General features: G+C 35.7%; 3 protein-coding genes across 3 annotated transcripts; 1 reads left to right on the forward strand and 2 right to left on the reverse strand.

The window, feature by feature from the left end:
- Positions 1-792: 792 nt before the first annotated feature.
- On the reverse strand, positions 793-19,304 carry LOC132552502 (uncharacterized). Its single transcript, XM_060216681.1, is given in 20 exon segments — positions 793-886; positions 2,096-2,192; positions 2,419-2,589; positions 2,810-2,933; positions 3,117-3,245; positions 3,433-3,626; positions 5,217-5,361; positions 6,685-6,805; positions 7,520-7,662; positions 8,835-8,951; positions 10,028-10,285; positions 10,582-10,790; positions 11,277-11,426; positions 11,758-11,849; positions 12,226-12,367; positions 13,999-14,173; positions 16,950-17,118; positions 17,597-17,833; positions 18,020-18,097; positions 19,294-19,304. Coding segments are annotated over 20 exon segments (2,823 nt in total). The 3' UTR covers positions 793-825.
- A 1,572-nt stretch (positions 19,305-20,876) lies between these two features.
- On the reverse strand, positions 20,877-24,335 carry LOC132552511 (cytochrome c oxidase subunit 6A1, mitochondrial-like). The gene is made up of 3 exons (XM_060216694.1): positions 24,167-24,335; positions 22,541-22,686; positions 20,877-21,112 (listed from the first exon to the last, which is right to left on the reverse strand). Exons 1-3 carry the CDS (start codon positions 24,318-24,320, stop codon positions 21,029-21,031), a joined length of 384 nt encoding a protein of 127 aa, XP_060072677.1. The 5' UTR covers positions 24,321-24,335; the 3' UTR covers positions 20,877-21,028.
- Positions 24,336-26,128: 1,793 nt separating this feature from the next.
- On the forward strand, positions 26,129-49,235 carry LOC132552518 (ribosomal protein S6 kinase-related protein-like). Its single transcript, XM_060216700.1, has 14 exons — positions 26,129-26,245; positions 35,318-35,506; positions 37,002-37,085; positions 38,548-38,616; positions 39,002-39,074; positions 40,311-40,418; positions 41,516-41,556; positions 42,725-42,752; positions 45,515-45,604; positions 46,172-46,260; positions 47,096-47,206; positions 48,225-48,326; positions 48,719-48,820; positions 49,185-49,235. Exons 1-14 carry the CDS (start codon positions 26,186-26,188, stop codon positions 49,233-49,235), a joined length of 1,197 nt encoding a protein of 398 aa, XP_060072683.1. The 5' UTR covers positions 26,129-26,185.
- Positions 49,236-72,089: the final 22,854 nt, after the last annotated feature.

A 72,089-nucleotide genomic window follows, 5' to 3' on the forward strand; every position in this document is an offset into this window, starting at 1 on the left:
ATGAATTAATATCATGAATTCCAGCAATTAAATTAGCTACAGGAATTAATGTCAGCTTTAAGCTTGTTTTCTCATCCCATATGTACTAAATATATATGTTAAATTGTTGAGTGTTGATTGAATATATTGTTTGAATTGGGTACATGGTATACATGTATATACAGGGAAACATTCGCTCTGGGTTCCTTTTGCTCTCACATTAAACTCATTGTTTAGGCTCAGTGTTGCATTAGTCTTAAAAAGGACATAACTTAAGCAGGAATTTCCTTATGAAAAATAATGACAGGAAAATCTACACACTACCCTTACAATATTACTACAGCTTGTATGTTCTTCAAATAAGCTTTTGGCATCGATCAATACAAAACTGTGATACCTAACCCCTTGTTCATGGTATTGTCTCTCTGAACATTAAACATACAGGTAGACAAAGTCAAATTCAGGTCTAGAGGAATTCATTCTAAATGGACAACACAGCTCTAGACAGAAGGAATTCAACAGAAAATCAGGATGAGGTCAATTTGTAAGTTTTAATCCATTATCCAGTCATAATGGTGTTAATTTGTCTCATCTCATTACCATTCTCACTGGACAGCCTATCCTACCAGATCTCGGTTCCACCACGTATCTCCCTGTAGCAGGGTCAGCACCTGTTGGAATACTTCAGATAAATGCACTGTCACAAGTGTTTGGTAACCAGATTCTGTCACTCAAGTTCACATCCTACATCTTTCAACAGTGATCATGATGATACATTACGATGTAACACTTTCCTGCTATTTATGTGGCTAATATTACATATCTTTCCTTGACCACTTCAGCTCTTCACTTGTTTAAGACCTTGTAGAAGAATTCAATGATTAATGATGTCCATCCAGTTTGATGACTAAAAAAAAAGAGAAAAGAAACTTAAACCCTTGTATTGTTAGCTGAAAACAAGTAACATGTCATTATTTCCAGAGAATGTAAAGAATGTTTCTAGCCCATTAGTAACTTAAATAATCTTTCCATGCTCAACATCCTCTTCTTGTTTTCCATGGTAACCCACTTACCTTTAGCCAAACCTATCTGTATCATCATGGTAATCCTTGTCACTTACCTTAAGCCACACTTACCTGTATCACCATGGTAATCCTTGTCACTTACCTTGCCCCACACCCTCTGCCTGTATCACCATGGTAATCCTTGTCACGTACCTTGCCCCTCACCCTCTTCCTATATCACCATGGTAATCCTTGTCACGTACCTTGCCCCACACCCTCTTCCTGTATCACCATGGTAATCCTTGTCACTTACCTTGCCCCATACCCTCTACATGTATCACCATGGTAATCCTTGTCACGTACCTTGGCCCACACCCTTTACCTGTATCACTGTGGTAATCTTTGTTACTTACCTTGCCCCACACCCTCTACCTGTATCACCATGTTAATCCTTGTCACTTACCTTGCATCACACCCTCTACCTATATCACCATGGTAATCCTTGTCACTTACCTTGCCTCACACCCTCTACCTGTATCTCCATGGTAATCCTTGTCACGTATCTTGCCCCACACCCTCTACCTATATCACCATGGTAATCCTTGTCACTTACCTTGCCCCTTACCCTCTACCTGTATCACCGTGGTAATCCTTGTACTTACCTTACCCCACATCCTTTACCTGTATCACCGTGGTGATCTTTGTCACTTACCTTGCCCCACACCCTCTACCTGTATCACCATGGTAATCCTTGTCACTTACCATGCCCCACACTCTCTACCTGTATCACCATGGTAATCTTTGTCACTAACCTTGCCCCACACCCTCTACCTATATCACCATGGTAATCCTTGTCACTTACCTTGCCCCACACCCTCTACCTATATCACCATGGTAATCCTTGTCACTTACCATGCCCCACACTCTCTACCTGCATCACCATGGTAATCTTTGTCACTAACCTTGGCCCACACCCTCTACCTATATCACCATGGTAATCCTTGTCACTTACCTTGCCCCACACCCTCTGCCTGTATCACCATGATAATCTTTGTCACTAACCTTGCCCCACACCCTCTACCTATATCACCATGGTAATCCTTGTCACTTACCTTGCCCCACACCCTCTGCCTGTGTCAGCATGAAAGTATTCATAGAAGAGAATCAGGTCCTTCCACAGAGGATCAGTAGTGTACTTTAAATCTTCTCCTGTAAGGACATAGTAAAACATCAGATTGTCTTTCATCTCTGTTACTCTGGTAAGTCAAATCAGGTTTTGATTAGGCTATATCAAAGCAACTAAAAAGTAAAATATTTAGTGATTTCATGTTTTGATGATATTAATTTTAAAAGTGTCACTGCAGGTGGTGAAACAAAAAAAGAGAAAGTGATATTTTACTTTTCACAGACAGGTGACAGACATTGCCTTAGTTACCATGCAGTGGTCTTTTTCCATCTCTTGGCATAAACAAAGCAACAATCCTATTACAAATCTCCATGGCAATAGCCTGTAGGTCTAATGTCTGCCCAGAGGTAACACGAACTGTCATACTGCCATCACACAAAGTATGGTGCATCTCTAGGGCCTCCACCAATATATAGTTCACTGAAATTGGTAAAGGTTAAAGGTCATATCTTAAGAACACTTGATATCTTTCTTAATATGAATTATGAAGTAGGGTTTGCCTCTAGACATCCGGGTAGTACACTTGATATTTCTCTATATATATACATATACCCAGGTCTTTGACACTCCCAGTACACTTGGTACCTCTCTATATACCCATATATACATTTATTTATAAGACAATATTTAATATACTTACTACAGAGCCAGATTGGCCCTCTCCAGTTACTGTTGCCTCCAAACATTTCTGAGGTGGACTCGCCTGGATTATATTTAACTGGACTGTCTCCAGGATGGAATTCGTATGGGTTGTCCCAGTAATACTAAGTAAACAAAACAGACATATCAGTAAAGTCTTACTTATGTAATAAACAATAAGCTGATATACACAATTATTTTTCTAAGCTGACACAATACACACATGACGGAGATTTCATAAATAAAACATTCAGAAGTTTAATTTTATACTTAGTGGCTAAAAAACTATACCAAAATGTGCAGCTGACCTTAGAAAGGGAGCGAACTCCATACTGTGATAGGAATTCCTTCTCATCCGTGAGGTAGTGTAGGATATGTTCCAGTCGCATGTTTGGGACTGCAGACAGAGCAAACCTGCCATCCTTCAATCGCCATATCTAAAACAGGTACACATTTGACATTGATTACATATCTTGTACATAGAGTATTGTTACTGTTTGAATAATGAACATCCATTATAAATCTGATATTCAAATTGCTGTTCTGTAGATATTTTACAAAAGTTTCTTGGAAATGAAGCTCAGTGTTACAAGAGTGGTGTAAATAAGTCAGGTGTTAACCCACATGATTGGAGTGTTCTTTGCAGAGCTGCTCCAGTTGTATATAGAAAAGTTGGTCCCTTATTGTATTTAACTGATCAATCACAGTACAGGCTACCAATGGTACAAGGCCGACCAATGACCGAAGCTGTATCGCTGACCTCTGACCCTTCTTAGATAACACATCATAATAAAATTTGTCTTCATCATGCCACAAACCTGTAGGAAATAAACGAAGAGTTAAAACAAATCCTCAATGATGTATAAAGAGCAGTAAGTATGACTTGAATACCAGATTTCTGTTCCAGAGACAACACCACACACATTCTTCATGTTCAAATAAAATGGGAAGTTCTTGTTGTGTGCAGTATCTGTATCAGTCCACATTATATCACCACATTCCTGAAAAATTCTCTCATATTTCAACGGTCAATTTAAAGTTTGTTTGTCTATATTCCACTGCAAAGGTGATTGACAAAAGTTATTGTATAAAATGTGTAATATGAAGGCCCTTAAATCCTCAGCCATGGTCAAAGGGAGGTAACTGGTTTTATACCAAACACTCCAGTAAAATCAAATATCTTTTCTAAAATATTTTTTGTTGGTTCTTGATTTTGTTGAAAGATTGTACCAATGTACTCATGAAATCCATAATTAACTTTATGATAATCTTTGGCCATTTGTTAACATATAAAGTCCACAGACCAACAAAAAATATGAAAATAAAACCCCAACCAAAATTAACCTTTTTCATAGTACATTGGTATGTTCTTTGTCTGGAAGACAGCTGGGAGGCTGTGTTGTTCATGTAAGCCTCTGTGTGATGGTGAGGATTTGCAGCTGGGAGGCTGTGTTGTTCATGTAATCCTCTGTGTGATGGTGAGGATTTGTAGCTGGGAGGCTGTGTTGTTCATGTAATCCTCTGTGTGATGGTGAGGATTTGCAGCTGGGAGGCTGTGTTGTTCATGTAATCCTCTGTGTGATGGTGAGGATTTGTAGCTGGGAGGCTGTGTTGTTCATGTAATCCTCTGTGTGATGGTGAGGAACTAGCTGATTCATAGTGCTATCACACAAAAGTGTACTGATGAAGCCCTCCAGCATGACACCCTATGTGGTCACATTATAAAGACAATGGACAAGAGTACTGGAATATATACAGAATACTATCTAGAGCATAGCCAGTTTTATTTGACAGGAACTGTGAACAACACAAAATATATATAAATCAACAGTGAGACATCTAAAATAAAACATTCTTCCATGAAGACAAAAGATCCCAGAGGGATCTTGGCACCCACCATCTTTTGATCTTTATTTTTTTTTATTTGAATCTCTTTACTTCTTTTCTCTTTTGTTCTTTTCTGATTTAGCTCTTAATTATACGTATTTCAAAATTCCTCTTACAATATATTGATAATAATCTTATTGGCCACTCTACGTTTCTGATCCCTCCCAAAATCCAAAGGGCACAACTAAGGACCAAGGGGCACCTGCACATGAAATTTTAGAAAGAAACATCCAGTATTTCTAAGGAAATAGATGTGACTAATGTACATAGGGTGATTTGGATATCCAACTATCTGATGATGTTGGGCTCATAAATAAGGGCTAATTCTTCATGGGACAAAATTCATTATCTATGCTGTTAGATTTATACAGCTGTATATTTGATATTTGTCTTGCCTTCTGCTTGGGAAGCCATTTTAAGCCATCCAAAATGGATGAAAATAACAATATCAAGTACATCATAATTATTTCCGTCTGGATATAAATTTTTGTGGAACTCTCCAGCCATCTTATGCCACCTACCTCCACACCTAATATCTAAGTTTAAGGCCTGAAACACCTTAACAAAATCCATGAGATGTGATATAGCTGAATCTGTGTATCCTAGTGTCAGGGCCATCTCCATCATATTAAGGGCAAATAATGCCATCCAGCCAGTAGCGTCTGCCTGAAGATGATACAATGAGGGAGTAAGTGACATAACATGACATTGTTTCAGTGTAAATGACCTAGTATGGCAGTACTGATTGTAAATCAGAACCAGAAAGGCCTCTGTATGATAACCTGCTGTAAGATTTCTCCAAGATCATATTTACACAGTCATTCTCAGCCTCATAAGTGTCCCCCTAACTGTCCCCCCTAACTGTCCCCCCTAACTGTCACCCCTAACTGTTCCCCCTAACTGTCACCCCTAACTGTCCCCCCTAACTGTCCCCCCCTAACTGTCACCCCTAAGTGATACACATTATCTTACCACTATTTTACAAAACACTGACACAAACTTGTAATTTAATCCCTAAAATAAAGTTATAAAAGATTCAGGTAGTATTGCATGCCATATGTCTGATAATGCTGATGTAACAGAGCTCATCATTCATCTCACCTCCATTAGGATTTGAACCAAGGACCTATGGCTTACTAGTACATTGCAGCTAGTATTTTCCAGGGTTACTTACTGTTCTCCCCTTCCAGTAAAGAACTAACTTGACCTCAGGTTTCCAGGGACTATAGCGATACTTGTGACAGTAATGTTAAGTATTATTCCTGAATCCCTACATAGGTGCCAACATAACAGAGGTCATTATTTTTTCCAATATCTCTGCTAGGATTCAAACTTGTGTCCTTTGGTTCATTAATCTTATGCTCATCTGATGGCAACCAAAATTACATATAAAAAAAAAATTAAAAACAAGAAAATGTATGCACATCTACAGATGGCCCATAATATTTCTGTTTCAATGTCTTATCAGATTACCATGGCAACCAAATAACCTCATATGTTTTGAAAATTAATACCAGATAATTACCATTTTTCATAACAATTACCAGGGGTAGGGGGGTATATATAAAATTTCAGCAAAATTAGACAATATTTTTGAAATTCAAACATATATGACCCCTATGACCTATAAAATAGATAATCCTTATAATGAAAATAGAAAGCCCCTTCTCTCCTCAACTTACACAGGAATATCAACTATCAAGGCGTTGTAGTTCTGGAGAGGGATTAATGATCACAGATTGACAGATGATTGACAACCCTTTCATCACATCCTTAAAAATGGTGTCACAGCTAAAAACTTTCTTGATATGTGCATCAATCTGTATTTACCACTTAAGTTACTGAATGGGTATACTGGCTCTGCGATCAGAGCCATAATTCACATTTTATTATTACAACTTGTTGTAGATATAGATACAATAGTAATAAATTAATGTTCTTATTTTTCCTAAAAGGAACATAAGTCATTAACAAACAACAACTGCTTACCTGTTCCATTTCTGTGTCAACAGGTGTGGGTGCTGATCTATTTATAGCACTGATGTTATCGAGGCCCAAGAACCCTCCATGGAATATGTATTGGTTCCACAAGCACTTCTCCGTCAACATCCTGGGAAAATTAAAAATAGTAAAACCCATGTACCATGGAGTCCTTCCCACTGTTCTAGTATTATTGAATATTTAATTGCAATTTATCAAAACAAGTTCAAGGAAAAGAATCAGCTTCCAAACCCAGACAATATCACAAGATAAATTAAGGTTAATTTCTGTCTATATTGGAGGAAGATATGGACATCTGTTACTACAGGGTAACATTGCTCTATAACCTAGGTCTGTAGTTCTGGCCACTCAAAGGCATTGGATGTTAGATTAGCAGACACCAAAATGCCACAATTTCCTAATCAACCAGTCTTACCTATTAGTGATAATCAGACTAAGCCAAAGGAAATTCCTGGCTTATCATAAATCTATCACATATCCCAATGGTAAGTCGGGCTGAGCCACAAGTGATAGTTCAGGCTGAGTCATAGGAAGGCCCTGAATCATTAACCTGACACACATACCATCAGAAGTTCAGGCTGAGTCACAGGAAGGCCCTGACTAATGAACTTGTTGTATGTACCATCAGTAGTTCAGACTGAGTCACAAGAAGGCCCTGACTAATGAACTTGTTGTATGTACCATCAGTAGTTCAGGCTGAGTCACAGGAAGGCCCTGACTAATGAACTTGTTGTATGTACCATCAGTAGTTCAGGCTGAGTCACAGGAAGGCCCTGACTAATGAACTTGTTGTATGTATGGCTTATGAACCTGTCATACATACCATTGGTAGTTCAGGCTTAGCTTCTGGAAGGCTTTGATCAGGAAGTCTGTGTCCTTTGATCCACCTTGTTTGTACACCTTGAGCACTGACCAAGCCTGAATCGGGGGATTCATGTCACTAAACTCATATTCACATCCTGGCATCTGAAACAGACAATAGTGGAGGAACAATTTATAATGTACTTTTCTCACTCTCATGTGAACAGGACAAGATATACAGTTCTGTATCTTGTTACTTAGTACCTCTCCTTGTTACAAAATGTAACTGAAAACTAAAACTTAAATTTCAGATATTAGCAAGTAACATTATAGGTACCAAAACTGTATCTTGCCCAAGTTTCTCCACAGTGTACTGCTTTAACTTCATATTCTGGTCTTAAAAGAGCTATGTTCTAATGAAAATTTGAGAAATGTATATCCAGTACTTCTTATGGAATGCTGTTAAACAAACTTTTATTATAAAAATCAAAGATGGCCCCATGTCTGCCATTTTGCTTTGTCCCAAAATCGAAAGTGTAAAACTAGGGGAACCTATATAAGAAATTTGAGAAACACCAATCCACTACTTTTAAAGAAGGAGTGATAACAAACGTTCATTGTCAAAACTGAAGACGTCTGACTGTCAGCCATTTTGTTTTTCTGATCCCTTTTTAAATAAAAAGGGCATAACTAGGGCCTAAGGGGAATGTTTGTATGAAATTTGAGAAGCAAACATCCAATGTTTCTTATAAACTAGCATTAACAAACTTGCAATTTCAAATCAGGGCGATATGGCAGCCATTTGCATCTTATTTCTTTGATCAGCCAAAAAACAGGACAATGCACAACTAGGGGCCAAGGGGAATATTCATATGAAAATGAGAAATATCTGTCCTGTAATTCTAAAGAAATAATATCTTAAAAATCATAATGTTAAAAAGTAATTTTCGAAATTCAAGATGGCCACTTGTTGGCCATTTTGTTTTTTCCAAGAAGTCCAAAATTGCTGAATTTACAACTAGAACCCAAGGGGAACCTTCATGTGAAATCTGAAAATCATCCATTATACAAAGCTCCAAAAAGAGTGATAAAATACTAGTACTGTTAAAACCCAAGATGGTGGCCTGAACATCCTGGAATGATAATGGAGGGCTAAAAAGATATTGCCAACATCCAAACATGATATCAATAACATACCATTAACTCAAGGAACATCCGAAAGCTAAAATTGATCATTAAATAAAAACTCAATATGTAGTAAGCCTGGACACAACAAGTTATCATTGATTGCACACCACGCACAGGGTTAATGCACATGACAATCTGTAAAAAGTTACCTGTCCGGACGGATGGAGAAAACGGTCAGATAGTAATAACAGCAGCTGGTCTTTCGCAAAGTCTGAGTCAAGTCTCATCAGCGGAATCATCTGAAAGGCTGTATCCCATGGAGCAAACTGGACAACAACAAAAATAAAAAAATCATGTACAAGTTCCTAATGGTAGTTCTATACGAGGGCTGATTGATAAGTGGTGAGCCTTGTGTTGAAGAAGTCAAGCAGGGATGTCTTTATTTAGCTCTACTATTCTTGGACTATTTGAGGCTATGTATCAGAAGACTTGTGCCATTTGGTCAGTTTATGTCGAAGAGGTAGCACTCGTAAGTAAACAAGGCAAGTGATTTTTGCAAAATGCACAAAATCATTGAAAAAGCAGTTATTTAGTATTTTCATAAGAAATGTCCAACACCTAAGGATATCCATACTGAAATGGTAGCAACACAAGGGAATGATGCTCCTTCATATGCTACAAACACAAGGTGGGCAGTGGAATTTAAGTGTGGCAAGAAGAGCCTTTGGGATGATGACTGTCCTGGAAGGCCTGTCACTATTGCAACCCCAGAAATGGTCGATAAAGTCCATGATATTGTTATGGCTGACAGGCAAGTTACAGAGAGATATATAACCAGTATAATTGGGATTTTATAGGAAAGAGTACATTCAATTCTTACAAGCTCTCAGCCCACTGGGTGCTAAGACTTCTGACCGTTGGTCAGAAGCACACCAGGTGTGCCCTGGCTGCCATTAACGATTGTGGCTTTGAATTGATTGAGCATCTGCTTTATTCACCTGATCTTGCTCCATCAGACATTCATTTATTTCCACAATTGAAAAAAAGGCCGTTTCCTGTACCAACTTTTGGTCAGATGATGACGTCATATATGCAGTGGAGGACTGTCTGATTTGTCGAGAAAATAACTTCTTTAAAAGTGATATTGAGGCCCTTAAACATCGCCGGCAAAAGTGTATAGATACTGTAAGGGAGTATGATGAAAAATATTGCACTATGTCTGCCATCAAACCCTTAAATATGAGGCTCACAACTTATCAATCAGTACTCATATATGGAAAGTTCCGGTAATAGTATTATGTACCCTTCTTTTCATAAATGTACAGTGTTAAACAGATCCAACAGTGTAGTATCGCAAATAGCAATACTTTACAGTACCATGGTCTACACAATGTCTTCTTACCCAAGGAAACTCCCATTTATCAGGTACAGATATGATATCATGAGCGTTGAAATGTTTCCATTGGTTATTTCTGATCGTGGAAGGGTTCCTCTTTTTTCTAAATGCGCCACAGCACCCTGCATCTTGCCTGTCATTCTTGTGGACTTTGTCAATCCAATCTTTGACGTTGTAGCTGTAGTACTGTTTGTGCCAGAGAAGTCCAGCACAGGCTTGTCTGGCCACCACTGACCACTCTTTATCCCAGCCATCAGGAAACATCTACATTAATAACAGAAAGATTCAGTCTTTAAGTTCAATGTGATACAGGGTTTCTTGTCTGATAGTCAGTATACCCTGTATAGTCTACTGTCCTTACTATAATCCTACTACATGCAATTTTGTTAAGGAGAAGTGTAGACTACAGTGAACTTTATACAACTAAATCAAATGAAGCTTTTCTCATTTAATTTTTTTATGTTTATACTTTGTACATTTACCCTTTAACTTTCCCAAAAATGAAAATAGAGATGCAAATTTTATTGTGAAGTAATTTTTTGGTATATAAAAATACAAACCAATTGATAAAAATCATTTGCTGCCAAAGACCTCTGTTTTATAACATCCTGAACATGTTTTGAAACATCCCACAGATTGCTTGTGTTACAGTTTTCCTTTGGATACAGCCCCCAGCACACCTTCTTGTGACCACCAGGGGGCACTGTTAGCTGATATACAGCTGCACACTTTGTTGTTGGTCCCTCTCTCCTGATTGCCTCCTTCTTTCCTGTTTAACATATACATAACCCTGAACCTAAATATAGTCAGATTGAATCTGATGAACCTAATGAAAACAAGACATGACTTAAAATCAACATATTCTACTTAAATTCTATATTTATCCTTTAGTAAGTCGAAGGAACCAAAACACATTCCTGTGGCTTGCAGTAGGGAGATTTGGTGAACATATTTCATTGGGCTCAAATTTCATGTTTTTTCAGAAAAGTTCTTTTTTGTTGGCATTGATTTTGTGGATAAATTTTATTTATGAAATCCACAAATACAAAAATTTCACATTAATTTTAATCTGTTTATCATTTTGAAGATCAATGAAGTTCTGGATAAAGAGTACCCATGGAATCAACAAAGAAAATAATTAATTTTACAGTATACAAGGCATGTGTTTACATCCCTACTAAAACTGCTAAAGGTGTGGGCTGCTTACATGACGTGGGATTATTGTCTGATAACGTTGGTTATGTCTTGTACTTACCATTAACAACATATAGATGAAAGGCATCCTTGTAATATTGTTGTTCTTTAAGGCTGGATTGGAGGTATGTACACTTATCCTCGTTTTCAGTAAACACTATTTCTGGAGGACGTTCTGCATCATCAACACCAAGCCTAACCACAAACGATCCTTTGTGGCATCAAAGAACATAAAATCATAAATAAGACTTAATAAAATATCATACACAGAAATCTATTTATACTGAAACTATTTGGAATTTGTAAACATGTTAACGTGTGGATTAAGAGCATCAAAGAAATTCAATGCAGATTAAAATCTCACAAAAAATAAAGCACACCTGCTAGAGAAGGGAATCTCTTAAAGAAAAATATTAAACTTGACTGTTAATTTATTCAGCAATTAATGGAGTATTCATGGACAGTTGCTCTACAATGACCTGCAGAGGTTTTAAAACGAAATCAAGTACAAATAGACTCCCATGAGTGAGATGTAAACCTACCTAGACTATAAACAGCCTCCAGGACAAAAGGTGTAGTCTGTGACATCTTAGGACGGGCATCTTCTTTTAAAGACTGCTTACACCAGGTGTTTCTGATAACATTGTACACATATGTTTACCTCATGATATTGAGAAAAAAAACTTGGGTGAGTCAAAGTGAATTGGAGATATGGTAAGTTCATCAATCAGGTAACGTATGAAATAAGTATGTGATTTTATCCATTACATGATCCAATATTTTGCAAATATTGCAGAAAACAATTAAATTTTCATTATATATCTTCCTTACGTGTCCCCATTGTGATGTAATCATGTAATTTGAAATATGTGACACCATTTCGTCTCTAAGTTAGTCCATAATGTGAGTATATACACAAAACTATGAAATAGGTATACTGTCAGAATAATACAGCAAACCTCTGATGAATATGCATGTATATAATGTATCTAGGTAAGATGTGACCTTACCTGTACCAGAACTGTGGTATAATGGAGATGGATGCAGTACTATCTGATCCGTTATGGAGAGTATAAGAACAGACAAGGCTGCCGTTGGTGTCCTTTCCATACTCTGTATACACATCCCAGTAACGGTTCTTGTCAAACACACCTGCATGTGCAAGACATGATAAACAAGTAATTTCATCTCACATAAACATTGCAGAGTTTCAACATTTAATATTGATTAATGTATGCAGACAATAAGACTAGCATATCAACTCATCCTGCCTTTAAGATTAAATTATTCCTATTTAAGTCCAAATCTGAGAAAGGTTAGCTAGTTCTACTCAAAATCTACATGTCTCAGATGTTGAGATAGAAAGCTGTATAGCACAATGACTGGAACTGATTAAAGTTTTTCACTTCAAAAATATGATATCTTTATGGGAACTTTAAACAAACATCATCAGACCAAGTGAACAAAGGGGGATAACTCTAGATACAAAGGTATACAACATAGTGAGTTACAAAACCCGGTCCAGCAAGTGACACTCAGTCACCCTGAACATTATTCAAGGATTAAAGTGTCTTTTTGCTGATTTTATTGAAGGATAAAATTCAGTTTGGTATAAATATTTGGACTTATATTTACAGTGTAAACTTTCAATTTTTACAAATGTTGTTGTATTTACTATGTACAAATAATTATTCACACAAATATCTTGTCTTTGTTGAAAACTTGATACCAAGCAATTCAACATTGGCCTTTGAACAATGTTTTTATGTACATGTGTATAAAGCTGTGTTTTCTTAAGTATTGTGTACAATGAGTATTATTGAATGTCACTTGAAACCATCTTTAATTCCGTACATGTGGTCTTCTAGTTTTATTGGAAAATAAAATTCAGTGTCTGCATGTAGGAATCAAAAGGGTTTAAACTACCAGTTCACCCCAGATTGTGAATGTTTCATTACAAAAATTTGACTTTGTGTGTGGCAGTGTTAATGAGATACCGTTGGGATAAAGTGACACAATAGAAATAAAGGGAGACAATGTTGTATATATTGCGGCATCAGACCTTATTTCAGTACAAGACACTTTGCCTTTTTCACAGATACCCGCTGATAGAATGTATTAATCATAGCAATAATGCATTGGGAACAAAGGGAGACGACTTTGTACATAAAGTGATATATGTGGACTGAAGGGAGATAACTTTGTACTGTGGCTCAGCACCTGATTTAGTGTGAGACACTTTAACTTCTCTACAGCTGCTCACAGACACAGTTTGTGAAATGTGAGTGACTTGCCATAGGTTTCTGACAAGACATTCCTCAGATAAAGTGGGTATGAACCAATATCATGAAAAGAATAATATCACAAATATTTGAATCACTCTAACAGATTAAACAATAGAATTACAAGGCTACAGCTATAATATAGATGTAATATATAGCATTATAGTATATCAGTTTGAACAACCTTCTAACTTTTTTTCTTTTTAAGTATCATAAGTCAATACTTTTTACATCCATTTTCCTAATGCAATATTTGAGCTATGCTAGCTTCAGACTAACAACACCATCAGCTGACATTTCAGGGAGGAATTCCATTTCACGGTTGTTTCTTTTCTGTCAAGTTTGAAATGTTTTTAAATTTAAGTACAGAGCAACAAAATTGACATTCTGGTTTAACAGAAAAAACTTCTTCACAAAACACAATGGTATTCAGAAAATATGATAAATGTCAAAATAAAACAGCTAGAGTTTTCATCAAAATCTACAAGTAAAATATTCTACCTGTATCCATGATGTCAAATTCTCTGTCTGTTACTTCCCTTGCCACATTCTGGTTGCGGAGGCTGACATAGGGAAACTCATCCATAGGGTAACGGTAGAGTGACCTCATGTATGTGTGGTCTGGAGTGTTGTCAAGGTAATAGTACAACTCCTTCACATCTTCACCATGGTTACCCTAAACAAACACCAATACAACCTAGATACCATATACATTATACCTACAAGATAAAGTCACCTCCCAATATAATAAATACACCTACAGAATATAGTCATCTCACCATGGTTACCTTAACCAATATAGACATCTCACCATGGTTAACCTACACAATAGAGTCATCTCACCATGGTTACCCTACACAATATAGTCATCTCACCATGGTTACCCTACACAATACACCTACACAATATAGACCTCTCACCATGGTTACCCTACACAATACACCTACACAATATAGACATCTCACCATGGTTACCCTACACAATACATCTACACAATATAGTCATCTCACCATGGTTACCATACACAATATAGTCATCTCACCATGGTTACCCTACACAATATAGTCATCTCAACAGGGTTACCCTACACAATATAGTCATCTCACCAGGGTTACCCTACACAATACACCTACACAATATAGTCATCTTACTATGGTTACCATACACAATACACCTACACAAAAAAGTCATCTCACCATGGTTACCCTACACAATATAGTCATCTCAACAGGGTTACCCTACACAATACACCTACACAATATAGTCATCTCACCATGGTTACCCTACACAATATAGTCATATCACCATGGTTACCATACACAATATAGTCATCTCACCATAGCAACCCTACACAATACACCTAAACAATATAGACATCTCACCATGGTTACCATACACAATATAGTCATCTCACCATAGCAACCCTACACAATATAGTCATCTCACCATGGTTACCCTACACAATATAGTCATATCACCATGGTTACCATACACAATATAGTCATCTCACCATAGCAACCCTACACAATACACCTAAACAATATAGACATCTCACCATGGTTACCCTACACAATACACCTACACAATATAGTCATCTCACCATGGTTACCCTACACAATATAGTCATCTCACCATGGTTACCATACACAATATAGTCATCTCAATAGGGTTACCCTACACAATACACCTACACAATATAGTCATCTCACCATGGTTACCCTACACAATATAGTCATATCACCATGGTTACCCTACACAATACACCTACACAATATAGTCATCTCACTATGGTTACCCTACAAAATATAGTCACCTCACCATGGTTACCCTACACAATATAGTCATCTTAACAGGGTTACCCTACACAATACACCTACACAATATAGTCATCTCACCATGGTTACCCTACACAATATAGTCATATCACCATGGTTACCCTACACAATACACCTACACAATATAGTCATCTCACTATGGTTACCCTACACAATATAGTCATCTTAACAGGGTTACCCTACACAATACACCTACACAATATAGTCATCTCACCATGGTTACCCTACACAATATAGTCATATCACCATGGTTACCCTACACAATACACCTACACAATATAGTCATCTCACTATGGTTACCCTACACAATATAGACATCTCACCAGGGTTACCCTACACAATTACACAATATATCATCTCACCATGGTTACCCTACACAATATAGTCATATCACCATGGTTACCATACACCATCACCATAGCAACCCTACACAATACACCTAAACAATATAGACATCTCACCATGGTTACCCTACACAATACACCTACACAATATAGTCATCTCACTATGGTTACCCTACAAAATATAGTCACCTCACCATGGTTACCCTACACAATATAGTCATCTTAACAGGGTTACCCTACACAATACACCTACACAATATAGTCATCTCACCATGGTTACCCTACACAATATAGTCATCTCACCATGGTTACCCTACACAATACACCTACACAATATAGTCATCTCACCATGGTTACCCTACACAATACTACACAATACACCTATACAATATAGTCATCTTACTATGGTTACCATACACAATACACCTACACAAAAAAGTCATCTATGGTTACCCTACACCATGGTTACCCTACACAATACACCTACACAATATAGTCATCTCACCATGGTTACCCTACACAATACACCTACACAATACAGTTACCATACACAATATAGCCATCTCACCATGGTTACCCTACACAATACACCTACACAATACAGTCATCTCACCATGGTTACCCTACACAATACACCTAAACGATATTGTCATCTCACCATGGTCACCCTACACAATATAGTCATCTCACCATGGTTACCCTACACAATATAGTCATCTCACCAGGGTTACCCTACACAATACACCTACACATATACAGTCATCTCACCATGGTTACCCTATACAATACATCTACACAATATAGTCATCTCACCATGGTTACCCTACACAATATAGTCATCTCACCATGGTTACCCTACACAATACACCTACACAATATAGACGTCTCACCATGGTTACCCTACACAATATAGTCATCTCACCATGGTTACCTTACACAATACACCTACACAATATAGTCATCTCACCATGGTTACCCTACACAATACACCTAAACAATATAGTCATCTCACCATGGTTGCCTTATGTTTTATTTGGTTGTATAAAACATAATCTATTAAAACAAAATGACTGTTTTCATTTTAGTTAGAAAATTTAGCATGAAATTTGTAAAGAAACTTGAATCCCAGAAGACCCGGAATTGTCCACATTTGTGAGTGAATGACTTGATAATCTCAAGCTACTGAATTCATACAGATTGCAACTAGGGATAACTGTTCTCTAGAGCAATGTCAGGACTACAAAAACAGCAAAAAGAATAAATATGTACAAACCTCTGGGCCTGAAAGACCAAACAGCCTCTCTTTAAGAAATGGATCTTTACCATTCCATAGCGCAAGACTGGCACACAAACGACCTTCCCAGTCAGAAACGCCCATCAAACCATCCTCTCCCCACATGTACACCCTTTCACGGGCTGCATCATGGCCAACAGCATTCCAGCTGTTATTAGACATAATAATGTTTTAGATAATTTTTTTATTCCATCAATTCACCAATTGTCAGGAGAATTATAAATCACAAGCTGACCAGACATGAAATTAAGGCCAGGTATATTCATTAATTTCTGTCAACTTAAAACCAGGTACAGTGAAAAATTGTGGTGAATTCCAAGGGACAAATGAGATTGATTTCTTGTTATGATATTTTACTATAATACTGTACACCTGTCTAACCTCCCTGACTTACTGTACACCTGTCTAACCTCCCTGACTTACTGTACACCTGTCCAACCTCCCTGACTTACTGTACACCTGTCTAACCTCCCTGACTTACTGTACACCTGTCTAACCTCCGTGACTTACTGTACACCTGTCTAACCTCAGTGACTTACTGTACACCTGTCTAATCTCCATGACTTACTGTACACCTGTCTAACCTCCCTGACTTACTATTCACCTATGTATTCTTACAGACTTACCAGCTATTACCCTTCACCTCTGTGTCCTCTCTGACTGTTCCCCACTGTCGGTCAGACAGATATGGCCCCCAGAACTTGGTATCATACTCTGTTTCTGTGGGCAACTCTTCCTCAATTTTCAGTTCTGTCTTGGCACGCTTGGTTTCTTTTATTTCCCTTTCATCCCAGCTTCTTTCATGTTTCTTCTTTGAAGATGCACTCCCCATGTTCAGGGTTGCTGCACTGCTTCCTTTAATTCTGAAGCATTTGATAAACAAATGTAACTTTTCTTTTAGATATAAATCTATAACCACACATCAGCAGAAACCAGCGACTACTTAAGTACCATCCACTCTACATCTATATATTCTTTACTCTATGATATATTTATATGAATCTCAGTGTGCTTGATATATTGTCTGGTGAATCGATATACATATCTACCTTTGTTTCATGTTGCTGTCTCCTTCCTTCCTGTATTTCCTCTAAGACAGTCGTGGGAGTCTTATCCTGTTAAAGCATCTGATACACCATACTCCAGCTCCGTATCAATTGGAAAATCATTATCAGTTATATGCTTAACATGAACTATAATTCTACTAATTAAAGCGCTTGTGCGACAAGAGTCTACTTTCACTTTCAAACATTAAGTATGTTCCCATGGAGGTTTCCAGGTATTTGATTGCATTCGTTTTGTTGTTGTAAATAAAGGCCCAGCCATGTATGAAGATCAAGTATTGTCAGTATAAGAAATATTGATGTTGTCAAACTAAAAAATGAAATTATCCTACCATATGATATGCTTAAGGGGTCGATGTTCAGATGGCACCAAAATCAAATATATTTTTCCAGTTCTGGTCTCTTTTTTCCTTTCTATAATGATAAAAAACATGTCTACACAACTGGAACACAAGTCGTTTTCAAATTGTTTTATTAATTTTATTAGATATTTTATTATTATGTCTATAAAGTGTCTTAACATTAATCATTGTTAGTATGTGCATGTAGTAATGTAGAAACATTGATTTTAGGTCCCAGCTGAGCGACAATTTCAGTGCAATTTCAGATTTAGATTTGAACAAGTTTCTTTTGGATGTCATAGTTTGCTGATGGGTAGATGCTATTCAGAAGTGCTGAAGTAAGACATATATATACATTTTTTTTATTTTCACTGAAACATTTTCCTGAATAGGTCATGCCATTAAAGAATCTGACCATTTTGGAAAGAATTATACTAAGTATTTTGTATTCAGCTTATCGTTGTTTTATGAATGTGCCAGGTGGAGGAAAGCCGGAGTTTCCAGAAAAAAAAACACAACCTGCAGCCAGTACCGAGTAACTACCTGATATTGACCTTGAACCCACGACCAAGAGATGGAGGGCAAGAGACACAAATGGTCAGACGCCTTAATCACTGGGCAACTGTGACCCCTTAACTTGTGAATTACCCCAGGGTTATGTTTATATGAAGATAGTGTTCACGACATTTAAATGAAAAGCATAATATGACTTCAGATGATAAACTTGTTATGTTAACAATATGGCAGTTATTGACAGATATTTGAAAGAACAATGTAAATGACAAGGACCATTTTTGATACTGCATGTATCTTATGAAATTATTTCCTAAAATGAAATAATGAAGCTTATATTTCAAAACATTTTTTTCATCGTGGTATATGTCAATAGAACAAAACTTTCTATAACTTTTCAAAGACTTCACAGTCATCTTTCAATTGTGGGAAGAAGTCATCTAAATGTAACCATACATATGAAAATGTTGACAGTACAGGTCACCTTACTATCCTCAGCTAGTGAGAATTTCCTTTATTTGATTAGTAGGGTGTCAGACTAGAGAGAGAAGGGTTGTTACAACTGTAATTTGAACCCCAGCAGTGACAGGGTGTTTTTCGAAGACTTCATGCAGGTTGGAGTAGCATAGAAGTTGCGAGTACAGGTTGCCTCAATAGTCTTATAGGAATTTCCCTTTTTTTGAGCAGTAGAGTGTCTGACTAGTGACTAAAGGGCCGCTAGTTGGAACCACAGCAGTGACAAGGTTTAATAATGATTGTAATAGTAACTTTGTTTAACCCTTAGGTTTGTAATGGTAACATTGTTTGACCCTTAGGTTTGTAATGGTAACATTGTTTGACCCTTAGGTTTGTAATGGTAACATTGTTTGACCCTTAGGTTTGTAATGGTAACTTTGTTTGACCCCAAGGATTGCAAAAGTAACCGTTTTTTACCAAGAGGATTGTAATGGAAACTTTGTTCTTGAGTCTGAGGATTGTATTGGTCACTTTGCTTTTGACCACAAGGATTGTAATAACCTTGTTTCGATCCCAAGGACTACTGATATATGGAACCCAGAGGATTGTATTGATGACCTTGTTTTTGACCCCGAAAGGTCTAACCTAACTATCCTTGTGAATACAATGAGATATGAGGTTAAACTTGTACAGATTTATGTGAACTTGCATTGACATTTGATTAAGAAATGACATTTGTGTATTGATAACATTAGAACAGTGCAGTGGTGATTTTTACTCAGAAAAACAAACCTGATTTTGGAATTATTACTTTTCAAATTAGTTCCAATCACCTAAAATGATTGACATGGTAGCTTAGGACAAATGAGGACCTACATAGGTTTGAGAACAATCCATCATGCACCTATATGAAATTGCAATAACAAGCTACGACTATAAAATCCAAGATGGTCGCCTGTTGGCCATTTCTGTTTTTCCTCACCAGTTTCAAAATGTAATCATGCACAACTATGGACCAGGAAAAGATTGTGATATTTGAAATGATCCATTCAGAGCTTCTCATTATATAGCTTAACAAACAAGAGGCCCAGATAATTTGTATTGCTCACATGGTTATTACGGCAAGAATGCAAGAATAATGAGTTCTATGATTCTTATTCTATGTTCAACATATATGTCCAATAAAGGTCACTATGAATACTCTGGTTTTAATAAAAAGGTGTTTAACTTGAAGGTCATTTACTGGAGGAAATTATGTAGTATTCGTATCCTTTCTTAGCCCCCAAAATAAAAAAAAAAAATAATTATAATACTTAATCCTTTGAGAATAAGGACTTCTCAAGAAATAACAAGCACAGCCTAAACCTGGACATATGGAATATGGACAAAGCCAATTTGGACAGCCCACCATCTGCTGACTGTGGTGCTAGAAATAGAAAACCTGTAGTCACTAATGATTTTCAATGTCTGGAGAGATGTCAGATCTGTTGACATCAGATTGAAGTCTCGGAAATTATAAGAACAAAAGACAATTTAACAAATAAGTTTATTTAATCACAAAACAAAAGTTCCATATTTTAAGTTTAAAATGCTTCAGCCAGATTGACCATGGCATTCCTTAGTTACAAACACTGTCTTAAAAGTTTTTCTATCGAAAAAAGTTTTGTCTAGTGCTGAAAATGGCTTATTTTTCAGGCCATCCATCAGGCATAGGGTTACTGTCATCACAATGGAACAATGAATGGTTTCCATCTCCCCAGGGGAATGGCTGAAATAACAAAGTTAAAAGTATTAATGATGAATGAGACTGATAACAGACTTCTTACCTGAAATTCTAAATTTTGAATTTTGGTTAAATAATTTTAAAATAAGACGAGAAACCTATAGGCCTAAATGTTCGCCTGATCTGGTAATTATTTCTTTACACATAGCATGAGACACATTATTATGTGTAGCTATTTGAAATTTTGCTTAATGAATTTTATGAACTCTTTCAGTATGTTTCAGAACAAGAAATCAGATATCAATGGTCAATTAATCATTCCTTTCCTGCCTACTCTTTATTTCTGTTAATATATTTTTAACACAATAGTCAATATTTTTCTAATGCTTGTATTCTAAAATGACAAGCATACGCCAAGGGTCAAGATATACAGGTCACCAAAGGTCAAAGGTCAAATAAGTCATCAATATCAATCAATATTGCATACTTTTCATCTGCAAATCTTAATTCAAGTTAAAAGTTATTCCAAAGATAAATGTATAAGCCATCACAGGTCAAATAAGTCATCAATATGTTTATAATATATGTACAATCATGAGGTAGTTATGCCGCTTGAGCATACGTCATAATTGAATAATTGAAGAAGTCCCCTCATTTTATGTACTTTAGGTATGCAAAATTACTATTATGTTGTCCTGAAGAAGCCCCATAAAGGGGCGAAACCGGTCGACAATAAATTGATGAACCAAGCCTCTTCACCTGTTGTGATTGACTACTATGCCCAATATCAATCAGTATACTTTTGTATATGCACATGTATACATAGTTTAATAGAGACCACAAAAATTACAATTAAATCCATTAAAATTCAAAGCTCATTGATATGATCCTTAATCTTATTTACCTCTTCATGTACACATACTGCTAGAAAATCAATTCCAAGTCATTTTTCAGTATTGTTATCTTGTCCTTTAACTAAAATGAGTGTCATTTTTCCTAGAAAATTTCATCAATATCATTCTTATGGTAAACCAGCTATTAGTATTAGTTCAGAAGAGATCCTAAAGTTGTGTTTGATGGTGGCAATCTTGAACTTCTTTTCCATTTAAAACATGATAGAAATTGATAATATCCTGTATTGACCATTCCTATGAAAATTCATCAAAATCTGCCTAGAAAAGTTTACCAAAGGTGGATGGAGTCAAATAGCAAAATCTCACTTGAGTCTTTGGTTCAGGTGAGGGAACTAAAAATCTAGTCAGATTCTAAGCTTCCTGCTCCAGTATGTAATTTGACATGTCAATTGTCATAGTCTCCTGTGACGACTAGCTATAGGGTATAATCGCTGGCAACTACCTTCATTAATGCATTTGGTTTTCCATAACAGTAGATATATACCAAAACTTTTGATTTAGTGGTAAGTTTTAGTAGGAATAATCACTGTTTTCTCAACAAATTAATGTTATAACTTACATTTTTCCTTATGTACATGTAATCATAAGGGAGGTACTCAGGACGCTCTTCAGAGTGTTCCTCAGTCAGTATGGTTAGAACCATTCCTGTGATCAGAAGTGGGATGGATACCTTGAGTGATGTCTTGTATTCTTTCTCAATCACCGCTGAAAATGTAAAGATAATCTGTGATATTTTGTTGAATATTTCAAACAAGGACATGAAGGTAAACTAGGACATGACAATGCTAATAAGGCTATCATAAATGTTGAGAGAATTGTTTGTTTAAATGGCATTACTGTACCCATCATGTACTAAACACTGTATATAGCTAGTCAATATACATTTTGCAGGGTTTTCCATAATTTTGCTAGTAGTTGGCTGTGTAGTGTAAGTAGGAGGCTGGCCTGCCATGTACGTGTAGTCGTATATGGAACATTATCATGGAACTGGATTGGTGTAGGCAGCCAAATGATCAAAGTAGCCGGTCAAATTGGCCGGCGACCGGCTCTTAGGAAAACCTTGATTTTGATAATCAGATTTTAACTTCAAATTGTAAAAGTAAAGTTCTTACAATGGGGTATATATATGCATAACACAACTGACTTCATTAACATTTTGTACTCTTACATCCCAGTTCTGAGGCATTCCATAGAATGATATCTGATTCTCCTCTGAATCCTAGGAGCCTGATCTCAAACAGATTATACACAGATATACAATATCCTTGATCTTTTCATGGAGCAACAAACAATTGTATCTGTCACCTATGACACCAAAAGTATATCATCTTTATCTGCATTTAAATGATGTTCTATGTCATATTTGAACATTTATTAGGTCCTATAATGGTGGTGGCCATTCTAAATATTTTGGAGAGTAAAGTCATTAGGGAAAATGAATGGAAAGACTTAGTTTATAACATTTAATTGTTTGCACACATATGCAAGTTAGAGGAGAAAAATTATTTATCTTTGCATTGATGTATGATTTACAACTATTGCACTGCCATTGTTGTGAACAATATAAAACATTGCCTGAATGCTGAGCCTAGGAGAGGTCGCTGAACTTGGCCTCTTTAAACAGCCAGGAATTCTGGCTATTGGCTGCGACTAAGACAAAAATAAAATCACGAATAGACAGTCAGAGTCCTTCGGGCTACAATAAAATTAACGAAAGACTTATCGAGTTACCAAAACACTAGTTAAGTTAATATTTCTAACGTAAAAATCACTTCTACCAAAAATAATTGTCATAACACTACATTTTTCATAATAAAGAATCAATCTTATCATAGTAACAGAACAGTTTCATATGTCTACTTATTCTTTCTGTTTAGTTGCAATTCATCGACGTAGTACCTATGCTGCAATAGCTATCGAACAATGTACACTCATTCTTGAAGTGTCCGAGACTGATGCACCAAGGTCAGGGCGAGGATATACTGCACCGGAGTTATACATCGGACCTATTCTTGACTTTCAGATGGTGTTCCAAACCCGATTAACAAATTAGCACGGCGTACTTGACGTGTGCAGTAGCGTTGATAGCATGATTTACATCGCACCACTGTTACCATGCATTATAAGAAAAGACTTATGGGCCGGTAAATTGTGTAGTTTCATGTCGAAGTTCACATCGATATACCTTTATATTCTGGGATGTAATATTCGTGAGCTCCTTCTTTTACACTCTCTGTTGGTCTATAAATGTAGCCACAATCCCTTTTTGGCTGGTTCGCTGGTCTTTTGACAGCATTTTTTAGAACCTGCCGCATCAGACCAACTCTCGACAGCGCCATTTTTGTTCTCGAAGGTCAGAGCACGTATGATATGTCATAAATGCGGCGGTGTCACTTAAACCACCACAAAGAGACATGAGTCAGAAATCTAAGTTAAGACTCACAATAGTATTTATTTATTATAGATGTATAACATTTCAGTGTTGGATATTTGAAAGACTACCGGAAATATGTTATAATGAGTAAAAAATAATAAGTTTAATGATATTGATAAAGCAGTGGTACAAATATGACGACAACAAAACAGGAGACAAACATTACTATTGTAATGCCATGTTAGGATCAAAATACAGACCAGCCAACATGAGTATACATTTATTAGTTAATGATACATAAGAGTATTACTTCGTTAATTGTTGTATACAATTTTCACGTTCACAGCCACACAACGACAAGTTCCTGATGGTGTTTATCACATTGTCAATGTCGGTATCGCTATTTATTAACCCTTTGGTTGAGGGAGAAAACTTGTACGCCAAACCAGGCCTCGACTACTTACCGAGCATGAATTTTAATATAATGAAGAATATTGCTCAAAATCAAACATGTTAGCTTTTATATTGATATATTGATTTTATCAACATCTTTTCTCATCTCTCAGCTCTTCTATGAATAGAAACTTTGAAATCTTAAGCAGAGTGGTTAACAATGATTACTATTTTTGGCTCCTTTTCTTCAATTTACATTTCATATTCTGTGATGTGCTAGTTTACGTATGTAATTAAATATTTTTTGCATAGTTGAATATATGAAATTTGTCTGTTGTCTGTATGTATCTATATGGGTTTTTGTGTATGCATTTGAATATTAAATTTGTGTGACCAATGTAACAAATGTATTTTACTGGTGGTAGATATCATGAACTGTTTCGTGTTGTTCGATATGTATTGTGAATGAAAAATAAAGGGTTGAAAAAGAAGAAGAAATAATAACGATAAAAATGATGCTGGCTTTGTAGAAATGCATTGAAATATGATTTGTGTATTATGTGTCACAAATGAATATGTAATATGACATGTTTATATATTTTTGTGTTTTATCTATAACTAAATTCTTTGGCATGAATTACTACCTTATATAACATGCGTTTTTGATTGAGATAAATAAAAAATAAACAGATATCTTCATATTACATATTCAATTATGTAAATAATTTTACTCATTTCCTCGATATTACAGAATGATGAAATGTATAATTTCCAATGATATGATGAAGTTGTATGAAGGTTTAATACAAATTTATTTCACAAAAACATCCATTTCATTTTTGCTTCACTGGCAAAATCTCAATCAATTGGAAAAAAACTATGCAAAATTTCTGCATCAACTATTCAAGAATTCCAGGATACTGTATCTGATTCTTGAACGTAAAAATATGAAATGTCAAACTGCAAAATGAGGCAAAATGTATTAAACCAAATAAATAATTAAATTCTCACTTTTTTGAATTGAGGTTTTTGTAAACCACTTAGAGCAAATTTCTGACATCCCAGAGTTATTCCCCTTGTTATACTCGGTTCATATTCAGGTCAGATGTACAAGTCCTAACTTCGATATTTTGGTATACACAGCAAATATAGTCCATACTATTCCAAAAATGCAAATAGTTTATGACTATTTTTCGAAATTTAATTTCTGACAACCTTCTATAAGAATATATTAGAAGTTTGGTACAGTGTAAAGCGATATAAGGACGAAGAGTCAGATAAAAAAATTATATTAAAATTTATCGGGTGTTTCTGTCTATTTAAACGGCTTTTCACAGCTACTTCCGGTCGAAGCAATCGGGTCGTTGATTTTGGTTTTCGAAGTGAACTGATAATTGCTATGACAATTAAAACCTCAAAACATGAAATTGAAAAAGGATGGGGAATAATAACCAGAAACTGCCGTTAAGAAAAGCTCAATCTGTTCCAGGATCTCAGGTAAATGTTGACACCAGTCAAACACCACTTCTTGTCCCGGACCGAGGGACCTAGCGGAATCGTTCTCTGGCCGGCTATGGATCACCAAAAACTAAGACACAATATAAAGTTATAGCTTATCTAATGATACCCATTTTAACCCATCACTTCTTATGGGGTTTATTATACAAACATTCGCAAATATGGGGGCAAAAATGTATACGCAATGCAGTTGTATTTGAAAACATTGTATACCCCTATATATATTAAATGTACCGTCTGGACATCGGTTCAGGACCGTTATGTATTTCGGAACGGCCATTTCGTCGAGCCGTATCACATAAACTAATGACTTTCGTGATCTTGCATCCGGATAATTTTGGTTGTTATAACATGTCACGCTTTCAGAAAGAATAAAAAATTGTGATTTAAACCATTCATCATGAAATATTATGTATCATAAGCAAAATGTGTATTTTTCTTAATATACATTGTTACATGTCAAACATCCTCAAAGATATGATGAAATAACCCATCAATTCATCCTCATGAGCCAATGTTTCATTGTTGTCTGCCATGTGAATAAAAATTGACCATGAATAATAGGCAAGGCCTTACAATTTTTTGGCTAGGGAACTCAAAACTTGACCATCTTATATTGGAAACATGACTATTTACAAATTATCGCTTTTGAATACTCATTTCCAATTTCATTTTAAACAGCAAGTTGTAGACAGAGAGATGAAAAATCAACTTTATTTAAATAGTTTGTGTTATAAAAAAAGAAGTTTACCAAGAAATATGGCTCATTTGAGAAAAAAGTATCAAACAATAAAAACTTGAATCTTGCCATTTAGAAAAGGTGCACACACAAACACAGATATCCACCACTTTCGCTCTGTAAATGTATTTTGATTTTTATTTTCATCAAAATACCAATCCTGTTCCAATGATGATTTTATGTAATACTTCTGGGTCACTCTAAGCTCACTCAACCGTCTCTGATTTAGTGATATCACCAGAAACGGAAGTGCAGTCACATGTCCGATATACATTTTCGTCATTTCAGGTGAGCTGATTCAAGGTCATATCTATGGATTTTTTTTCTAGAATATTACACGTATTTCACCGATCAGTCTTTTAAAGAAATCTTATGGTATGAACACAAGTCATTTATGTATTTGTTTGATGTCAGTTCGTCAACATAGCGCAGCTAGCGGAAAATGATTCATAAGAGGTCCGAAACTAATGCGCCAAGGATATTATAAAGGGGATTTGAAAATAAGCTAAATGGTAGACTAATTCTTCTTCCCTTTGAAGATAGTAAAATACTGATAGTTTGATAATGTGGTACTAAGTAATTCAAAGGCTGAAAGGCTGTAATAGTGGACTTAAAATATGATGAATAAATGATAACGAGGTATTAGATGTTGAAATCTGGTGTAAGATCAATTTTAACAGTATCAAAATTTGGAAGTCTTGCATAATTTATTGTTGTTCATTTTAGGGTACTTAGAATCAAGGATGATTGAATTTGTAATGTGGTGTAACAGAACAGAAAAAAACACATTCTGGCCAAGTGCCTATACACAGTTTACACACAGGTCTCAGCATGATAATCCATTTCCTTAACCAATTAGCCAATGAAAGCATGCTCCATCACCTGAGTGAAAATCTGTATTTAGCACAAAAGAATACTATCAGTTATCACTACATGTGAATGGTTCAAAGATTCAGCCATGCAGTTTTTGAAGTCTGCTTACTGACCATCCATCATACATGTATTTCAACCAAATTGTTTTTAAGTTGATGTGTGCACATTTATCATTTGGTTAAATTTGTTTAATATTTGCTGTTTTGTTTGATTGTGCCTTCCTTCTTTCTTGTTTATAGCTGTAAACATACTGATATTAGAATAATAAAATATTTGAACAGCAGATGATGAATGGATAACAAATGAATAAATAATGATGTACATATTAATAGTTTAATGAGAAATTATGGAAAAAATTAGCATTGTTCATGCATTTATTGCAGTGTGCTACCAAGATCAACAATTAAAATGTACACTTAGATGACAAAATTGTGCTATTTTAATACATGTATGTTTACAATTCTTTTTTAATTTGACTCTGAAGTAGTTGTATTTTCTCTGTCGGAATATAACTCATTAGTTTAGAGTAGTGTATTGGTAACAACAGAAAGTAACATTTTTAGTCAAATATTTTGTTTGTGTCAAATAGTTTTATTACAGGTATTTCTTCATCTTCGATATTTGCTTATAAAGATTCATGCCCCGTAATTATTTATACTTCTTCATAAACCCCTAACAATGATTTCATTTGTTTTTAATTTCTAATGTACAATTAATCATATCTTTGTTAAAGACAAATGTAGCTTGACCCCAGATATGTATGCTCAGGCAGCATTTGGCAGTAACAGTGTGCAACTCTTACATTGGTTTTCCCTGTTCAGCAAGTTCAAGAAGGTGAGAAAAAGTCCTAATATCGTAAGGTAACACTCGGGGAAATATTTAGGTATGTAGTGTATATATGTGTGAGCTTCATACTCAGATATTCATAAGACCTATTTTTTTTTTACATATTTTTATTCCATAAATGAAAAAAACAAAATTGAATTTAAGTGAGGAATATCAATCAGAGTGAGTTCTATAGATTTATTACTCACAGTCAAGCGCTCTCCAGGCTTCATTAGGAATTTATATACAATGGTTACCTGAAACCATATTTTGACATTATTTACAGCATGGTAAAACTGTTCAAAATAAGATGATTTTTGCCCTCAGACTGGTTAGCATTACTTACATCAATTTTACATCCAGAATGTTATTTGTTTACTTGATATAACTTTTTACTTGGTGTAAACAGAATGTCGCTGGGACAGAAAGATATTGTTTTGTTATTTGGTCAGTTTATAGAGGTAACCACTATCTAAGGTGTCTGTAGATCTAGGCATTTAAAATGAATTTGAGTAAATCTATAAAATATCAATACTAAAAAAGTGAAACACGATAATATTTTCGAAACATCTTTCTGCTGTTAGGCTTGTGATAAAGTGAATTGGCAAACAACAGCAATCATACTACATTTCTCAATTTTCGAAATGGGTTATTGTTACTTTATTATATGGAAACAATAGAAAAACAGTTTTCAGAATAGACAGAATCTGGATAAGATAGGTTCTTAGGAACTGCAGGTTTTAGAACATGCAAAATATCAATATGTAGACAGGTATCCAGATTATGCAGTGACCCGTTTAGACAGGATGTACTGTATGTATATATACACATACACGTATAGGATGCTGTTTATATACAACATGGCTTGCTTATTGAAATTTGGTTTTCATTGTCCTCAGATTCTCACATTACACTACGTAGTGAAAGTTTTTTCTTTTGGCGAATATATGCATTTTGGGTTTTGTCTTGTGTATTTTATAGGACAGAAAATACAACGTATCTGTGTATACATGCATTTTAGTAATTCAAATTTTATCTGTCAGTTATCAATGGAATGGGATTTCATTTGCATTCCCAGTGACCAGCTGCTGTCACTGATAACTTAATTATGTCTGAATGTATTTAATTTTTAAGTGCAGACCAAAGCATTGTTAAATTGTCCAAAATAATTGATCTTTGTATTGCTTCAGTATTATGAATTCTGATAATTATGAAACTCACAGACATATACAGTGAAACCATGTTAGTCCAAACACATTTGTTGAGTTAAATTTTATAATCCAGAATAACAAAGGAATCTCTTTATATGTTTCCAACTCCAACACCATTTTCTGTGTGGTCAGGTGACGTACTGGTAACACACTTGCCTTTCTCCTTGATGGCAATAGTTTGATTTCCCAAATAGACATGAAAAAATATGGGATCACCTGCCTGACCACATGGGTTTTCCATGGGTTTTCTTCCAAATTAAGTTGGAAAAGCATATTTTGCAATTTCTATAAAAAAAAAAAAAGATGGAGTTTGATTTGATTTAAATTAATTATTCTTTTTTAATATGAAGTGTTTGGATTAACAGTGTTCCAGTTTACCTGTACATCCTAAATAAGGTAAATTAGAGTTAGTGACTACTTCAAATTTCTGAACATGAAGGTGTTAATTTACAGGGACAATAACACCAATCACTAGCTACCACGCTAGCTACCACGCTTTGCATTTCAACACCACCAAGGGCATGACTTGAAGATCTTTCAGATCAGGATTTTATTGTCACACCCCAAATTTAAGTGAGGAATGATAATGTTTTTCCAGTTCTTAAAACAAAATAAATTTTGTATTTTAAAGGATGTTTTACCAATATATGTAGCAATATTATATGATATTGTTTAAGAGGGATAGGTGACAAAGTTTGTGTTCTGTGGGAAGGCTTGGTCAATGGAAAAAAAACTGTCTAAACTGTCCTTAATAGTTATTTTCAGTTTGAAATATAATATATATTGTTAGGAAAAATCTGTCAAAAATATCCTGTACAGTTATTTGTGAATCAATGGTGACTTTCCGTTTGATCTCAGTTAACACTGTTGTGAGTTAACATTATGCAAAACTTTTGTTGTTTACAGTTTATAGCTATCTTACTAGCCTGACTTTACTAACAAACACATTTTTCTTCTCTATTGATTGGAAAATTTAACCATACTTTGGTGTATATTTAGGATTTTGTAACTTTAATAAATCATCTATATTTATAAGTTTAAATAAGTCCCTACCTGTTGATAAATGTTAGTACACAAATAATTAATTAATGTTAAGTTTGTGCCATCAAAAGCATTCTTTTGTACATATTAGTATTAGAAGTCTGTATCTTGATTAGGGACATAGCTAATATGTTGTATGTCATCCCCTTTTCATCCCTCTGTCCTAGCAGGATGTACATACATTCATGTTAACCATGACCGGTATATAGCATTGCAATACTATAATATTTATACTATGCTACACTATACAGATCCTGTAATAAGTTCACAAAGCCAAGACTTTATTTTTCACTCAAAGTGATGGGCTTATTACGGGACAATGAAATGACATTGATTTCTATTTTACTTTACAGAGTACATAACAATAGGTTTATCACCAGGTATATGGTTACATTGCTGAATAAATATGGGTAACATGGCATTCATATCAGCTATGAATTTTATTCTGTCATCTTGATTACCCTTGCTGTCATGTACTTTACGATCATACCTATGATCTTTCTCAACATGTTTTGAAAAAAGTGTGATATTTGTAAACTCATCTTATTGCATCTTAATTCTGAATTTCTATGATTTGTTGTTGAGATAAGTTTATAAAAGTACTTAACGATAAACTTCATTTGTCGTCATGTAATTAATTTTTTTGTTTTGTATGCAAAATGTTTTTCTCTGATTCATCAGCTTTTCTTTTCATTTTTGATAAAAAAAATATCATCTAGCTCTGCCCAGTTTATAATGACTGGAAGATTTGGCATCAATAGCAACACACAACCTTGCAGCGGGTCTGTTGAAACTCCTTTTTTTATGAATGGAATTTCTGTTTGCTATTTCACATATACCAGGTGTGGTGTCATTCAATAGAGTAAACTATAGTGTAATCTAGGAAACATCAGCAACATATTATCTGTTATTTCAGGATTAGCAAGGAATGCTAGCCAACTTGCTCTTCTCCCACTCACCACTGTCACAAATTACTACTGCTTATCATCCAACACTCTTTCTCACTGATGATGTAAACAAACCACCTGTCATGTATGCTTTCGGAGCCCCTCCGCCCACTGTCTCGACACTATGTATTTCTATTTGGAATGTGACAGGCCTGTTAATGAATGAACTTTGAATGGCAGGAAGTAGCATGATTTATGTATAGTAATTTGTTAAAAAGTTCACTGAATTTTTAAGTTGATATAGTGGGATGAAAGAAAACCTGATTTGCAAACTTATCATGAACAGGCAGTGTGCATTGATTCAGTTTACAAATTGACTATTCTTTCATACCAGGATAAAACTGAGAAAATATTTTTATCAAAGCTAGAATAAAAATTAAAAAATGATATTCTACAGGAAAGTTAAAATTTAACCTGAAGCATTAGTCTCAGCTTCATAGATGTTTTAGGTATTTGTGTATTGATCATGAACAATGGAAAGAAGTTTAATGCAAGTTGTGTATTTATGAAAAGGTTTATCATGTATTATCTTATAATTTAATTGTACATTTTAATGTATTCGTGTTTTAGATGTTGGTTTGCATGTGTGGATTGTCTAAAATTTAGGATGTTGGTTTGCAGGTGTGGATTATCTGAAATTTTGGATGTTGGCTTGCATGTGTGGATTATCTGAAATTTTGGATGCTGGTTTGCATGTGTGGATTATCTGAAATTTTTTATTTCTGCTTGAGTGCATTTTGTGCATTTAGTGGAATGGATTAGAAAAACAACCTTAGCCTACCATTATTTTGTCAATAAATGTAATCCCAATGCATTCTCAGTCCCAAGCCCATAATCCCCATTCTCTAATTCCCAGTCTATAACCCCCAGCCCATAATCCCTAGTCTCTAATTCCCAGTCTATAACCCCCAGCCCATAATCCCTAGTCTCTAATTCCCAGTCTATAACCCCCAGCCCATAATCCCTAGTCTCTAATTCCCAGTCTATAATCCCCAGCCCATAATCCCTAGTCTCTAATTCCCAGTCTATAACCCCCATAATCCCATAATCCCTAGTCTCTAATTCTATAACTAGTCCCTAATTCCCCTATAACCCCCAGCCCAGTCCTAATTCTGTAATCCCCAGCCCATAATCCCTAGTCTCTAATTCTCAGTCTGTAATCCCCAGCCCATAATCCCTAGTCTCTAATTCTCAGTCTATAACCCCAAGCCCATAACCTATAGTCTCTAATTCCCAGTCTATAACCCCCAGCCCATAATCCCTAGTCTCTAATTCCCAGTCTCTAATTCCCAGCCCATAATCCCTAGTCCCTAATTCCCAGTCTATAACCCCCAGCCCATAATCCTCAGTCTCTAATTCCCAGTCTATAACCCCCAGCCCATAATCCCTAGTCTCTAATTCCCAGTCTATAACCCCCAGCCCATAATCCCTAGTCTCTAATTCCCAGTCTATAAACCCCAGCCCATAATCCCTAGTCTCTAATTCCCAGTCTATAACCCCCAGCCCATAATCCCTAGCCCATAATCCCAGTCTCTAATTAACCCCCAGCCCATAATCCCTAGTCTCCAGTCTATAACCCCCAGCCCATAATCCCTAGTCTCTAATTCCCAGTCTATAATCCCAAGCCCATAATCCCTAGTCTCTAATTCCCAGTCTATAATCCCAAGCCCATAATCCCAAGCCCATAATCCCTAGTCTCTAATTCCCAGTCTAAAACCCCCATCCCTTAATCCCAAGTCTCTAATTCCCAGTCTATAATACTCAGCCCATAATCTTCAGTCCCTAAATCCCAGTCTACAACCCTCAGTACTTAGTCTCCAGTCTCTAATTCCCAGTCTACAACCCTCAGTCCTTAGTCTCCAGTCTCTAATTCCCAGTCTACAACCCTCAGTCCTTAGTCTCCAGTTTCCAAATCCCAGTCTACAACCCTCAGTACTTAGTCTCCAGTCTCTAATTCCCAGTCTACAACCCTCAGTCCTTAGTCTCCAGTCTCTAGTTCCCAGTCTACAACCCTCAGTCCTTAGTCTCAAGGCTCTAATTCCCAGTCTATAATACTCAGCCCATAATCTTCAGTCCCTAAATCCCAGTCTACAACCCTCAGTCCTTAGTCTCCAGTCACTAATTTCCAGTCTACAACCCTCAGTCCTTAGTCTCCAGTTTCTAATTCCCAGTCTACAACCCTCAGTCCTTAGTCGCCAGTCTCTAATTCCCAGTCTACAACCCTCAGTCCTTAGTCTCTAGTCTCTAATTCCCAGTCTACAACCCTCAGTCCTTAGTCTCCAGTCTCTAATTCCCTGATTAGTTGAAAGCTTTTGGATGATGTGGAGTCCTGACTACTGTAGATACACATTTATGTAATGCTATATCAACTACAACAGTTAACACCAGTGTTCCCACCAAGTGATTAATTCCTGTTTATTCTGTATTTGGCCAATTGTGAGGCTTCATCAAGACAATATAATATCACAATTCATTCATTTTATTTACTTGTATTGCTATAAAGTTTATGGATATGGATGACCTTGACTCATAGTCAAAGTTACAGCTTACCTTTATTTACTTGCAAGGTCACAGGTTCAATACATGTCTTAAAGCTTGATAAAATGACATATTCCCTATTGTCCTGGTATGGTACTGGTCACAAAGGCCAGCCTAGTAAACTGTTGGAAAAATAGGCCAACAGTATCACAACACCATGCTATCAGAAAAAGTCAATATGCACAGGTTTCTGGGAAATGGCTCTAACTGTTGAGTCTTTTGTTCAATTTTATCCAAACATGAATCATTGGTTTTACTAATTATGTCCAATCATTTCTTATGTAAATGTTTTTTTTAAATGAAAACTAGTTACCATAGCTTCACAAAAGAGGATTCTGATTGATAAAATTTCAAAGATAGTCATATTTCACTGAAAATTGTTTTATAGGGAAATTTTTAGGGATGGCAAAGTCAACCTCATTGGTAAGATATTCCAGGAAATCATTTGCCTTGGAAATAGAATAAAGTATCGTACTTGGTTGGGATTTCTTTACAGGTTAAAAGGTGCTGTTCTGATGTATTGGTGTTTTCTCAGTGTATTCCTCTTGATGATAGCTGGAGCCTTACACAGACTCCTGTCTGTGTTCAAGTTATCTTAGATTATGAAAATTCAATATAATCTAAAACGTAAGATTAAAAGTCATCATGTCACTCTTAAACAGATCAGTTTATTACATGGTAATATACTTGTATAAAGTCATGCACTTTTCAACTAGAGTTATCTTCTTTATTACTGAAGTGCAATGTAAAATTCAATCAAAATATGTTTATAGGAAATGAGATGATTGGAAAATCAGTCATAATAGTAGCTGGAACAATGAGTTTGGTTACACCTGATTGTATATAACAACAAATTTTAATGTTTTATCTTTGGCAGTTTTTACAAGCCACTAATCCAGATTTTGTCAGAGGAACTAAGACACGAGGCTCGGAGCGCCTTGTCCGTGGTAAATCCCAGGATGAATTGGATAAAGGATCTGAAGCTCAGTGGTCAGTACCTTTGGTTGAAGCCCTGTTTCTCCCTGATTTCCCTGTCAGAGGCAGTCTTGAGGAGCAGGAGTTTGAGGTAAGACCTTCATTGATTGTTACAACTTCCTGTTTTTATGTTTGCCTAAAATTTTCCATGTAGCATATAGTTACCACTTTGCCTGACCATCTGTGTACAAAATTCAAGGCCTGCAACTCCGTAGTTACAGAGTTATTACGCTTTGTTAAAATTTTGTCTCTGGATCATAACTTTGCTTACATTAACACTAGGGTAACGAAACTTGATGAATACATTGACCATACTAAGATGATGTGCAGAGTGATAAATATGTGTGACATATTGGTCATATCAGAGCAATGTGCAGTGTTCTGAAATTTTGTGTCCAATAAAGCTGTTTTCAGGGAACATTCATCACTTTTGCTGATATTCTTGTTTTAATAAGTTGAACTTGAGCTAAGTCTTTGTAAATTGTATTCTTTTCGGTTTAGACTGGAAATCTGTACGGATCATATGACTCAGGAATTAAGGGCTAGAGTGTACACAGGTCAATATCTAGGTGTGTGCATGTACTTTGGTTTGGTTTGGTTTTTATTGCCTAATGTCCTATCAACACCCAGGGTCAGTTTAGGACATCCTCCAGTTGTATTCACGATGAGTACATGAATTGCATGCAAGTGTTTTTTGGAGGCTGCAATGTTTGTGTCAGCCACCTTGTGACATTACAGAGCTGATGTCAACTTTATATTGCTATCCTGAAGGCCCCCACAGGACACCCCACCCAGTCACATAATCCTGAATTATACTAAAAACAGGCAGACCAGTTAGTTGTTATACAACCACAATGCTGAATGTCAAGCAGGAAGCAATTAAGTGCCATTTTCAAAAACTTCTGATATGTCTCGGCTGGGGGACAAAGCTTTTCTCCCAGGTTGAATGCTCAGCTTAAGGCCAAGAAGTGAGGCAGTGATAAGGGAGAGATAGAAAGAAAAAAGATGTTTATAAATTCACAGAATAATTTCCATTTGAACAGAATATACTTTGAAAAGAATTAATTTAAATGCTTTGGCTATACAAATATCTTGGTACTAGAGAGGAGGAATTTACAATGCACTTTTGTCACGCTTGAGAGAATAGGACAATATATGCAGTTCTGCTTCATGGTCGATGGATTACTACTTCTCCTTATTACAAAGTGTAATTATAAACTAAAACTTCATATATTATCCAATTACATTGACATATCAGAAATAAATTCCACTGTTGTTGCTCCACATTTTTTGAAAATTATAATTACTTCTCCATGGAGTACTGCTTCTGATTTTGGCTCATCAAAACAGGTGAGCTATAAAAGGTGAGCTTTAATGCTGACCTTTGAGAGATAAAAGGTAAGCTATAGATATCCCTTTGGCCTCTGAATTTTTATACACTCTCAGCTATTTTTGTAATACGAATTTAATTTCAAACATAATCATGACAAATCCATTTTTATGTGACTTTTTAATCAGAAAGAACAAAAACATTTAGTATGTTATAGTTTTAGGTCCTAGCTACTTACATATGAATGTTTTCACAGGTTATGGACGTCATAGCAAAGGGTGCCTATGGAAACGTATTACGGGTCAGACGTGAGGATGAAAAGCAGGTGTATGCTATGAAGGTAGGTAACAATTGATCACAGTTTGTATCAGGTAAACAGTATTGATTATCAAGGAGCGACTTTATATCTACTAAATAAGTAACATGTTTACAATTTGTTTTCTCCAGAAGAATTCTCATTTTGAAATTTTTTCTTTTCTTTTTCCTATCAAAATGTTGTAAAACAAAATTCATTTGTTCAGAATATTGCTTATTACTTGTTTCATCAATAATAATTTTTGAGCTACATTTGTTAGAGCTCTGCGTTGTCATTCTGTATCAAAATATTGCATGTGTACGTTATAAATCAATGTACCATCTTATGATGTATTAACATATGAGTATGCAGAAAGATATATGCTCACATTCCCTGATATATGTGTATTATTTTGTTTGTCTGCTTACTGTTTGTAAAGGTTGTTATTATTTTTTATAATGGTTCTGTGTTTGGCTATTTTGGTTTATTAAGCTAATTGATACTTCTAACATAATATTGAAAGAGTAATCTATATTCCATTTCTCCAGTCCTGTCATTATCTGATGGTGAGCTGTTCACATTTCTCTTTGTCCATTTTTCTGTCATTAAAAAGTTCTTTTTATCAATCTTTCTTGAGAAGTACTAGATAGGTCATTCTTAGATTTCATATATAGGTTTCCCTTTGTCCATAGTTGTGCATTGTATATTTTAGGACTGACAGGAAAAGCCAGATTGCCAACAGGTAGCCATCTTGAATTATGGCAGTTATAGATTGTTATTGCTATATCTTTAAAACTGGATCGTTTTCAAATTTCATGTGTAGGTTACGCTTGGTCCTTAGTTATACAATGTCCATTTTCAGACTGATAAGAAAATCATAATGGCTGACTGTTTGATTTTGACATTCGCAGTTTCTTATTAGCCCACCATTATCTGGTAGTTGGCTATTCAAATCACCTAAGGTCTGACATCAGTGAAATGCCCATCCCGAAGCAGTATTTATTATCACTATTTCTTGTGAAGTACTATATGGACCTTCATCAGATTTCATATACAAGTTCCCTTTGGCCCGAAGTTGTGCTTTTTGAAATAAAAACAAACAAAGAAAAATGGCTGACAAACCGCCTGTTACTTAATGAGCATGAAATGGATCTTCCTTGAATTTCATATTTGGGTTTCACATGATCACATGTTTTGTTTGCCCTTCTGATATTGTGACTGATCAGATATGAAAAAAATGACTGATTTTGAGGCTGACCAGAGAGAAATGTCTGACAGACAACCATCTTGAATTTGACATTTTAAAGGTTATTATTGCTATTAATTTAGAGGAATTGTCAAATTTCATATCATAAAGAGCAAAAAAAAAAGTAAAAGAAGAGAAAAGATCCAATATTTAATGTAGATGTTTTAAAGATCAACTAGTGGTAGAAACCAAGATCCCTCTTGTGTCTCTTGTTCACATTATATATCTTTGATACAGAATTCTCAAATCATTTGGTTACAGGTGATGGGTAAAACTCAAATTATAGTCGAGGGTGCAATACAACAATGTAAAGATGAGGCAGCAATACAGGTATGTTGATGCCCTAGGAAAATACATTACATTGTCTTCTGTTGTATGATAGTTACCTGTACAATTGTTATATACATTGTCTTCTGTTGTATCATAAGTAACTGTTACAGTTATTGTTAATAACCAGGAAGACTGATGTACAGTTACTGTACATAACCAGGGTGACTGATGTATGTAACCAAAGTGACTGATGTACAGTTATTGTACATAAACAGGATGGCAGATGTGCAGTCATAAGTCTTCAAGAAAAGGGAAATATCAAAACTACTGAATCCCCAGTAAACATTGGTAAATGTTTCATAATGATTCATGTTTTATTAGTACATACTTCTATAAAGAATGAATCACTTTTGTTTAACATAAAACATTTCCATTCTATTTTCAGGCAATGCTTGGTGATCATCCATTCATTGTGAAGTTACATGAGTACTGGCAATCCAAAAAGTTTTTGTATATAGGTAAGTTTTGTGTAAATATATAACTTGTGTTGATATCAAGAGGAAAAAATAAGTGTTTTTATAGTCAACCCTGATATTTTGAAATGAGGTACCCTTCATTGTTATCAAGAAATGCTAAATATTTCAATGAAAGATAATTGAGCTGTATCAAGTAATTTGAAAATCTAATTCATATGTTTTGCTGTTTGACTTAAACAGCAGAAAATGTCAATTTCTTTTTAAAATGAAAACATGACATTTAGAGTTTATTGTAGAAATACCAAGCCTGTGTTATTATATTTGATTCACAGTTTTCATTCCTTAAAGAATGATACATGGCAAGCATGAATTGTACAACCTGGGTAAATAGTAGTTATAATGATTAGGAACTCTCTTGAAATGGAGGTGATATTAGACATTGCTTTGAGGGGTAACACTGTAAGCAATCAAGCGTGACAGCAAATATCAAACCACTGGTTGGTGCATTTCACTGTTCTGAACATTAGTATATGTTCCTAACATGTTTCTGCTTTTAGAAGGAAAACGTTTGTAAATGGAGATTTAAACAATTATCCCTCGTTAACAAAGAATAATAAAAACCTAACAAAGTGATAACTATTTTATCAAGTGTTTTAGTTACATTTATAGAATATTTGCATTAGTTGAAAAAAGTTTAAAGATATGACCTTTCTTCAATTCAGACCCATTTTCCATTGCGACACTGAGTTATTTCCTCAGAAATCACACAAATTGGCAAGATTTTAGATCTAAGGCACACAAGATAGAAAAAAAGGGAAATAACTCCTCTGCAGTTGTAATGACCCCAGTAAGGTTCTGTTGTATTGTTAACCTACAAAAAAAAACTTCATACATTATATATTTTGATGTGTTTCTCGTTTTTGTTAGATAATTAGAATATTGAAATCATTATAATTGAAGGATGACTTAGGTAAAATAACAACAACCTATTGTGGTAGAATGGATGTTGTTACACCACAACAGGGTTAATAATCTTTGATTTTACAATTTGAGTATTTTATCTTTCGGTTATATCAATTTTATATTAGAAAGCCATGAAATCTTTGTCCAAAAAGTTTCAATGCCCTTATGGATAGCATTGTGTGTGTAAAATGCAAGAGGCCCCTCCTGTTTATTTATAGCATAGAATTCTACTCGACCTTTGACATGCCTAAAAGCATACAGCTTATATATTCTATCTTGGAATTTCTGATACTTTATATATTTTGATTTTTCCAGTTTTAGATTATATTCCATATGGTGATATTTTTACCCTATGGACATTCCATGGCTATTTCCCAGAACAACTAGTAAAAGTATTTGTAGCTGAGATGGCCATGGTTTTAGGTAAGTGTACTTATTGTAATCCAATGACCCTTTCTGAGCAAGATGTATTTGTCAGTGTTCTGTATAAGAGATGATGCACTTCTCAATTATGAAAAGTGATGAAAATATTTGACATCAATGGAACAGGAAATCAGCAGTGCCCCTATTGTAAACCACTGACCTGAATTAGCAACCTATTGTAAACCACTGACCTACTATAGCATCCTATTGTAAACAACTGACCTATTTTAGCAACCTGTTGTAGCCACTGACCTGAATTAGCAACCTGTTGTAAACCTCTGACCTATTTTAGCTTCCTATTGTAAGCCTTTGACCTATTTTAGCAACCTCTTGTTAAGCCATTGATCTATTTTAACTTCCTATTGTAAGCCACTGACTTATTTTAGCAACCTATTCCAAGCCTCTGACCTGAATTAGCAACCTATTGTAAGCCACTGACCGATTTTAGTAAGGTGGTCACAAATGGCAGCTAAAATAGGTCAGTGACTGAAAATGACCTTTTTGTGAGTCATGATTAGCTTCGTATTATAAGCTGTGGTTAGCTGCCTATTGTTAGACATGGTTAGATGCCTGTTGTAAGCCATAGTCAGCTGCCTATTAAAAGTCATAGTTAGCTGTCTATTGTGTACTATTGTTGGCTGCCCATTCTGAACCATGGTTTGGTTAGATGCCTATTGTGAGCCATAGTTAGCTGCCTATTAAAAGTCATGGTTAGCTACCTTTTGTAAGTCATGGTTAGCTACATATTTCTGAACCTTGGTTAGCTACCTATTGTAAACAATGGTTAGCTGCCTAATGTAAGCCATGATTAGCTGCCTATTTTAAGTCATGATTAGCTGCCTATTTTAAGTCATGGTTAGCTGCCTAATGTAAGCCATGATTAGCTGCCTATTTTAAGTCATGGTTAGCTGTCTAATGTAAGCCAAAGTCAGCTGCCTATTGTGAGCCATAGTCAGATGCCTATTGTGAGCCATCGGTAATTACCAATTGTTAGTCACCAGTCTATTAATGCTTGTTATTTTTAACTTTGTCCTATTTTACTGGGTTATCATTATCTTTCCATATATTAAGTTTTCTTTTCTGCTTTACTTTTACAGATTATCTACACAAGTCTGGTGTAATTTATAGAGATATTAAGGTAGGTTTTCAGGTGTTTAGTGAAAGGAGTACCATATGGATATACATGTAGTTTAGTTTATAATGTAAAAATGCTGTTGTTATATCTGTTATGTTTACAAGTTTTATTTATAGATAATCATATATTGATGGTTTTCAGATTTGTATGTCATCTGACCTTAAGCCGTTAACTTAACACATTTTCTTCTCAAGTTCCACCAGTGGGATTTTATTCAGATTTGTCTAAAATAATCCTTAACTGGTCCTGACAAAGTATTGTTATTTTTTGGTTAGTCTGAAATCCAGTACGGCTGCCATTTGAAAAACATATTTTTCAAGTTTCATATTTAGGCTATGTAGATTCTTCAAGGTCTGTAGTTGTAATCCTTTGATTGGCTGACAGATAGCCATCTTGGATTTTTGACAATGAAAGTTCATTATTGTTGTTTCTTAAAAAAAGCTGGGTGAATCTTCAACACATTTTATATGTATGTTCCCCTTGGCCCCTGGTTGTGACCTTTTTGATTCTGGGACTGATCAGGAAAATAGAATGGTCCACAGGCGACTATCTTGGATTCGAAAATTAAAGGTCATAATGGCTTCTTCTAGGAAGAATATTCAACTTTTTATAGAATTTATAGCAAGAATGGAGGAAAGAGTATAAATAAAGGGAAAAGGTCTGAATTTTGATAACACAGACTAAACAATGTTGGCCACCAAGATCCTTCTGGGAGAAATCTTCTCTAAGATTTCACTTATACCCCCTTGTTGGAACAGCTACGTTTTTGTAGGATTACCTGACTGATGTCATATGCAAGGAAAACTGTAAACAAAGTAATTTCACAAAAATAATGAAATAATATTTATTTCTATTCAATAATAAAAATATTTAATAGATATGCAGCAATTTGTAATGAAATAGATTTATCTTTTCACAATTGTTATTCTAATGTCAACTACGATGAGATGCAGAAGATTGTACTCTTTGATTTATATCAGTAATTGTGACTGATATATTACCTCACCAGTCACATCACCAGTGTATGTTACTGGAAAATAATATACATTGGGCAACATAGGACCATCTAGCAGTGTGCAGTGCAAATGTAAATATACTTTATGTATTTTGTTTGAAACAAATTTCTTTGGACTCTGCAATATATTGATTTGTCGTTTCTTCTCCATTTCAGATGGAAAATATACTACTTGATGTTAATGGTGAGTGTAAGAATTTGTGAAAATGATTAAATATTGAGTTCTTTGTGAAAAGATGGTATAAAAACAAAAAATATTCTATGATAAACATATTTTGATAAATCGTCAATTTCATTGCCTCAGGAAAGATATCAGATTGCCTATCAAATTTCAAAGGGTCAAATTTTGTAAGTTTTCTCCATTTGAAAATTTTACAAAAGACACACAAGTGAATAGCACCTTTTAATACAATTAGATACAGTAAAGCCAAACAATAAATCAAACGGCATCCTACAGCTGTTTCATCCTTCTAGGACTCGTCAGTGATGCTACATCATACAGCTGTTTCGTCCTTCTAGGACTCGTCAGTGATGCTACATCATACAGCTGTTTCGTCCTTCTAGGACTCGTCAGTGATGCTACATCATACAGCTGTTTTGTCCTTCTAGGACTCGTCAGTGATGCTACATCATACAGCTGTTTTGTCCGTCTAGGACTCGTTAGTGATGCTACATCATACAGCTGTTTTGTCCTTCTAGGACTCTTTAGTGATGCTACATCATACAGCTGTTTCGTCCTTCTAGGACTCGTCAGTGATGCTACATCATACAGCTGTTTCGTCCTTCTAGGACTCGGCAGTGATGCTACATCATACAGCTGTTTTGTCCTTCTAGGACTCGGCAGTGATGCTATATCATACAGCTGTTTTGTCCTTCTAGGACTCGGCAGTGATGCTACATCATACAGCTGTTTTGTCCGTCTAGGACTCGGCAGTGATGCTACATCATACAGCTGTTTTGTCCTTCTAAGACTCTTTAGTGATGCTACATCATACAGCTGTTTCGCCTTGTAAGACTCTTTAGTGATGCTACATCATACAGCTGTTTTGTCCTTCTAAGACTCTTTAGTGATGCTACATCATACAGCTGTTTTGTCCTTCTAAGACTCTTTAGTGATGCTACATCATACAGCTGTTTTGTCCTTCTAAGACTCTTTAGTGATGCTACATCATACAGCTGTTTTGTCCATCTAAGACTCTTTAGTGATGCTACATCATACAGCTGTTTTGTCCTTCTAGGACTCGTCAGTGATGCTACATCATACAGCTGTTTTGTCCTTCTAGGACTCGTCAGTGATGCTACATCATACAGCTGTTTTGTCCTTCTAGGACTCGTCAGTGATGCTACATCATACAGCTGTTTTGTCCTTCTAGGACTCGTTAGTGATGCTACATCATACAGCTGTTTTGTCCTTCTAGGACTCTTTAGTGATGCTACATCATACAGCTGTTTCGTCCTTCTAGGACTCGTCAGTGATGCTACATCATACAGCTGTTTCGTCCTTCTAGGACTCGGCAGTGATGCTACATCATACAGCTGTTTTGTCCTTCTAGGACTCGGCAGTGATGCTATATCATACAGCTGTTTTGTCCTTCTAGGACTCTTTAGTGATGCTACATCATACAGCTGTTTTGTCCTTCTAGGACTCAGCAGTGATGCTACATCATACAGCTGTTTTGTCCTTCTAAGACTCTTTAGTGATGCTACATCATACAGCTGTTTTGTCCATCTAAGACTCTTTAGTGATGCTACATCATACAGCTGTTTTGTCCATCTAAGACTCTTTAGTGATGCTACATCATACAGCTGTTTTGTCCTTCTAGGACTCGTCAGTGATGCTACATCATACAGCTGTTTCGTCCTTCTAGGACTCGTCAGTGATGCTACATCATACAGCTGTTTTGTCCTTCTAGGACTCGTCAGTGATGCTACATCATACAGCTGTTTTGTCCGTCTAGGACTCGTTAGTGATGCTACATCATACAGCTGTTTTGTCCTTCTAGGACTCTTTAGTGATGCTACATCATACAGCTGTTTCGTCCTTCTAGGACTCGTCAGTGATGCTACATCATACAGCTGTTTCGTCCTTCTAGGACTCGGCAGTGATGCTACATCATACAGCTGTTTTGTCCTTCTAGGACTCGGCAGTGATGCTATATCATACAGCTGTTTTGTCCTTCTAGGACTCGTCAGTGATGCTACATCATACAGCTGTTTTGTCCTTCTAGGACTCAGCAGTGATGCTACATCATACAGCTGTTTTGTCCTTCTAAGACTCTTTTAGTGATGCTACATCATACAGCTGTTTTGTCCATCTAAGACTCTTTAGTGATGCTACATCATACAGCTGTTTCGCCTTGTAAGACTCTTTAGTGATGCTACATCAAACAGCTGTTTTGTCCTTCTAAGACTCTTTAGTGAAGATTGAATTTTGAAGCATAGGAGGTGACTGAGGAAAGTCCACCAAAGTGATAAAAAAAAAGTCGGAATCTTGTCAGGGAGGTCCTCTACCCCCAATATTCAATAAATTGAAATTAAAACAAAATGCAGCATGCAAAAAGAAATATTTGGAGATTTTCCTTTACACTTTGTTCTTCAATTTCATTCTGTCAGAAGGAAAACTGTTTTCTTGTCTTAAATGTTATTCTGAACTTTGACAGTTAAAATTTCATGCTCTCATATACCTTTAACATTCGATAGTACTGATCTATTTTGCCAAAATACTGATTAGTAACAAAGTTTATGGATTTTACACTACACCTCCTCCAATCGTCAATGACATTCTAAAGTTTTGGTTGCTTTTAAAATGATAGTCCAATATTTTCTAGAAGAACAATGTTGTACAATTAATTTTGAGAAATATGTGTTGTACTGTATATATGGAGTAGAACACGTTGTATTGTATATATTGTTGTAATCTAGATTGACATTACCTTCCTATTACAGGACACATACAGTTAACAGACTTCGGCCTCTCCAAATGGCTTGGTACAAGGGAGAGAACACGGACAGTCTGTGGGACGTTGCAATATATGGGTGAGGTTTCATAAAACTTAATGTTGTTTCTTCAGAAGAAAAACCCATAGGCACCACATTTGAGACTTCCTGGAGAGAAATTAACAACATATAGATTAAGACTTTAGAACAGTGACAGGCTTAAGGTTATTTTTTCTGCATAGTATTATCCATTCCATAATTACTTTTTGCCTGTTGTCTTATCCATTTGTCCATGCATTTACAGTAACTGTAATTCTGGGAACAGTGTGATATTTTGAATTAAGAAATTAAGGTTATTTTGATAGAATCCTGAATGTCTCTATATGACTCACAAGTAAATAGTTCAGATGCAATAAAAGGACTGGTTGTTAATGCCAGAATGATATAAACATTTTTTTATGTTTGTTTTGCAATAACACATTAACTTCAACACAAACATGGGGTGTTACTTTAACGTAGGGAAATGAAACAGCATTGCTGTTATTTCTGTAGAACCTAAAAAAGCTATGTGTGGCCTTATTACCCGACAAGGGCCTACTGCTTCGTAAACAGTGGAAGATATATTATGTAGGAGAAAGCACTGACTGATTTGGTTCTTTTTGACAGCTCCAGAGGTGCTATCTGCTCAGGCCTATGGTCATACTGCTGATTGGTGGTCCCTAGGAATTCTCATGTTTGTCATGTTGGCAGGCAAGGTAGGTACGGTTGGTCTTTAACATAGTTTCAGGATTAAAGTAAGGTACAATAAAACTATGGATAAAATATCTAAGAAGATGAGATTTGAGAAATGTAGGGCTGAGCAGAGATATTTGGGTCATTAGGAAACTCATGAGAAGAGGAGCATGCTAACAGTGTTACTATGGGCGAATGCTTTGGAGATGGTCTGTATAGTATATCTAGTAAAGGGAACCAACAAAATACCAGAGAGAAATTTACCAGCCTTAGAAAAGTCTCACATATTAGCCAAATTTTGTTTGATTTTTACATCTTCAGTACCAAAATAATCACAATTAAATTACCCACAAGGAAAACACAACTTGAAATACTGTAGACTGCATTTGCATATTTGTTTCAATGTGAATATGAAACAAAAGCATTTTCTGCCAGTAGCTATGTTTATCTTCTGATATCCAGGTCAGATAAGACTGGTATTCAGTGAATATACATATATTACATTCACTATCAAGACTTCTCTCCATATAGTTCTTCATTCATATTAAATCAGCTACCATTATTTTTGGCATTACCGAAATAGGAACAAGGCAATTTCACCTTAAAATGACATGTTTGATTGGTCAGTTTTATTTATTGATCATTTAGATATGTCCTTTGGAAACTGAAAAGAACCTTCTAAGTCGGGAGTTCATGTGTTAGCAAAAGACTGAATTATGTTGAGAATTACACTTAGCTGAAGACTTGATCAAGAAAGGAGTATTGAAAATTTTGTGTCAGTTTCAATGATAAATATTATTTATGTGCAATATAAGTCTTTATATGATCTTGATTATCTGTCTTGTCTACTTCTAATAGTACCCAGCAGAGGGCGCCAATGATCACAAAGAAATGGCTACAAAGGTGTTTGACTGTGATTACTTATTACCCAACTTTGTCAGTGATCGAGCCCAGGAAGTGATTGATAAGGTAACCACATGAGATATGAAGGTATTATGTAACACCTGTATGAATATACCTTGAAGTCAGCATAATAACTTGTAAGCACAATATCTATTCTTCTTAAGTTGTGATATAGATTGACATCAAACTTGACGATAGATTTAACAACCTTGAGAAGTCTGACAGTTTTCATTTATATCTCATCATCATGGCAGATTCAGTGTCCTTTAGATGACAGATTCAATGACCTAGAGAGGTTGGACTGTGTCCATTTTGATCTCATCATCATGACAGATTCAGTGACCTTGGGATTACAGATTCAGTGACCTTGGGGTGACAGTTTCAGTGACCTTGGGATGACAGTTTCAGTGACCTTGAGATGACAGATTCAGTGACCTTGGGATGACAGATTCAGTGACCTTGGGATGACAGATTCAGTGACCTTGAGATGACAGATTCAGTGACCTTGAGATGACAGATTCAGTGACTTAAAGAAGTGTCCATTTGTTTTAGTTTGACACCTTGGTCCTTTATACTGTAGAATTTCCTTGAAATCTGCAGTAATTGAACAAAACTGACAAATATAATTATTGTGAAATTAGAAAGCTTGTTTAACAATCTAACTGCTGCTAACTGGGGTTTTGGCTAATGGGTTCCAGTAAAAAATGACAGCCCATGAATATCTCAAGGAAGTACTTGCCAATGAACATTACCATGGGTAATTGGTGTTTTGTCGTGATTAGAATTTGTTACCAAAACTTGTGTTACTGAGACTCCTACTTTAGGTGGCTGGATTCTTAACTTGTTATGTAAAGAAAATTATACATTTTCCCTGATTGGAATGTCTTTATCTGATATTGTAGGATATTCCAATGATTTACAATCATCTTGCAGTCCTTTGAAATATTAATCTCCTACAATGCTTGATAAATGTGTATTATATATCCAATGGAATCATGAAATGTCCTTATCTTCTCACATTCCTTATATTCTGCATATGCTATATTTTACTAGTTTTATTTAAAGAACATTTTTGTTTTTCCAGCTTTTAATGAAAAGACCAGAAAGGCGGCTAGCAGATCTCTTTACATTACAGAACATGCCATTTTACCGACTTTTTGACTTCACTAGTTGTATAGAAAGAAAAGTAAGCATTTGTTCCTACATGAATGATATTGTCAGGTCATTGTGAACATTGGAAAGTCAGTAATAGAACATCAGATTATGATTTTCAGCTTTAGTTAATGGAAGAATTTAGTGAATGTAATTATCTTCCAGAATAGAGTCTCATAGTGTGTAGATTGGTATTAACACTTCAGAAACTGCAGATATAGTCTCATAGAAAAGATGGTGAAGTGTTGTTGTTATACTGTAGAAATAAAGTTAAGAATGGGTTATGTTTAAAATAGGTGAGAAATTAAGTCAGGAGTGAGTTGTTTTGTTAAAATGAGAAAAAATTAGTTAAATACAGTTCAAGACGATTATGAAATTGTTAGCAGTTTTACCGAAGTCTTACTCTATTGTTTCTTAACTTTCCAGATCAACCCTAAGTCAGTAGTGCCAGAGGAGTTTTTTCCCATGACAGGTGTAAGCTTTAGTTACTCACCAAACACCAATCCTCCAGAAGATGAATTTGCTGAGGTAGGGAAATGGATGCCTTGGCTTGTGAGAAGACCAGATCTCTCATATGAGTCAAGTCAAAGTAGTAACCAATATTCAAATATACAGAACAAGATGTCACTAATGGTGAAATGAAGTTCAAAAGATAAAAACACGATATGATGGGCAAACTTTTGACAAGATATGTGGAGGGGGAAAAATAAATAAAACACAAAAGGAAAATGGCAACAAAATTAGCAGTCAACAAATTAATTTAAGTCTGAAGGGATAAAAACGTGACCAGTATGGAAGCCACAATCATGAGTAGGTTACAACCTGTCCTATTATATACTACTACTATTATAACAGACACTTTGCTCATCATGGTTTCACCTTCCTTTTACAGTTTGACTTTGTGTGGAACCTCCCTCCTGATGCTGAACCAGTCTTTGTATGAAAACTTGTCATAGACAATAGATATTATACTTGCTCAAAGTCACACCTGTGTGATACAGATAAAGGTCAAGAGGTCAAGCCTGTCTGATACAGGTAAAGGTTTGGCCTGTCTGATCCAGAAATGGTAAATGTTTAGTTGCACAGATATAGGTCAGGCCACAATGGTACAGGTCAGGGTGATGTCTGTGTGACACAGGTCAAGGTCATGAATCCATAAAATAAGGTAAATGTCAAGGTTACTGGTAAAGGGCCAGTGTACACGGGTAAAGGTGAGACCTTTGTGATGCAGGTCAAGGAGAGGCCTTTTTGGTGAGGCTAGTGTGGTAAAAGTCAAGGTGAAACCTGTGCACTACAGATCAAGCAGTTTGAAGGGTTCTGACTATCCACAATTTTCATTTGTAAATCTGTATAATGCCTATCAATGATAGATTGATAGAAAGATGAAACATTTTTCTATTAAAACCTACATGTCTATGCCATTGATGGAAGCTAATTAAATATATCAACCTATTTTGGAAATGGCTGCTGCTCTTGTGAGGGTTTGTAATGGCAGGCATTATCAAAATGTGCTTGAAACTCAGAAAGAATGAGTTTACTCAATGTATTTGACAATTACATAGATTGATAGAAAAATGTTTTTCCTTTCCATTGTGGTTGTAAATTATATAAAATTTCAACCATGTACAGATGGAAAAAAAGTTGTTTTTCTATAGGGACAAATTCTGTCTTTTGACCTCGATGGAGTCAAAAACTGAACTTGTGGATAGATAGTCAGAACAGTTTGGACGACAGTTCAAGGTGAGGCCTGTTTGACAAGTTCAGGGCTATGCTGTATGTAATAACACAGGTCAGGGTAGTATTAAATTGCTGTGTATGGTATATGAAATCCTAAGAAAATGTTATCTGGCTAATGAATAAAAAGTAGCCCTAGTCTTATTTATGTGCTGAGCTCAGCATCCTTTTAAAATTTGATTGAAGTTATTTGAGGTACTTACTTCCAGCATTTGTCCTGTAATTGACTGCTGATTAATTGTTGTGTTTTCTAGTTCAGTAGTTTAACAATGTCTGAAGACAGACTTACTCAGTAGAATCGGTAAGCTTCTTGAGCCTTAGACCACTGTACATAGAGAATATTATAGCCATTCCTAAAATAGCTACCTGGCTTTTTATGTGAATTAACTATCCATTGTGACTTTGTGTATCAGATCTTGTGTTGACTAGCCCAATGTGTAACATAGTGATGTGTACAAGGATCAGCTGCTGGACGGCCTACATACTTATGTACACCAGTAGAAGGTGCCAAAGTAGAAACACAACTGAAACAATGTTCACATCAGGACTAATGCCAAATTAATGACTGTCTACTCAGGTAAAATGTTTAGAAGGCAGATCTTGGGTCGGGATCAAATTTGTAAACTCTAAGTATGATACTCATCTACAAGTTTCAGGAAAATGGTAGTGGAGATTTTGTGATGAGATCAAATTATATACAGGGCACCTATTCACACAACTTATTCAAACTACCAATGATAAATAATTTCATAACAAATGTCTCTGGAAACCCTATTCTGTAACATAAGTGTGTACAGCACTGACTACGACTTGGACTGACTTGTGGTTAAGATAATTGTTGAGTATTGTAGTATCTGATGTCTCTGTATAATGGTCCTTACTGATTCTTTATTGTGAAACTTTTTAGAATTCCACACGTTCTACAATCAATATGTTGTATGTGCTGTCAGTTGTATTGTTGGACTTTTTCACTATTGTAGATTGGAAGTCTTTAACTTTTCAAATCTTCCCTTTCTCTTCATGTTATCGATGATGAAAATGGTTAATGCAGATCCTCCAATTGCAAATGATATGTTTTGAATTGAGGATATATGATAAATGATGATCTGAAATATGTTTTAATTATTAATTTTTCAAAAGTTGTATATTCTCACTTCATTTACATAACTTTTTAAACTATGGATACCATTTTTCTTCGAAGAATTTCTTTCTTTAGCTAATTTACAAATTAGAATATTATCATGTTTCAGTGATAGTTGTTGGGCATTTTCCCATCTTTTTATTCTTCTCTGATACATTGAACAGACATTACATTAATATACATCTCAAGTTACTCTCTGTTGCTGAAAATGAAGGTCACCGTTACGTTTGTTTAGTTTTTGTAGTCTACATATCATTGTCTCGTTAATTCGATCTTTTTGTAATGTATAGTTATCAGCTATTGTGAGCAGGTGTTGATATTGTCACTTGTTGCGCAAACTAATAATGATTGACAATGAAAAACTGCTCCCAAGAGCAGATAACTCTGTGTTATGGAATACTGATAAAATAATATAATGATATGGTATGAAGCTTTTATGATGGTATAACTGTATACATGACATTGATGTATTCAGTCTGTACTCAATTTATCTTCCTATTAACATGAGACATTTATCTAAAAAATAAACATGTGTTTCTTAATAAGTTCATTCATATCAATTAGTTTTGAAGAATTCTGCAAATGACGTTTGGATGTCCTATTATAAGCAGTCTTCAAATTAGGCATAGGGTCAACCTACCACAGGGAAACTGACGATTTTGAGATAAATATGTCATGGTAATTGGAAGCAACACTAAGTTTGTAATTGAAGAACTAAATCAGTTGATTATCCCAACTGTTTTTACTGCCTTGCCATTGATATACTACTCAATTTGATAGTGCTTACTTCATCATTTGGAATAAAAAACTGAAATTGTAAATTAAACTGTAACAGCTCTGAATATTTCCTCTGCTATATACTTCAGCTAGTGTACATTTGTCTGAAGTTACTTTGTTTCAAAATGTTTGAATTGCTATGTGTTGTCTTCCATTTCACTTTTTACCATTGGCAGACCTAGACTGCTTCCAAATACATGACATATTATATATATATATTAAATGATACACAATGTTCTTATCTAATTGAACTATATATCTATATAGATATATATGTATAACAGGAAAGGTTTTATCTCTTTGTTAAAAGGAAACTCTACACCTGTATGAACAGAAATGGAAAGTACTATTGTTAGGTGCCATAAACACTGAAAAGTGTACATTTGAAAACCTTGTACAATATTGATTTACTGTTACAAACAAGGTTATGTTATATATAATGTTTTTGTAGATTTATTGACAGTATTTCATGAATTCAAGTAAACAGAGACAATGTTTTCTAATAACCACAGGCTATTTCATAATTTTTGAAATCATGATTTATTTTTACATTTTGCAGGTATGTTATAAAAATGTTATAAAAATGAATCAATTGTACTGTTACTATGAAATATTAGGAATCACATTTTCTTTTGATGGTTTGAACTTTTTATGGGATGAAGGTTTACATCTTAAGATGTAAGTGGGGAGATGCTTTTAGGTTCACTGATATTTATTAAAGATTAAGTAAGTGTGTCTCCTTACAAATCAATGCACAAATTAATCTCACAGGGGCCATGGTAGCTCAGGCTCAGATGAAGCGCTGAGGTGCATGGTTCGACATTTCCTATCCATGACAGTTTGTGTTTCTTAGAAAGCTGGGATCTACTGGGTAATTGTGCTGGATGACATGTGGAAACCTACCATATGTTTTTCAGTGCCATAGCCTCCAGTAACTACAAGGACATTCTGCCTGAAAAATGAGCCTGGCTGTTTACCTGACATCCAGTCAATAAACAAAATTAATCTTGCTTTAGAGATCTACTGTAGGAAACCGTTTCCAAGTCCTTTATGCTATGAAGTTACTAGGTGATGATTATAAGTAATATACATGTGGGATATTAATGATATTCTGAATGGTATGTGTTCTCCAACGGTGGTGTACTCTAATTGATACCAATCTTCCTCTGTCCTGGCCAGTCAATACAATATAGTGAACTGTATCACTGCTAAAGTATCATCATTACTGCAAAGACGTAAAGCAATTCCAATTGATATGGTGAAAGTGTGTTGTTGTTATGGAGGAAGAAGTAAATCAGAGACAAAACCGTGGTAGATTATTGTTGTATACAGTGATAAAGGTGAGACAAGTCCCAAGTATGTTATACAGGTGTTTATATATAGACTCTAGTAGTAACACATTATAAACGGAATCTGTCAGTGTTTAATTATTTTATTAATACACTTCTATCACAGTTTTTCCCCCAGAAATTTAAATACTTAAACAGTCATATCTTTATGAATAATCCAGAGACTTTGTTATAATGGTAGTAACTACAGGAGATGAACTATCTAGATCATAAAACAATTAGGGCAATATGCTAATTCGGACCATGTAAAGTTTTCTTATTTATGTAAACGTATATCAGTAGGGACCATAAAATGTATCAATTTACATACTGGGTTGTTTATATCAAAGTGTATGTAGAGGTGGACTGCTTATAATATATGTATTAAAAATCAGTCCTAATCTTAACACCAGCCAGTCAAAGATGTAGTGATAGACCCAAGGAAATGATTTTACTTAAAAAGACGGTGGTTATGTGAAATATATGTCAGGAATATTTTGTTTTCTGTAAAATGTATCTGATCTCTACCTTAATACTTAATTGTTATTGTGTGAATGATATTACCTGAATATGTGTATGCAAAGGCTTTTGGTGTTCAATGTTGTAGAAACCATAATTAATTTTGATTTATTTTTAATATTGATTTTTTTATCAACTGATGCAATATTGTGATTATAATAAATCCTATGTTAAATTATTTGGAGTGATGGGATTAGGTTATAGACCTATTGTTAATCATTTATTGCCTGGTTTTGTAAAATGTTGCCTTGTTTAATGTTATGCAGGAACATTTTAAGATGTTTGTTACCTTGCTACAATATTCAGATAATTTATAATATATTTTCACATAAGAAAATGAAGCATTTACAAAAATCATATTTAATGTAATGCATATTGGAATGCATTACTTAGTCTTTGTAGGTAATTTAGAACAGTAGTTATAGAATATTAAGGGAGATAACTCCAACACAATGGCTATTGTTGCAAGGTAGCATACAGCCTTAACAATGTTCTCAATCATCATGTTAAGTTAAATTCTGTTAGAGCAATAGAAATCTCAATATTTGTTTGATGACAACTGCTGCCAAAATTTGGTTATTTTCTCTGAATTAGCTGTCACAGTAAAAGGAATTATTCATTTCATAGTTACATTCTATACCTGAAAGTATTGTGTAATCAACCGTTTAATATTCAGAATTGCTGGTTTGTATGTACTGTAGACTATCATTAATCGAGAGATACTCTGTTGGAGTTAAGTATTGGTGTATAAGTAGTTATGTTTGATATCTTCCTGAAAAGTTGATATTTCTGGAATGCAGTAAGTGTATTGTTATTTGAATCAATTGCTTAACATCTGCTTGGATATTTTATATCAGATTTGTTAATGTATAGACAAGGTAGTAAGTTTCAAAATTAGTTAAAATTAATTCCTTATCTATGCTTGAATGTCCAGGATATTCTTCAGAAATTTCTGATTTATCAAGGTGGCGATAATAAATCTGGTCAAGGTGGCGATAATAAATCTGGTCAAGGTGGCGATAATAAATCTGGTCAAAGTCATAATCTTGGTGTCTTGTCAAGGTCACCATCTTTTTTTGTTAAGGTTACAACAGAAATGTCAATGTTAACTTTCTAAGTGGCCATGTTACATAACTCTCCATACTTGTTATTATACCATGATGAAAAGAATATATAAAGGATGAATGAATTTGATTTGGTATGTTGGGTACCCTTACTCATTACATCCTTGGTCCATGACGAAAATCTCACTTCTGATTATTGAACATGACATTCATTAGTCAATTAAGAAGCTCATATATGTGTTACCTTAAACGCATGTAATTCCAGTTGATGCATAATAATAATGGGTCAGCTTACATCTCATCTTTTCAGTACCGTGTTTGTTTGTGATTGAAATCCATGTAGACATTTCCGAGTGCTGTCATACTGGAAAACTTTTGCCAGAAGATGTTTTGAAAAAAATTTATCTTCTTGCGTGTTAGATTTTTTAATTTGTTCGAGCAGAACCAATCAAACTTGGTGTAGACTAAGGTTACCTGGGACCTAGGATTAAGTCAGCATGTCGTTATTGTTAGCTATGCAATCCACCAGGCCTCTATGAGGAATTGTGATTTGTGTTGTTACATTATACATTTTAAGACAGACAATTATGAAAACTAAATCCAGTACCATTTGACATTGTAATGTTAACATGCTGTTAAGTTGGAGTGAACATTTGATAAATTTCTCACATATTTCTCTATTGAATTTTTTCCCATTCCATTTACTGTGACTGAAATATTGCAGATCACAAATTAGTGATACTGATGTTAAGTGGCCATTTATCCTCTAGGCAGTGGTGGTAAATCTATATCAAGGAAGGACAGATAATATTGCTCTTAGATATGTAGAAATGATTTTTATAGTAATGAAATTTCTTTGTTTCATTATTCCATTTTGAAAGGTTGTAGTAGACTTTTTCACTTTATCAGGAAACTACTTGTTTTACTTTGTATGTTTTGCATAACCATGGAAATAAAATGATTTTAAATCTTGTATCGTACATACATTTTTGTTGCAGTCTTCAATCAAATAGTACCAGAGAGGAATGTTTTTAAATGGTTAAACATTTTATACAGAAAGAAAATAACTGATCAGCATGTGGCTTAATTCCTTAAGGAAAAAGGAAACAGTAATTGTAGGGGGGAAAGACTCAAACAGCATTACATTGTCTGAGATAGGGGGAAAAGACTCAAACAGCAGTACATTGTCTGAGATAGGGGGAAAAGACTGAAACAGCAGTACATTGTCTGAGATAGGGGGAAAAGACTCGAACAGTGTTACATTGTCTGAGATAGGGGGAAAAGACTCGAACAGCACTACATTGTCTGAGATAGGGGGAAAAGACTCAAACAGCACTACATTGTCTGAGATGGGGGAAAAGACTCACACAGCACTACATGGTTTGAGATGGGGGGAAAAGACTGAAACAGCAGTACATTGTCTGAGATAGGGGGAAAAGACTCAAACAGCACTACATGGTTTGAGATAGGGGGAAAAGACTGAAACAGCAGTACATTGTCTAAGATAGGGGGAAAAGACTCAAACAGTGCTACATTGTCTGAGATAGGGGTAAAAGACTCAAACAGCACTACATGGTTTGATATAGGGGGAAAAGACTGAAACAGCAGTACATTGTCTGAGATAGGGGGAAAAGACTCAAACAGCAGTACATTGAGACAGGAGAGCCATATTACATTATACCATTAGGCCATAAATATTTCAAATTCCTTTGTTCTTCGTGATTAAGATTGTAAGCAATGACTTAAACAAAAACAGGTGAATTTAATGTTATTATTCAAGTTTACACTCAATATCAAACAACATCTGTGGTACCGGTATAGATATTAGAATTGAAGACGGGATATAAAAAGTAACTTGTGTACCTTAGTTTATCAGACACTGAAGATGGTGTTTACTGAAATATGTTTTACAGAACATGTGATATATGCTGCTATTTTAGATCTTGGCTCTTCAAATTTTCTGCTTATTGCTGATGAGCTTTTATATACAACACTACTTGAGGTGCTTACATCGATTCTGAACATGTTATATCATCAGTTCCATACTAGTAGTAAAAGTTAACATGCCAGCTGTCTACAGGTGTGGATTGACTCACACTCTAGACATCTAAAGGATAGTTAAGAGATGAATTTAGTACCGTACTTCCTGCCATCTGTAGCTTAGTGTTGTAAACAAGTTGATCACAAATTGTGCTATTTATAGTTCGTTGTTTGAGTTCATTTACTTACATAAGGTAAACCTTGATGAAAAGTAGAAAAGAACATCAATAACACACGTGTGTCACTCACGAAAATAGAAGTAAAATGTGGCATGTGAAAAGATAACAATTTTTGGCTTCAATCTTTATAGAAAAACACTAATCTTGGAGAAGCTTGTGTTTCAGGGTTGTTGGGCCAAGACCATGTACACTTACATTTTTAGAAAATCATCGTCATCAATTTTCACACACTTTAAAACACTTAAGATATCTTGAACAAGATCAAATTTCAAGTTTGTTGGGTCAAGGTCACTTACTGTTTTTAGAAAATCATTGTCAGCGCTCTAGCGACTTCACTCCTCCTGGGGTTTTTGATAAAAGTAAGACTTTTAAAGCACTGAAATGTGATTAAAAATAGAATAAAAGTGCTTATAACGAAACCAGTATAATATTAGAGTGTGACATTTTGTTGACTACACTGTCACCTTCATCATAAAACACAACCAGTAGAAGATTTGAGTGTGACGTTTTGATGACTACACCGTCAATTTCATCATATTACACAACCGTTAGAACTTTAGAGTGCGACATTTTATTGACTACACGAGTGTGACATTTTGTTGACTACACAAGTGTGACATTTTGTTGACAAGTGTGACATTTTGTTGACTACACGAGTGTGACATTTTGTTGACTAGGAGTGTGACATTTTGTTGACTAGGAGTGTGACATTTTGTTGACTATACAGAGTGTGACATTTTGTTGACTACAGAGTGTGACATTTTGTTGACTGCAGAGTGTGACATTTTGTTGACTGCAGAGTGTGACATTTTGTTGACTAGGAGTGTGACATTTTGTTGACTAGGAGTGTGACATTTTGTTGACTGCAGAGTGTGACATTTTGTTGACTAGGAGTGTGACATTTTGTTGACTAGGAGTGTGACATTTTGTTGACTGCAGAGTGTGACATTTTGTTGACAATACAGAGTGTGACATTTTGTTTACTATACAGAGTGTGACATTTTGTTGACTACAGAGTGTGACATTTTGTTGACTATACAGAGTGTGACATTTTGTTGACTACACGAGTGTGACATTTTCTTGACTACAGAGTGTGACATTTTGTTGACTAGGAGTGTGACATTTTGTTGACTATACAGAGTGTGACATTTTGTTGATTACAGAGTGTGACATTTTGTTGACTAGGAGTGTGTGACATTTTGTTGATTACACGAGTGTGACATTTTTTTGACTATACGAGTGTGACACTTTGTCGACTACACGTGTGTGACATTTTGTTGACTATATAGAGTGTGACATTTTGTTGACTATACAGAGTGTGACATTTTGTTGACTAGGAGTGTGTCATTTTGTTGACTATACAGAGTGTGACATTTTGTTGACTAGGAGTGTGACATTTTGTTGACTGCAGAGTGTGACATTTTGTTGACTGCAGAGTGTGACATTTTGTTGACTGCAGAGTGTGACATTTTGTTGACTGCAGAGTGTGACATTTTGTTGACTATACAGAGTGTGACATTTTGTTGACTAGGAGTGTGACATTTTGTTGACTAGGAGTGTGACATTTTGTTGACTATACAGAGTGTGACATTTTGTTGACTACAGAGTGTGACATTTTGTTGACTATACATAGTGTGACATTTTGTTGACTACACGAGTGTGATATTTTGTTGACTACAGAGTGTGACATTTTGTTGACTATACAGAGTGTGACATTTTGTTGACTATACAGAGTATGACATTTTGTTGACAAGGAGTGTGACATTTTGTTGACTACAGAGTGTGACATTTTGTTGACTAGGAGTGTGACATTTTGTTTACTATACAGAGTGTGACATTTTGTTGACTACAGAGTGTGACATTTTGTTGACTACACGAGTGTGACATTTTGTTGACTACACGTGTGTGACATTTTGTTGACTATACGAGTGTGACATTTTGTTGACTAGGAGTGTGACATTTTGTTGACTAGGAGTGTGACATTTTGTTGACTATACAGAGTGTGACATTTAGCGACAACACGTGTGTGACATTTTGTTGACTACACGAGTGTGACATTTTGTTGACTACAGAGTGTGACATTTTGTTGACTACAGAGTGTGACATTTTGTTGACTAGGAGTGTGAAATTTTGTTGACTATACGAGTGTAACACTATGTCGACCACACGTGTGTGACATTTTGTTGACTACACGAGTGTGACATTTTGTTGATTACACGAGTGTGACATTTTGTTGACTATACGAGTTTAACACTTTGTCGACTACACGTGTGTGACATTTTGTTGACTAGGAGTGTGACATTTTGTCGACTATACGAGTGTGACATTTTGTTGACAACAGAGTGTGACATTTTGTTGACTACACGTGTGTGACATTTTGTTGATTACACGAGTGTGACATTTTTTTGACTACACGAGTGTGACATTTTGTTGACTAGGAGTGTGACATTTTGTTGACTATACAGAGTGTGACATTTTGTTGACTACAGAGTGTGACATTTTGTTGACTGCAGAGTGTGACATTTTGTTGACTGCAGAGTGTGACATTTTGTTGACTAGGAGTGTGACATTTTGTTGACTGGGAGTGTGTCATTTTGTTGACTGCAGAGTGTGACATTTTGTTGACTGCAGAGTGAGACATTTTGTTGACTAGGAGTGTGACATTTTGTTGACAATACTGAGTGTGACACTTTGTTAACTATACAGAGTGTGACATTTTGTTGACAACAGAGTGTGACATTTTGTTGACTATACAGAGTGTGACATTTTGTTGACTACACGAGTGTGACATTTTGTTGACTACACGAGTGTGACATTTTGTTGACTATACAGAGTGTGACATTTTGTTGACTGCACGAGTGTGACATTTTGTTGACTACACGAGTGTGACACTTTGTCGACTACACGTGTGTGACATTTTGTTGACTATATAGAGTGTGACATTTTGTTGACTATACAGAGTGTGACATTTTGTTGACTAGGAGTGTGACATTTTGTTGACTATACAGAGTGTGACATTTTGTTGATTACAGAGTGTGACATTTTGTTGACTAGGAGTGTGACATTTTGTTGATTACACGAGTGTGACATTTTTTTGACTATACGAGTGTGACACTTTGTCGACTACACGTGTGTGACATTTTGTTGACTATATAGAGTGTGACATTTTGTTGACTATACAGAGTGTGACATTTTGTTGACTAGGAGTGTGTCATTTTGTTGACTATACAGAGTGTGACATTTTGTTGACTAGGAGTGTGACATTTTGTTGACTGCAGAGTGTGACATTTTGTTGACTGCAGAGTGAGACATTTTGTTGACTGCAGAGTGTGACATTTTGTTGACTGCAGAGTGTGACATTTTGTTGACTATACAGAGTGTGACATTTTGTTGACTAGGAGTGTGACATTTTGTTGACTAAGAGTGTGACATTTTGTTGACTACAGAGTGTGACATTTTGTTGACTATACATAGTGTGACATTTTGTTGACTACACGAGTGTGACATTTTGTTGACTACACGTGTGTGACATTTTGTTGACTATACGAGTGTGACATTTTGTTGACTAGGAGTTTGACATTTTGTTGACTAGGAGTGTGACATTTTGTTGACTGCAGAGTGTGACATTTTGTTGACTGCAGAGTGAGACATTTTGTTGACTAGGAGTGTGACTTTTTGCTGATTGCAGAGTGTGACATTTTGTTGACAATACAGAGTGTGACATTTTGTTAACTATACAGAGTGTGACATTTTGTTGACTACAGAGTGTGACATTTTGTTGACTATACAGAGTGTGACATTTTGTTGACTAGGAGTGTGACATTTTGTTGACTACAGAGTGTGACATTTTGTTGACTATACAGAGTGTGACATTTTGTTGATTACAGAGTGTGACATTTTGTTGACTACACGAGTGTGACATTTTGTTGACTAGGAGTGTGACATTTTGTTGACTATACAGAGTGTGACATTTTGTTGACTATACAGAGTGTGACATTTTGTTGACTAGGAGTGTGACATTTTGTTGACTGCAGAGTGTGACATTTTGTTGACTAGGAGTGTGTGACATTTTGTTGATTACACGAGTGTGACATTTTTTGACTATACGAGTGTGACATTTTGTTGACTACACGTGTGTGACATTTTGTTGACTATATAGAGTGTGACATTTTGTTGACTATACAGAGTGTGACATTTTGTTGACTAGGAGTGTGTCATTTTGTTGACTATACAGAGTGTGACATTTTGTTGACTAGGAGTGTGACATTTTGTTGACTGCAGAGTGTGACATTTTGTTGACTGCAGAGTGAGACATTTTGTTGACTGCAGAGTGTGACATTTTGTTGACTGCAGAGTGTGACATTTTGTTGACTATACAGAGTGTGACATTTTGTTGACTAGGAGTGTGACATTTTGTTGACTAGGAGTGTGACATTTTGTTGACTATACAGAGTGTGACATTTTGTTGACTATACAGAGTGTACAGAGTGTGACATTTTGTTGACTCTACGAGTGTGACATTTTGTTGACTACACGTGTGTGACATTTTGTTGACTAGGAGTGTGACGTTTTGTTGACTGCAGAGTGTGACATTTTGTTGACTATACAGAGTGTGACATTTTGTTCACTACCGAGTGTGACATTTGTTGACTACAGAGTGTGACATTTTGTTAACTACACGAGTGTGACATTTTGTTGACTAGGAGTGTGACATTTTGTTGACTATACAGAGTGTGACATTTTGTTGACTATACAGAGTGTGACATTTTGTTGACTACACGAGTGTGACATTTTGTTGACTATACGAGTGTGACATTTTGTTGACTACAGAGTGTGACATTTTGTTGACTGCAGGAGTGTGACGTTTTGTTGACTATTTTGTTACGAGTGTAACACTTTGTTGACCACACGTGTGTGACATTTTGTTGACTACACGAGTGTGACATTTTGTTGATTACACGAGTGTGACATTTTGTTGACTATACGAGTTTAACACTTTGTCGACTACACGTGTGTGACATTTTGTTGACTAGGAGTGTGACATTTTGTTGACTGCAGAGTGAGACATTTTGTTGACTGCAGAGTGTGACATTTTGTCGACTACACGAGTGTGACATTTTGTTGACTCTACGAGTGTGACATTTTGTTGACTACACGTGTGTGACATTTTGTTGACTAGGAGTGTGACGTTTTGTTGACTGCAGAGTGTGACATTTTGTTGTGACACTACTACAGAGTGTGACATTTTGTTGACTATACAGAGTGTGACATTTTGTTGACTAGGAGTGTGACATTTTGTTGACTATACAGAGTGTGACATTTTGTTGACAACAGAGTGTGACATTTTGTTGACTACAGAGTGTGACAGAGTGTGACATTTTGTTGACTATACAGAGTGTGACATTTTGTTGACTAGGAGTGTGACATTTTGTTGACTAAGAGTGTGACATTTTGTTGACTACACGAGTGTGACATTTTCTTGACTACAGAGTGTGACATTTTGTTGACTAGGAGTGTGACATTTTGTTGACTACACGAGTGTGACATTTTGTTGACTACAGAGTGTGACATTTTGTTGACTACAGAGTGTGACATTTTGTTGACTAGGAGTGTGACATTTTGTTGACTATACAGAGTGTGACATTTTGTTGACTATACAGAGTGTGACATTTTGTTGACTATACAGAGTGTGACATTTTGTTGACTAGGAGTGTGACATTTTGTTTACTATACAGAGTGTGACATTTTGTTGACTACAGAGTGTGACATTTTGTTGACTACACAGACTACAGAGTGTGACAGAGTGTGATTTTTGTTGACTACAGAGTGTGACATTTTGTTAACTATACAGAGTGTGACATTTTGTTGACTACAGAATGTGACATTTTGTTGACTACAGAGTGTGACATTTTGTTGACTACACGTGTGTGACATTTTGTTGACTGCAGAGTGTGACATTTTGTTGACTACAGAGTGTGACATTTTTTTGACTACAGAGTGTGACATTTTGTTGACTACAGAGTGTGACATTTTGTGTGACATTTTGTTGACTAGAGTGTGACATTTTGTTGACTACAGAGTGTGACATTTTGTTGACTACACGAGTGTGACATTTTGTTGACTACAGAGTGTGACATTTTGTTGACTACACGAGTGTGACATTTTGTTGACTAGGAGTGTGACATTTTGTTTACTATACAGAGTGTGACATTTTGTTGACTACAGAGTGTGACATTTTGTTGACTATACAGAGTGTGACATTTTGTTGACTACAGAGTGTGACATTTTGTGACATAGGAGTGTGACATTTTGTGTGACATTTTGTTGACTACACAGAGTGTGACATTTTGTTGACTATACAGAGTGTGACATTTTGTTGACTAGGAGTGTGACATTTTGTTGACTACAGAGTGTGACATTTTGTTGACTACAGAGTGTGACATTTTGTTGACTACAGAGTGTGACATTTTGTTGACTATACAGAGTGTGACATTTTGTTGACTACAGAGTGTGACATTTTGTTGACTATACACAGTGTGACATTTTGTTGACTACACGAGTGTGATATTTTGTACAGAGTGTGACATTTTTTTGACTACACGAGTGTGACATTTTGTTGACTAGGAGTGTGACATTTTGTTGACTATACAGAGTGTGACATTTTGTTGACTAGGAGTGTGACATTTTGTTGACTACAGAGTGTGACATTTTGTTGACTACAGAGTGTGACATTTTGTTGACTACAGAGTGTGACATTTTGTTGACTACAGAGTGTGACATTTTGTGACATTTTGTTGACTATACAGAGTGTGATATTTTGTTGACTACAGAGTGTGACATTTTGTTGACAACAGAGTGTGACATTTTGTTGACTATACAGAGTGTGACATTTTGTTGACTGCAGAGTGTGACATTTTGTTGACTGCAGAGTGTGACATTTTGTTGACTATACAGAGTGTGACATTTTGTTGACTATACAGAGTGTGACATTTTCTTGACTAGGAGTATGACATTTTGTTGACTACAGAGTGTGACATTTTGTTGAGGAGTGTGACATTTTGTTACTACAGAGTGTGACATTTTGTTGACTACAGAGTGTGACATTTTGTTGAGTGTGACATTTTGTTGACAGAGTGTGACATTTTGTTGACTACAGAGTGTGACATTTTGTTGACTATACAGAGTGTGACATTTTGTTGACTAGGAGTGTGACATTTTGTTGACTGCAGAGTGTGACATTTTGTTGACTACAGAGTGTGACATTTTGACTGACTACAGAGTGTGACATTTTGTTGACTATACAGAGTGTGACATTTTGTTGACTACACAGAGTGTGACATTTTGTTGACTACAGAGTGTGACATTTTGTTGACTACAGAGTGTGACAGTGTGACATTTTGTTGACTAGAGTGTGACATTTTGTGTGACATTTTGTTGACTATACAGAGTGTGACATTTTGTTGACTACAGAGTGTGACATTTTGTTGACTAGGAGTGTGACATTTTCTTGACTACAGAGTGTGACATTTTGTTGACTGCAGAGTGAGACATTTTGTTGACTAGGAGTGTGACATTTTGTTGACTATACGAGTGTGACATTTTTTGACTAGGAGTGTGACATTTTGTTGACTATGAGTGTGACATTTTGTTGACTAAGAGTGTGACATTTTGTTGACTACAGAGTGTGACATTTTGTTGACTTGTGTGTACAGAGTGTGACATTTTGTTGACTACAGAGTGTGACATTTTGTTTTGTGTTGACTACAGAGTGTGACATTTTGTTGACTACAGACTGTGACATTTTGTTGACTACAGAGTGTGACATTTTGTTGACTACAGAGTGTGACATTTTGTTGAGTGTACATTTTGTTGACTGAGTGTGACGAGTGTGACATTTTGTTGACTACAGAGTGTGACATTTTGTTGACTACACGAGTGTGACACATTTTGTTGACTACTACAGAGTGTGACATTTTGTTGACTACAGAGTGTGACATTTTGTTGACTACAGAGTGTGACATTTTGTTGACTACAGAGTGTGACATTTTGTTGACTGCAGAGTGTGACATTTTGTTGACTACAGAGTGTGACATTTTGTTGACTAGGAGTGTGACATTTTGTTGACTATACAGAGTGTGACATTTTGTTGACTAGGAGTGTGACATTTTGTTGACTGCAGAGTGTGACATTTTGTTGACTACACGAGTGTGACATTTTGTTGACTAGGAGTGTGACATTTTGTTGACTACAGAGTGTGACATTTTGTTGATTTTGTTGACTATGAGTGTGACATTTTGTTGACTATACAGAGTGTGACATTTTGTTGACTACAGAGTGTGACATTTTGTTGACTGCAGAGTGTGACATTTTGTTGTCTATACAGTGTTTTACATTTTGTTCACTACCGAGTGTGACTTTTGTTGACTACAGAGTGTGACATTTTGTAGGAGTGTAGGAGTGTGACATTTTGTTGACTACAGAGTGTGACATTTTGTTGACTACAGAGTGTGACATTTTGTTGACTATACAGAGTGTGACATTTTGTTGACAACAGAGTGTGACATTTTGTTGACTACAGAGTGTGACATTTTGTTGACTAGGAGTGTGACATTTTGTTGACTACAGAGTGTGACATTTTGTTGACTACAGAGTGTGACATTTTGTTGACTATACAGAGTGTGACATTTTGTTGACAACAGAGTGTGACATTTTGTTGACTATACAGAGTGTGACATTTTGTTGACTATACAGAGTGTGACATTTTGTTGACTACAGAGTGTGACATTTTGTTGACTGCAGAGTGAGACATTTTGTTGACTACACGAGTGTGACATTTTGTTGACTACAGAGTGTGACATTTTGTTGACAACAGAGTGTGACATTTTGTTGACTACAGAGTGTGACATTTTGTTGACTATACAGAGTGTGACATTTTGTTGACTACACGAGTGTGACATTTTGTTGACTAGGAGTGTGACATTTTGTTGACTATACAGAGTGTGACATTTTGTTGACTACAGAGTGTGACATTTTGTTGACTAGGAGTGTGACATTTTGTTGACTATACAGAGTATACAGAGTGTGACATTTTGTGTGACATTTTGTTGACTACACGTGTGTGACATTTTGTTGACTACACTACAGAGTGTGACATTTTGTTGACTACAGAGTGTGACATTTTGTTTTTGTTGACTACAGAGTGTGACATTTTGTTGACAGGAGTGTGACATTTTGTTGACTATACAGAGTGTGACATTTTGTTGACTACAGTGTGTGACTTTTTGTTGACTATTCAGAGTTGACTATACAGAGTGTGACATTTTGTTGACTACAGAGTGTGACATTTTGTTGACTATACAGAGTGTGACGTTTTGTTGACTAGGAGTGTGTCATTTTGTTGACTATACAGAGTGTGACATTTTGTTGACTATACAGAGTGTGACATTTTGTTGATTACAGAGTGTGACATTTTGTTGACTACACGAGTGTGACATTTTGTTGACTAGGAGTGTGACATTTTGTTGACTATACAGAGTGTGACATTTTGTTGACTACAGAGTGTGACATTTTGTTGACTATACACAGTGTGACATTTTGTTGACTACACGAGTGTGATATTTTGTTGACTATACACAGTGTGACATTTTGTTGACTACACGAGTGTGATATTTTGTTGACTACAGAGTGTGACATTTTGTTGACTATACAGAGTGTGACATTTTGTTGACAATACAGAGTGTGACATTTTGTTTACTATACAGAGTGTGACATTTTGTTGACTACAGAGTGTGACATTTTGTTGACTACAGAGTGTGACATTTTGTTGACTATACAGAGTGTGACATTTTGTTGACAACAGAGTGTGACATTTTGTTGATTACACGAGTGTGACATTTTGTTGACATTTTGTTGACTACAGAGTGTGACATTTTTTGTTACACACGTACAGACATTTTGTTGACTACAGAGTGTGACATTTTGTTGACTACAGAGTGTGACATTTTGTTGACTACAGAGTGTGACATTTTGTTGACTGACTACAGAGTGTGACATTTTGTTGACTACAGAGTGTGACATTTTGTTAACTATACAGAGTGTGACATTTTGTTGACTACAGAGTGTGACATTTTGTTGACTATACAGAGTGTGACATTTTGTTGACTACACGAGTGTCACATTTTGTTGACTACACGAGTGTGACATTTTGTTGACTATACAGAGTGTGACATTTTGTTCACTACCGAGTGTGACATTTGTTGACTACAGAGTGTGACATTTGTTGACTACAGAGTGTGACATTTTGTTAACTACACGAGTGTGACATTTTGTTTGTTGACTACAGAGTGTGACATTTTGTTGACTACAGAGTGTGACATTTTGTTGACTATACAGTGTGTGACATTTTGTTGACTAGGAGTGTGACATTTTGTTGACTACAGAGTGTGACATTTTGTTGACTACAGAGTGTGACATTTTGTTGACTATACAGAGTGAGACATTTTGTTGACTGCAGAGTGTGACATTTTGTTGACTGCAGAGTGTGACATTTTGTTGACAATACAGAGTGTGACATTTTGTTGACTATACAGAGTGTGACATTTTGTTGACTACAGAGTGTGACATTTTGTTGACTATACAGAGTGTGACATTTTGTTGACTACAGAGTGTGACATTTTGTTGACTACAGAGTGTGACATTTTGTTGACTATACAGAGTGTGACATTTTGTTGACTAGGAGTGTGACATTTTGTTTACTATACAGAGTGTGACATTTTGTTGACTACAGAGTGTGACATTTTGTTGACTGCAGAGTGTGACATTTTGTTGACTACACGAGTGTGACATTTTGTTGACTATATAGAGTGTGACATTTTGTTGACTATACAGAGTGTGACATTTTGTTGACTAGGAGTGTGACATTTTGTTGACTATACAGAGTGTGACATTTTGTTGACTAGGAGTGTGACATTTTGTTGACTAGGAGTGTGACATTTTGTTGACTGCAGAGTGTGACATTTTGTTGACTATACAGAGTGTGACATTTTGTTTTTGACAAAACAGAGTGTGACATTTTGTTTAGGAGTTGACATTTTGTTTACAGAGTGTGACATTTTGTTGTGTGACATTTTGTTGACTACAGAGTGTGACATTTTGTTGACTGCAGAGTGAGACATTTTGTTGACTACACGAGTGTGACATTTTGTTGACTACAGAGTGTGACATTTTGTTGACTATACAGAGTGTGACATTTTGTTGACTACAGAGTGTGACATTTTGTTGACTATACAGAGTGTGACATTTTGTTGACTACAGAGTGTGACATTTTGTTGACTAGGAGTGTGACATTTTGTTTACTATACAGAGTGTGACATTTTGTTGACTACAGAATGTGACATTTTGTTGACTACAGAGTGTGACATTTTGTTGACTACACGTGTGTGACATTTTGTTGACTATACGAGTGTGACATTTTGTTGACTACACGTGTGTGACATTTTGTTGACTATACGAGTGTGACATTTTGTTGACTAGGAGTGTGACATTTTGTTGACTATACAGAGTGTGACATTTAGCGACAACACGTGTGTGACATTTTGTTGACTACCCGAGTGTGACATTTTGTTGACTACACGTGTGTGACATTTTGTTGACTACAGAGTGTCACATTTTGTTGACTAGGAGTGTGACATTTTGTTGACTATACAGAGTGTGACATTTTGTTGACTACAGAGTGTGACATTTTGTTGACTATACAGAGTGTGACATTTTGTTCACTAGGAGTGTGACATTTTGTTGACTATACAGAGTGTGACATTTTGTTGACTATACAGAGTGTGACATTTTGTTGACTAGGAGTGTGACATTTTGTTGACTACAGAGTGTGACATTTTGTTGACTACAGAGTGTGACATTTTGTTGACTATACAGAGTGTGACATTTTGTTGACTAGGAGTGTGACATTTTGTTGACTACAGAGTGTGACATTTTGTTGACTACAGAGTGTCTATACAGAGTGTGACATTTTGTTGACTAGGAGTGTGACATTTTGTTGACTACAGAGTGTGACATTTTGTTGACTACAGAGTGTGACATTTTGTTGACTATACAGAGTGTGACATTTTGTTGACTAGGAGTGTGACATTTTGTTGACTACAGAGTGTGACATTTTGTTGACTACAGAGTGTGACATTTTGTTGACTATACAGAGTGTGACATTTTGTTGACTAGGAGTGTGACATTTTGTTGACTATACAGAGTGTGACATTTTGTTGACAACAGAGTGTGACATTTTGTTGACTACACGAGTGTGACATTTTGTTGATTACACGTGTGTGACATTTTGTTGATTACACGTGTGTGACATTTTGTTGATTACACGTGTGTGACATTTTGTTGACTATACGAGTGTGACATTTTGTTGATTACACGTGTGTGACATTTTGTTGACTACAGAGTGTGACATTTTGTTGACTATACAAAGTGTGACATTTTGTTGACTACACGTGTGTGACATTTTGTTGATTACACGAGTGTGACATTTTGTTGACTATACGAGTGTGACACTTTGTCGACTACACGTGTGTGACATTATGTTGACAAGTGTGACATTTTGTTGACTATACAAAGTGTGACATTTTGTTGATTACACGTGTGTGACATTTTGTTGATTACACGAGTGTGACATTTTGTTGACTATACGAGTGTGACACTTTGTCGATTACACGTGTGTGACATTATGTTGACAAGTGTGACATTTTGTTGACTATACAAAGTGTGACATTTTGTTGATTACACGTGTGTGACATTTTGTTGATTGCACGAGTGTGACATTTTGTTGACTATACGAGTGTGACACTTTGTCGACTACACGTGTGTGACATTTTGTTGACTATACATAGTGTGACATTTTGTTGACTATACGAGTGTGACATTTTGTCGACTACACGAGTGTGACATTTTGTTGACTCTACGAGTGTGACATTTTGTTGACAACAAAGTGTGATATATCGTTGACTATACGAGTGTGACATTTTATTGCCAACAAAGTGTGACATTTTGTTGACTATACGAGTGTGACATTTTGTTTACTACATGTTTGTGACACTTTGTCGACTACACGTGTGTGACATTTTGTTGACAACAAAGTGTGACATTTTGTTGACTACACGTGTGTGACACTTTGTCGACTTAACACTTTCACTTTCATCAGACATTTGTTATAGTTTCCTGGTTGTTATCATTCACAAAATAATTGCATGCTTTTTTACCATATTAACATCAAACAGCAAAATCTTTATAAATCATAACAGTGTAATAGCTTAGAGAGCCAATAGGGGACATTTTTTAATTTAGCAATCCTCAGTATGCTTGTTTTTTCCCGTTATTTCAGTTTTCTTCTCTCAGTTTCATATCCTTGTTTTCCTTCATGGCATTCTGACACATTATTAACAGGTTCATATTTTTAATCATTCCTATACACGTGTCCAAACTTTTGATGTAACATATTATTGTGTGGCCTTGTTCTTCTATTTGTCTGTATTTTTAGCTTAGCTGGCCGAAGGGGGCTAAATGACATACCGCAGTCGTCCGCCGTTTGTCTGTCAATTTTTTCTAAAAATTGTTACTTATCATGAACAACTGAGCAGATATTGACCAAATTTGGTCTGATGCATTCCTTGGTAAAGTGCAATCAAGTTCATTTAAAATGATGCATCTCCTGTAGGAATGATTTGATTTTGCCCAAATATGATCTGAAGCATTTTTTAGTGATGGGGAATCAAATTGGTATAAATGGTGGGCCTCAGCCCCTTGGGGAGGTAGGGTTGGAGCCCAATAGTGGGAATGAGCAAATTCTTTAAAATCATTGTTCTGTAGGAATGTCAGGATTCTGTCCGAATTAGATCTGAAGCAGTCTTGGGTAAAGAGGGATCGGTTTTACATATACGGTGGGTCTCGACCCCCAGGGGTGGTATGAGTAGGTAGGTCACAATTTGGAGAAATACAGAAATTCTTAAAACCTGTTCTTATTCTGTAGGAATGATTGAATGTTGCCCCAATTAGGGTCTGAAATATCCTAGGGTGTAGGGAACAATTTGTGTAAACGGTGCGTATGAACCCAATAGGCAGAGGGATGGGGCCCAATAGAGGAGATCTTTCAAATGCTTTTCGTTTTGTTTAGATAATGCAATTTCAGCAATCTTAACCAGATGAGTGAAGCAGGCGAAATTGGCCTCTTGTTATTTATAAGCGTTATTGATCCTTGTCTTGATTATGTTAAGAGATCTCTCTTAGTTACTACTGAATTTTTATCAGTTTGGAAGGCTTAGTCACAGTATTGTCGTGAACAGCAGTTCGATTAGACTGTATCTGAAAAATGTAACTGATCCTTCTTTGCTTCTTTGAAGATGTTTTTCCAGAGTTTTGGGAAGAGTTATTTCCCTTCCTTTTTTCCCTCAATGAAGAATATTTCCAGCATTTTGATATTATTCAGTGATTTCTCCTTTCAGTTTCCACCTATCTGTTTGATACTGGCTGTGCTTTAATTTATCATTAAAACCCATGGCATTGATTTCAGTCTTGACATTTGAACGCTTTTACCATTTTCATGTCTACAAATATATTATTTTCGATACAATATGTCATAATTTCGTCGGTAAAGAACGAGCGTATTATGTTCCATCCCGCGGTACTATTGTTTTATGCTGGACTTTGGTAGAACATCGAACAAATGTCACGGTTCAACGAACGTCCCATAACGTTGGAACTCTTTGAATCGGTGAATGTACTTACAGTTAGTAAGGTAATGAACTGTTAAAAGTTTTTTTTTAAATAACAAACCGTGTCTAGAATTGGAATGATTGCTTCTCATAATCTCATTATCTGAGACGAAAATCTTTTCTATCAAATCCGATGAAACGAGGGCAAAATATGAACAAAGAAAAAATACACGGACACTCCTGAAAAAGTACCAGAACAAGACCACTTGTTCCGACAGGGTAAGCATCTTCTGTTTCT

Source organism: Ylistrum balloti, unplaced genomic scaffold (assembly GCF_031769215.1).
Source record: "Ylistrum balloti isolate Yb309-2 unplaced genomic scaffold, AGI_CSIRO_Ybal_v1 Utg370252, whole genome shotgun sequence".
NCBI classification, from domain to species: domain Eukaryota; kingdom Metazoa; phylum Mollusca; class Bivalvia; order Pectinida; family Pectinidae; genus Ylistrum; species Ylistrum balloti.

Excerpts from the sequence above, each read along its gene's own strand:
- LOC132552511 (XM_060216694.1), bottom strand. The coding sequence starts at position 24,320 with ATGGCGCTGTCGAGAGTTGGTCTGATGCGGCAGGTTCTAAAAAATGCT. Across the intron at positions 22,687-24,166 it reads TTACATCCCAGAATATAAAG|CGGTGATTGAGAAAGAATAC; the intron begins GTATATCGATGT and ends TTACATTTTCAG. Across the intron at positions 21,113-22,540 it reads ACATGTACATAAGGAAAAAT|CCATTCCCCTGGGGAGATGG; the intron begins GTAAGTTATAAC and ends TTGTTATTTCAG.
- LOC132552518 (XM_060216700.1), top strand. The coding sequence starts at position 26,186 with ATGGGGAATAATAACCAGAAACTGCCGTTAAGAAAAGCTCAATCTGTT. Across the intron at positions 42,753-45,514 it reads TATACTACTTGATGTTAATG|GACACATACAGTTAACAGAC; the intron begins GTGAGTGTAAGA and ends TTCCTATTACAG. Across the intron at positions 47,207-48,224 it reads CCCAGGAAGTGATTGATAAG|CTTTTAATGAAAAGACCAGA; the intron begins GTAACCACATGA and ends TTGTTTTTCCAG.